General features: G+C 39.7%; 1 protein-coding gene and 1 long non-coding RNA gene across 3 annotated transcripts; one reads left to right on the top strand and one right to left on the bottom strand.

Annotated features, from left to right (window-relative positions):
- Positions 1-3,481: 3,481 nt before the first annotated feature.
- On the bottom strand, positions 3,482-8,702 carry LOC128627111 (uncharacterized). Its single transcript, XR_008391233.1, has 3 exons — positions 8,370-8,702; positions 5,806-5,891; positions 3,482-3,680 (listed from the first exon to the last, which is right to left on the bottom strand). It is a non-coding gene; the product is annotated as an uncharacterized LOC128627111 (long non-coding RNA).
- A 21,995-nt stretch (positions 8,703-30,697) lies between these two features.
- Positions 30,698-71,561, top strand: LOC128627112 (ralBP1-associated Eps domain-containing protein 1-like). Of its 2 annotated transcripts, none has more exons than XM_053663456.1 (7): positions 30,698-31,405; positions 67,682-67,805; positions 69,390-69,586; positions 69,715-69,868; positions 70,389-70,450; positions 71,030-71,192; positions 71,462-71,561. In XM_053663456.1, the coding sequence occupies exons 1-7, from the start codon at positions 31,253-31,255 to the stop codon at positions 71,527-71,529; spliced, it is 921 nt and encodes a 306-aa protein (XP_053519431.1). In that variant the 5' UTR covers positions 30,698-31,252; the 3' UTR covers positions 71,530-71,561. The 2 variants fall into 2 exon arrangements, with proteins under 2 accessions (XP_053519431.1, XP_053519430.1); XM_053663455.1 differs by having other exon boundaries at positions 30,702-31,405; positions 70,389-70,513.
- The last annotated feature ends 528 nt before the right edge of the window (positions 71,562-72,089 follow it).

Here is a 72,089-nt window from a genome sequence, read left to right as displayed (position 1 = left end):
GCCCGGAACCCACCAAAATTAATCAAATCATACATAATCTCTGGGACATCTGTGTTTTAAGGTCCCAAAGTAATTCTAATTTTCAGCTGAGGTTGAGGACCACTGATCTAGACAAGCCTGTGAAGTCAGCAGCCAGAAAAACCTCAGGCACTAGTTGCTCCAAGAATTCCAAGGGACTTCTGCTGCTTTTCAGCTATAATAGTTCAACGATATCTTTTTAGTTCATTTCACAGAATGTAAAGGTTCTGTTCTGGTCTCTGTTCTGGTCTCTGGCCAGGCTCTCTCACTGGTGATACCTCGGGGCAGGGCACTTTCCAGGATGGCAGAGGACACTCTGATACCTAGGCAAGGTAGGGACTCATTATAAAAATTGAGGGGTAATCAGGAAGGGTAATGCCTTTAGAGACTGGCAAATAATATAAATGACAGCTGTGGGAATGTGCAGTCAAAGATGCTAGCTCTTACACTTTTCAAGGAAAAAAATAGAAATCCAGATTTTAAAAAAACATTAAGTTCCCAATTTTTTAAAACTGAGGCAATTTGTTAAATGCTTTTAAAAGACCATCCAGGCAAAATGAAACTTGTCTGCAGGCTGGAAAAGTCCCTTCTCAAAACGTGAATGTCCCTGGTAGAAACAGAGGGTTCTCTTTCCCTCTGGTCTCTGTCGGAGCATTTTTCTCTTTCTACAATCCTGGTAAATCCTCCAGTTTATTCACAATTCCTTCCCTCAATCCCGCTGCTGGTTTGAGCTTCTGTTTTCTCTTTTTCTCAACAAATGTCTTCAAACACTTTACATTAGCTGTTTCTAACCCTCACCGTCCACCATTTATTGCACTACTTGTGATCTGGTTTCTGCCTTCACCATTTTACTAAAGCTACTCTCTCTAGTCTACAGTCACTAATGACTCCCAATTGGCAAACGCAATGACCTCTTCCTGGTTCGCATTGTCCTGCAGCTCTCTGTAGCACTTGGAATTGTCACCAATCCCCTGGCTAATGGTTACCCAGTTACGGAGACTCTAGGCTGCTGGAGATCAGGAAGAAGTGGAACCTCGGAGACGAATGAGGGAGCAGGGGGATGCAGGAGACAGGGGCAAGCACAGTCTCTTGCAAGGAAGTGGGATTCTAAGGCTGAGTTCAAAAGAAGCACAGCTGAAGCAGTTCAAAGTTGGGGTTCCGATCTGGAGGTTTCCTGCTTGGGAGGAAAATAAAGGTGCAAGGTTGGATGATCACACAAACAGTGCTAAATAAACACTGATGGAACAGAACTATCTCCACACATCCCCTCACTATACCCTGGACCAGATGCAGGGGCAAAGCAGAGAGGTCTTGCCACTGGGTCCAGACTGGGATGAAAGGGAGAAATAGAGCCAGGAGCCAGGGCCCAGGAGGAGAAAACCGTGGGTCAGATCCCCAACCGCACACCCTGAAGCTCTCAGCAGGAGGTTGGTGAATACTGCTGCAATGGCAGGCAGCCAGACAACATCAACTTCCTGTAGTCAGCAGTGGGAGAGGAGTGACAACTGGAAGCACCCTCACGTATACATGGAAAAGCTGGGAAGGGACAGAGCAGTACATTAGCTCAGATCCTTTCCTGTACCAGGGATGGAGGAAGAGCTCCCTAAAGACTCCTCCTATTGCCACTTCTTCCTTCTCTAACTCTTCTTCCCGTCCTGAAGCTCTGAAAAAAGGAAGCCCTCCAAGTGCATAACTTCTCACTTTCCCCCTGGCCTGCCCCTTCAGTGTTCCTCTAGTGCGGTTGTCAGAGTCCCGAGCCCACCCAGTCCCCTGGGTCAGTCTCTACAGCATAAAGCTCATTAGAGATGCAGAATCGCAGACGTAAGGAAACAGAGTTAGCATTACATTCAAGCCTAAGATGTCCTTCTCTAGGTCATCCTTCACCCACTGCCAGGGTAATTCTCTGACAGTACAGTGGCAACCATGTGACACCCCTGCTCAAAACTTTTAGTGTCCCCTCATGGACTATTAAATCAGGTGCTATCCATGTTTCACCAGGCCTTTTAAAACCTTCTGCCACTTGGCCCCTACTTCCTTCCAGATTTCTGACCACCCAAAACCACCTGTGGAAACCATGAGTCAGTCTGACTGAACCATATCCTGTTTCTGCATCTGGTCCATGCTGTGGAATGGGGATGAGGTGGAAATTCGTTTTGTTCTGTAAATGTTTAGTTAGCACTTTCTGTGCGCCTCGCATGCGACCTGTTTGTTCTTCTCACCCAGGCCTGAAACCACCAAACCCCATTTCCTTGCCTTTGCTCTGATCCCTCTGCATGGGGAATCCTCCCCCTCCCACCATATCTTTGCCTCCTGAAATCCAAGGCCAAACTCGAATGTTGGCTCATGCACCAGTTCCATGTGTTATGCACGGTTAAGGCAGAGGTGACCCAGGCACCTGGCTGGCTCCAGTCCTGCCTGTATCTGTCTTTGATCAGCCTCAGTTTTCTAATCTAAAAAGCAGTGATACTGAAACCTGCCTTCAAGGTTGTAATGATGCAATAAAGTGGTGTCTCTTTTTAAAGCAGACTTCCTCACTGCAAAAGGATGTTGAGGGAAATGAACAATGTAGGAAACACGCCAGCTCTGCTTCTCTTCCTTCATCCCTGTCTGTCCCCATGGTGCCCTAACCCCCTCCTGAGAGCCCTGCAGCACTTTGGACATCTTTGAGGACAGCTGTCTCATGCTACCTTATGAAATGCAAATATCACTATCATCTTTGAAAAATACTAAACTCAATTCAAGTTCATTTCGTAGGAAGTTTAATGCTCTTCCTTATAGTTTTGCAAATTCTCCAGATGTATGTTCTGCTTTCTGTGGGCTCCGAGCTGTCTAATCCAAATTACGTATCACATTTTACAGATGTTCAACCATCTCCACCCAAAAGTGACATGAAGAGCTCCACTCCTTTAATTCACGCCCCCCCCTCCCCTGCAACTCCTTCTCCACTTGACATATAGGATGAAGACCAGTTAGGTTAAAGCAAAGCAAGCAGTTTGTAATGGCACACGTGACACCCCGTGCAAAGAATCTTTCACCACGCTGCCTCTGGAACTGCTCACGGGCCCCTCTCCTCCCAGCTCCAGCCTCCCACCTGCTGAGCAACACTGTCCTCATGTAAGTCTGTTCTCCAAGGTTCTGCTTCTCAGGCCCCAGAACCTCCATTTCCTGCCTTTATCATGCAGAGTAGTTTAGCTTTCTAGTCCAAACTCGTCTCATTAATGTGCTCTGCTGAAAAATACCTGCTTCACTGACCCCTGAGCATCTTGGAAAACCTAGAAGAGGCTTTTAATTTTGCCTCTTTTTAAATTTTTCTTTTTTGTTCTTTCTTTTTTTGCCCCACTTCACCATAGTTTCTATCAGTGAAAGAGTGAAAGTAAGCCCATAGCAAATTCTTTTTGTGTGAATGATGACAATCCTCTTAAGAAGACAAAAATTGCTACAGTCTATTTTTTCAATAGCACATTTAATTAAATTGTTTTGGAACTTGTATCATAGTAATTTCCCCTTAGGAGATGTTAGAGTTCTTGAGGGTGGACAGTGTCCTATTCACTTTGTATCCTTCGAGATGCTTGGCACAAGCACAGCAGGGAGTGGGTGGTCGACAGTGGACTTGTGGGATGGAATTGAGAGTTGACTGTCTGACCTCCTGAGTCTTCTCAGGGCTATTTAAAATGAAAGATTAGATGCACAAGCCAATTATCTGAGCCATTGTGGACTGAAAAACTTCTTCAATTTCACCCAAATTTAAACAAGTTTCTAGGGAAGAGGTATTATAAGCAAATTTAGTGTGCATTAAGTGCATATTATTGCCAGCATTTATATTCAATTTCCACAGTCTTTTTATTGCGAGATGAATGCCTAACATCACTGCCCTCATATCGACACCTCTGGATCATATTCAACTAAAGTAAGCCACTACGATATGTAAAAATTAGTTGAATACGTTTTTAGTGGAATAAAGTACCAAGTAATCACAACAATGAAAGTTTCACTAATACCATAATTTACAACATAATGTGGATTTTAAATATTATTAATTGCATGTTAAATTCTTCGGAGCAGCTGCCTTTTAGCTGTCAATGATTAGTGAATATTCAAATATCAAACACATCGATTAACTCTTCCTGAGAAAAATTTCAGAGGAAGATAGCAGAGATCTGTTGTGGACTGCTCTGGTTCTAGGAATTGTGACTCTACCCCCTGTGGCTAAGAAGGAATCAGTGACCTCTGGAATGCCAGCCACAGGAGACAAAGCTTGTCTCTGGTAGCAAACACTGCCTCAGTTTCCTCTCCCTGCCCCCAAAGCTTGGTCAGAAGTCAATAACAGGTAAGACCCCTCATGGCAGGAGGCAACCTAAGCCAGACTCGACTACATGGGAGGCCATCATGGAAGGACTCGGGGGACTGCAACAAAGAGCAATGGGCTCTTGCCACCCACCCTCCTGGCTCAATCCCCTTAAGCCTGAATACCTGATGGGGAGGGGTGCTGCTCCTTGCCCTGCTAGATCATGTCCTGGGGAACAATCTGGCATCACAAAGACTTCCTGATAAACCTGTGAAATCTGCTCTGCTAAGAGTGCTTTCATTCATATGATAAGGGTCTGAGAGGAAATGAGTATGTCTCCCCAAAGTTCTGCAACCCCCTTTCCTGACAGACACTGATTCACACTATGCCCTCAGATTTCTTTGAAATGTTATCCACTGTTTGATCCTTGCTGCCCTGTATTCCTGTGTATTACAACCCAATAAAAGCCTTTGGAGGAAGGGGCTCAACACCTTTTTCCCCTGGGAAATTGGCCACTGCTCAAGTCCTTTTTTTCTCTGGGAAACTAGCCACCTCTCCTCCCCAAGCAGATCACATCACGTCTGTTGTCTTGTTTACTTTCATCCGTGGTGGTTGGTGGGGGGACATGCAGGAAAAGTCGCCCTCCACAGAGATATGATTTAATGTTTTGTCAACACATTGGTCCACAAGAGTAAGCCTTTAAAGTCTTTGTGGCAGTTGTTCTATACATTTAAAGAAGGGATGAAGCAATAAAAATATGTGGGAAGGCACATATATCACATTTTCTTATTTCTTGGTCTTAGCAGTGTTGATTAAAGTGTTTGGGGTATTCTAAATAAGCTACAAGAATTCTTTGATGAACAGAGTTTGTTTTTTAAAACTGGCTACAATCTATTCACTGACTTCGTAGGAACTCAGAACATGGTTTTTATTGATACACATTTCCTTGCAATAGCTGAATATTTCCTTGGGCTTATATAGTGCAGTTGAGTTTGACAGGTTATATCACTCAAATATTTAGATTTCAGTTTAAAAGTTTAAGCATCCAGATGTTTCTAGATGAGTTTCTTTTCTGAGTAGTTACTTGGTTTCAGGATGCTCATCCAGGTAAGGCATATGAGAAAAACTTGCCATTATTAACCATGCATACACACAATGTTTTCTTTGAGACATCAGTATTATTATACAGTAAAAACAGTAATTGTATAAAAGATTGTGTTAGTCGTATCTACTGACAGACATCCACAGTTTATTGCACTTGCAAAATCAGATTGGTTTCCACGCGGTGGTTCTAATAATCACAGAATTAAAGACAAATTATTTGGATTACTTGCATATTAATAGGAATTCAAAGCTTATGAGAGAAAAGAAAGAAGGTGACTAGATATGTTATAGTAATACGAGAGTTTAATACTAATATTTTACCAGTTCAGTTACATTTGTCCTTGATGCTTATAACCATTAAAACACATTTATTAAACAAGTATTTATTGAGTACTTACTATGATCTTGATAGGCGACTTCCTTTAGCAGGTGTTTTTGGTCTGATATTCCGGCTGTAGGACAACCATTTACTGTGATGGGCAATCTACAAGATGATGCTTCAGCTGACATGGTGCACCTCTATCAAATCCTCCCTATTGGGTACCTCACAGTGATCTTCTGTTTACAGTTGTTAAACTACTGTTCTGTCCCAGTTCAGTAGAGCTAGATCCAGGCTTATTTTCAGATCACATAAGAGTACAGAGGCCTTAGTATACTTGGGGTAGGCAGCCATTAGTGTGGAAAATTCGAGACTAAAATGGCCTACTAGTAAGAATAATGGTTGCCACGCTGTTTCAAAGCACCCATGAGCACTTCCACAAGCAAAGATTTGGAATCTGACTGTATGAATTAAGCCACTTTGCTATCAATTAAACATCAGGATTATTCTGTGATGGCTATTATTTGTTACCATTATTCTGCTTTTCAAATGATCATAAATATATTATTAAGTATGTTTCTGAGTGATTATAAATGACTTAGGTAAGTACATCATTGTTAATTTAGCATATATCATATATCATTGGCATTGGTTTTAACTTGGGCCCACAGTTTTCTAATAAGCCATTGCCAAATGACGTATACTCCTGAAAACACCTCAGATTTGCTGAATGGTAGGTAACATTTAATTTATTATATTCCCTCAGTGAGTCTATTTAAACAACTATAACTATTTGAATAACTTCCATTATACTTAAGAAGTTAAATATGTTACTGCATTATAATTTTAGGATACATAAACTGTTTATGTCTTTATTCCATTTATAAGGTAAGTTAAATGTTTCAGGCTAGAAGTTTATGTAACATTTTATCTTTTCAATATTTTGTTATCAAGAACTTTTTTTTCATTGGAAAAAGTGGGTCCAGTGAAGCGGGTGTCCTCACCCAACACGGGTGGGAACACTGGGGTACTCTCTCTGGTGCCCGACGGGCCGGGCGTAGAATCCCTAGCTCTGTCACTTCGTGTGTGTGCTTGGGCTCAGTCTCTCTAAACCCAGGTCCCTCACATATAAAATGAACATAATAACATTTGCTTTAGAAGGCAATTGTAAGGCTTGCCTAGCCCAAAGCAATCATTCTGTGAGCAGTAATCATTATGTACAATATGATTAAATGATGGCGCATGTCTATCCAGGCCTTGGGAGGCATCTTGCCTTGGGTGAAACCAGGTGGCCTCTTCTGGAATTAGTGGGGATATGTGTGTGTTGCAGTGTAGTTGCAAGATAAGAAAGTGGGTGCCACATCCCTTTCTCTGACTTGCATCTTATAGGTACCCCCAAAGCTCAGGGACATTGCCATTCTGTTTGATCTTGTGCAAATATGGCAAACCAATTTTCTATTTAGCCACATATAAATTAATCTGTAATTTAACCTGTGAGAGTGCATAGGAACCCTCTGGGTCTTCTTCCCATCAGCTGGATGAGCCATTTCAGGACTGGCAAATGGATCCTTTTTAAACCATATCAGGTGCTCAAGAGGACAAGTAAAGGTGTGTCTGAGAGCCACAAGCCTGAGCTCTCACAGTTACCTCACACATCAGTTTACCCAGGCCCTGGTTTTCTATCTTAAGAGTAGAATGCAAAGATATTTCCTCTGAAATTCCCATAAAGTTAGGTTGAGCCAGGGAGCTAACTGTGTGTTAACTCTGTGGAACTTGACAGGTATTCCTTGCAGGTAGGCTTAATTGAAAGAAAAAGGCACCGGTGCCAATGCCCTGGAGCTTGTCCTAAGGCTCAGGAACAGGGTCTCCTCCTTCTATTCCCCGTTTGGTGAGGGAAAGGGGGAGATAGCCTGGTTAGGACACTGGCCAAGGGGCAGGAGTTTGGCTGGGCTCTGTGTAGAGCAGGAGACACCAAGGCTGTGAGAGCAGAAAAACTCAGAATCCTACAGGACAGCCACATTCCAAAGAGCCAAAAGTAGGAGAAGCATCCAATTGGAGAATCTAGTCTCAAGGTCAAGTTCAAAGAAAAGGCAGACAATATAAGAAAAGGAAGATTCAAATGTGGTAGAAAGGTGCATAAAGGGGAAGAAAGGAATAGTGTTCCTGAAAAATTTTTATAATATCAATTGACATCTATAGTTTACACCTAATGGCTTGCTGTAGGGACTAAAGAGGTACTGGTGGCAAGTGGGCAGGTGGGTGAGCAGAGCCTGGGGGAGACAAACAGGTAACAGGGACGTCAGTTATTATTCCAATGCAGGCTGATTTTAAGCTTCTTCGATTCAGCGTCTAATCGAGTGTGAGGGAACTCCCTGCCCCCACCCAAGAGTAGAGCCCTTGCCCTTTTCTCCTGGATCTGTTCATAGTCTGGGTCTTTGAAGGAGTGGATGGGGGTCCCCTTGGGTGGTCATATAAGGAGTAAGCCTGAGTGGACTTCACTGTGCTGGGCAGTGCTGGGTGTGGACCAGGAAATGGCTGGTTTGGTTTCCGTGTCTAGGAAAGGGGCTTCTCCGCTGAAGGCAGATGTTCTGAGACCTGTGACTTTGGGACCTCACACAGTGACCCTTGCTGAGTTCCACTCACCCTGTTCTTCTGGAGCAATGGCTCTCCAGGCTGCTTCTCTAAGCTTCAGCTCCCAGCCTCGCAAGAGGCGCTCTGGTGAGCCCCTCTCATTGGAAAATCCCTTTTCCACAACTTCCTGTTTCCCTCTGAGGCCCTGCGTCCCTTCACATCGCCCTCCTCTCCTGTGGCATTTTCACAATAGACTTTGATCGTTTCGAAATTAACTTGTTAATTAAAAACCGAAAATTTAGCTGTCCTTGAGATTAAAAAGAACTTAACTCCAAATCCTCCCTGGAAGGGAGGTGAAATGTTTGCTTTCCATCTTTTTGCGCAGACAAGCCAGGGAAAAGCAAGCCTGTCCCATAAGCAGTCTGAAAGTTCACAAAATGTTCATGTAAAAAAGGATCAAAGGCCACTAGAGGAGAACCAGACATCCTCAAACCAGGAACAAAGCCAAGCTGGGACTCAGAGGTGGAGGGTGGGGGTGGGGAGGTGCACAGTTAAAAACTACAAACCCAGACAGAAAAGATATTAAGTAGTATCTGTTTGTCTCCTCCACGAAACTAGAAATTCTCCATGATGGCGATCGTGTTATTCAACTTTCTGTTCTCAGCACCTAGAACAGTTATTAGCATGTAGTAGGTGCTTAATAAATGTTTACTTGAAACTAACTAAACTTAGCAAACTGTTTTCACGACAGGATTCCAGTTAGTTATGTGCAAAGTCCCTAGTATGACTTAAAAGTTCTATGCATCTCAGAAAAGTCTTGAAACTTTAGAGCAGTGATGTTCAACTGGTATGCCACAAAAGGCACAGTAGTGTGCAGTAAGAAGTTGCTTTTAAGAGTTATTTATTTATTTCTAGAGTTCAGGGAAGGGAGATAGAAAGAGGGAGGACAACACTGATGTGAGAGAGAAACATCAATCAGTTGCCTCTCACATGCACCCTGACCAGGGGCCAAACTTGCAACCCAAGTATGTGCCCTGACCAGGAATCGAACCGGTGACCTTTCACTTTGTGAGATGATGACCAACCTACTAAGCCACACAAATCAGGGCAAGAAATTTTAAAACATGCAATACCTGACTATTGACTCAGGAGCACTGGCCTCTTTTCCCTCAGCATGTCAACTTAAAAAATGACAACAGCCAACACAACAGCCATCCAGTGTGAATATATCAAAATTATGCCTATTTTTATCAGATTGGTGGAAAATATAACATATTGTTTGGTGCGCTGCAGAATCTCAGTAATGAGTTTATGTGTGCCGTGAGATAAAAAAGGTTGAAAATTGCTGCTTTGGAGGACTAGAGGATTGGAGATATACTGAAATGTTAAGTGAATGCACATCCACAAATGTCCTAGACTGACAGAGAGACAAATGGAAAGAAAACAGGCCGGAAACTACCCGGTTGTAAAAAATAAAGTAAACGGTGACTCTCCGATTCCAAAGCTAGTCCCTTAAACAGTTTCTTTAACTCTAGGTGATCTGATTAGAGACACCTTAGAAATACTGAGTAGTCGTTTTATTTCCAAATAAAAACACACAACAAAACAAAACTCAGAAAAATGAAGGCAACAGAGAAGGATTCCAGTGGATTCTGAGGTCTGACTCATGTGGGGAGCAGGCATCCTTCTCAGCTGTGTGCGGCTCAGCCTGGCCAGCACGGGACTGTATCCTGGGAGTATTGCTGTTGCTGGTGGTGTTTCCAACTCACTATGGCAAGGATGCTTAACGTGAGTTTCTACTGCTTTACATTTTTAGGTGTAGGATACAGGACTGTTGAGCATGTTGTACAGCAGATCACTGGAACTTACTCATCTTGTAAGACGCCCACCTTTCCCTCCTTTTTCTCACTGTCTTTTATTTACTTTTGCCTTCATCGTGTCTAGTCCTGTTCTTTATTTCCCCATCTCCAGTGACCTAATTTGAAATATCATCACTTTAATCTGGTTAACTGTCACTGGTCCTGTTCTATCTGCAAAAGTATTACAGTTCCCTTCTGAAGGAGCAGTCAACAGCAAAAAAATCAAACTGACCTTATTTCTTACCATTCCAGGTCTGTACAGAGCAACTTTTCTATACATTCTAGGATTATTCTGTTTCTCTCTTAGACCATGTACCACACTGTATTATAACTATTTGTTTTCTTATAGTGAATGTCCCCTTCACTATCTTCTTACCCCTTTAAAAAAAGCAAGAAATGTTTTTTTAAAAAGATTTTATTTATTTATCTTTAGATGGGAAGGGAAGGAGAGAGGGAGAGAAACATCAATGTATGGTTGCTTCTCATACATCCTCTGCTGGGAACTGGCCTGCAACCCAGGCGTGTGCCCTGGCTGGGAATCGACCGTGATCCTTTGGTTCGCAGGCCTGTGCTCATTCCACTGAGCTACACCAGCCAGGGCTTGCAAGAAACGTTTTCTTCAAATCCTCAGACTTAGCATAGTGCCTGACACATAGTATTTAATAAGTGATGAATGAAAGGGAGGGAGGGAAGAGATAAGAAGGAAGCAAAGCCAAAAAAGAAGGAGAATGAAAGAAGTTAGTGAATTTTAATAAATTCATAAAGAGAAAATGTGATACTATAGTTGTGGAAACCACTTATTCATAGGCACTCTTACCACATAATCACTGTTAACTGCTCCTCAGTCTGGTCACTTGAAATCACCTGGCCATCTGGGGAGCCTGTCTTAAGTCAACTTCACATGCAAGGTATACCCCAGGCTGCAAATTAAGGTAGAAAATCAAAGCAATCATTTGTTTTGTGAGGGTCCCAAATTCTACAAATAAAGCCATCAACAACAAACACAGCATCAGACTAACCAAACAAACAACCGACTTTATTTTGGTTATCAGGGAATTTCAGGAGACTTATGGTTTCACTCCTTAGCTACATTTCTCTATTTTTCTTTTTTCTCCTTGTACATATAATGGGTTACTAATGATTATCTTTCTGATAAATAATCCTTTGAAAATTATTCTCTTTGAGTGACTTAACTGGTTTATTGAGTTACTTTGGTAAATAACTCTCTGTCTTTAGATCAAAATATTCCTCCAAGAAACATAGACCCAATGGACCCCCATGGACCCTGGGTACTGTGGACCCTGGGACCACTGAGACCGAATCCGAGTGTGTTTCTCTACTTCTTGCTGAACTGACCTTTACGGGTTTCTTTATTATGTGCTACAGAAACTAGCACACAGTAAATTTTATAGTTCTTAGCTAAAAATCGCTTATCTTGGTAAAACCAGCTCTGCCACTGTCCGAGTAGTACACTTTTACAATGAGATTTTTTAAAAATTAAAGATGGTATTAATCTATTTTTAAATAATCCAAGAAAGTAGTTAAACTTATCTTCTACCTTGAAACTTAATTATGGTCTATCATTAAAGTAGCTGTATAATACACATTAAAGAAGATTGATGACAATTTTAAAATCTCAACTCAATAAATACATTTCTGAGAAAAAAAATTATCCCATAAGAAACAGAAAATCTGAATACACCAATAATCCAGGAAGAAACTAATACAGTTGATGAAAAAAAATACCACCCAAATATATCAAATGGTTTTATAAATGAATCATTCCTGTGGTAAATAGAAAAAGGTGATCCAGTTAATTTGGAGACTGTATTTTTTCATGCATAATGTGCACTTTTTTACCCAAATTTTTGAGGGAAGAACAAGGGTGCACATTATACATGAGTAGTACCTGAAATACCTTATATCTGTTCCTGTGTTTTGTAATTGTTTGTTACATAAAATTTCTTGTACCATAATATGTTCAACAATAAATGCTAACTTTTTTTATAATACAAAAAACAAGTATCTAAAGGTACATAAATAAATAATTCAACTAAAAAATTGAAACAAAAGATTTTTCCCCTGAAAGTTTGGGCCAAAAGTGTGGGTGCACATTATACACGGCAAAATACAGTAAATATAACCTTGAGAGGGAACTGGCACGAGTGCAAAGCCAACAAATAGGAAGATGTGAGCTTGGTTTAGTGACAAAGAGAAACCCAGTCTAAAGTAAACCCCTAGTTAGTTGTACTCATTTTCTGTCAGTTATAGTATATATGATTTAAAAAGACAAATCATTTTATATGGCATATTCATTATAATGAACAACAGTGGACACTTCCATTAGGAGGTGGACTATAAATAATTCTCCTCTCATTAAATCTATTCTGGCCTTCATAACTCACCTATAATCAATAGAATGCATTGAAATGATGCTGCACAATTTCTGCCTTGATCTCTTGGAATGCTTGCTTTTCAGATGCTGCCTTTCAAAATCCAGCCACCGTGCTATAAAAAGCCTGAGTAAATGGAGATGCCAGGAGACTCTGAAGGTGATGCCCCAGGTAAGCTCCCAGAGGACAGCCAGCATCAATGGCTCCCACGTGAGTGAGTTATACAGCCTAGTCAAGCCTTCAGGTGACTGTACACATGAGATATCACAATGGATAACCACCTGGTCAAGCTCTTCCCAAACCCCTGACCCACAAAATCATGTTTTGTGCCACTCAATTTTTGGATAATATGTTATGCAGCCATAGATAACCAAAGCCTCAATTCTATGAAGCAACCCACACCTCATTCTGGCAAGTCCCTATATGGACGACTGGAACCAATAGCGGGAGGACTGGTGAATAACAGTCCACCAAGTGCGGACTTCATGATTAAAGGTTACAGGCATGAGGGATTTTGTAATACAAGCGTGATGCCCCGAAAGGGCAGACTGGACCAGCAACTAAGGATCCCTCATCATAGGCTTGGGGACTACACTACACCAGCCACCTTATAATGAAACCAGAGGACAGCATAAGGGACTCCAGTAAATTTGAGGCCCCTTCTCTCTCACAGTCAAGAATCATGCAAGCTATCTCTATTTCCCACTGCCACAAACCTCTCTGTAACATCTGGGAGAAGATCAGTGAGAAGAGGAAAAAATATGAAAGGCTGAGCATTTAAGTGAGAGACTGAGTTACTTATCCCATTACACTTTACCAGAAAGACCCTAAAAGAACTGACAAAACTAAGCTCAACCCCGTGCTGCTACTGAGGAAGACTGTATTCATGAGAGAAAACTAAAAATTCACGTACAGTGTTTTAAATGTCTGAACCCACTGCTTAGGTACCTGTATTGAAATCATTATTTAAAAAAAGGGACAAGTTGATTTTAAGCACTAAATTCTTACTGATTGTAACACTGTTGAATGCACCTAAATCACTAGACACAGGTAAGGCTTTCTTTGTCCAAAGGATTTACAGTATAGTAACAACTTGAAGACTAGGAGGAAATGGATGTGATAACTAATAATGGTATGTTTAAAATAGTTACTTTGCTCTGACTGGTGTGGCTCAGTTGGCTGGGTGTTGTCGATTGAAAGTACAATTCTGGTCAGGGCATATGCCTGGGTTGTGGGTTTGGTCCCTGTTCCTGGTGTGTATGAGACTGAAGTTTCTGTCTCAGACTGATGTTTCTCTCCCTCTTTCTCCCTCCCTTCCTTTCTCTCTAAAAAATAAATAAACAAAATATTTTTTAAATACATTATTTATATCTTAAAGGATATACACCCTGGCTGTTTGAATTATTTGAACAGCGAGCAAGAACAAATATAAACAACCTAGATTTTAATTGATCATATTTGTCTTTGACAATAGCTACCATTTGTCAAACACCAGTAAATATCAACCTTTTTCATTCATTATCCATTTTCTCTTGTTCTTGCACTAGCCAAATAAAGTATCTTATTTTATATAAAAGAGCATTGGTTGAGAGGCTAAACTTGCCCTAGATAACCTGGCTAATAATTGCCAGAACTGGGCTTCAAACCCAGAAGTCTTTGATCTCAAATCACAACTATTCTGTTTCCATTACAACTAGATATCCTCCTATTGCTATAGCCATTAAGATTGATTTATTTTCGTTTTTATTTTAGATATTTTTAGGTTTTTTAAAAGATTTTATTTATTTACCTTTAGAGAGAAAGGGAAGGAGAGAGGGAGACAAATATCAATGTATGGTTGCCTCTCGTGAGTCCCCTGCTGGGAACTGGCCTGCAGCCCACGCATGTGCCCTGACTGGGAATTGAACCTGACTTTGGTTCACAGGCCTGTGCTCAATCCACTGAGCTATACCAGCCAGGGTCATTTTTAGTTTTTAAGATTGCACAGAGATAAGTGAAATATTGACAACACCAAAGTATAACATAGGATTAAAATGAAAAAATACTTCACAAAGTAGAAGACTTCTAGCTTGTAAGCACCATGGAATCTTATGGAACCCATGACACTGTAAAATATTTTCATGGCAAAGTGATGGGGGGATAATAGATACAACCTGTAGGTTGTAGAAGTAGAATAAAGGACAGATTACTTTGTTTTATTTTTGTTAAATTAATATTTTTAAAAGTTGAAGTGTTTGGAGATGACTTTGCCCGAGTACAACGCTTATGCTTTAGAAAACACTACTAATGGCAAGTGACATACTTTAGCATTTTCTACAACTACCTCTGCATGCTTTAGTATAATGAAGAATAGGGAAACCATTTGACTTTTTCCATGTTAAAAATTCAGAATATTAAAAGCACACCAAATTAAAAATGTTTACAAAGGAAACTTAGAGGAAAACTGCTTTGCAAATAAATATTTGTTGGTCTGATTTTTATTTGGGAAAAAAGTGCTTTTTATTTTGGTTAATCTCTCCTGATAATTTTATTTATATAAAGAGTTGTTTTACTCACAAAATAAGTTTTAACAAATTTAAGAAAATTGAAATCATATCAAGCATTTTCTTAGATCACAATGGCATGAAACTAGAAATCAACCTCAGTTTAAAAAAAAACCGCAAAATCATTCAAATACATAGAGGCTAAATACCATGTTATTAAACAATGAATAGATCATCAATGATATCAAGGAAGGAATCAAAAAGTAGCTGGAAACAAAGGAAAATGAACACACAATAACTCAAAACCTATGGGACACAGCGAAAGCAGTCCTGAAAGTTCATAGCATTACAGGCCTACCTCAAGGATACTGAAAATAAACAACAAACAATCTAATTCTACACCTAAAATAACTAGAAAAACAACAACAAGCCAAGCCCAAAGGTAGTAGAAGGAAGTAAATATTAAGGTCAGTGTGGAAGTAAATGACACAGAGACTAAAAAAACAATTAAAAAAAGGAACAAATCCAGGAGCTGATTCTTTGAAAAGATAAACAATATTGATAAACCTTTAACCAAATTCATACAGAAAAAAAGGAGAGAGGATAAAAGTTAATAAAATCAGACATGAAAAGGGGGAAATAACAACAAATACCATGGAAATAAAAAGGACTGTAAGAAATTACTACGAACAACTATGTGCCAAGAAATCGGACAACCTGGGCAAAATGGATAAATTTTTAGAATATACAATCTCCCAAAACTGAATCAAGAAGAAGAAGAACACCTGAATAGACTGCTAACAGCTAATGAAATTGAAGCAGTAATCAAAAAACTCCTAGCAAACAGAAGTTCTATACCAGATAGCTTCACAGGTGAATTTTACCAATCATTCAAAGAACTGATGCTTATCCTTCTCAAACTATGCCAAAAAACTTAAAAAGGAAGGCTTCCAAGCTCTTTTTATGAGGCCAGTATTATCCTAATTCCAAAACCAGGTGAAGATGCAACAAAGAAATAAAACTATAGGCCAATATCTCTGATAAACATTGATGCTAAAATCCTCAGCAAAATATTAGCAAACTAGATCCAGCAATACATTACAAAAACCGTACACTATGATTATGTGGGATTTATCCTGGGGAAGCAATGTTGGTACAGTATTTGCAAATAAATAAATGTGGTACATCACATAAAAAATTAAAATTAAAATCACATGATCATATCAATAGATGTAGAAAAAGAATTTGATAAAATCCAGCACCTATTTATGATCAAAACTCTCTGCAAAGTAGGAATTTAGGAATCTTACTTCAACATAATAAAGGCCATATACGAAAAACCTACAGCCAACATCATACTCAATGGGAAAAAACTAAAAGTGTTTCCTTTAAGATTAGGAACAAGACAGGGATGTCCACTTTCACCACTCTTATTCAACATAGTACTGGGAGTCCTAGCCACAGCAATCAGACAAGAAGAAGAAATAAAAGTCATCTATATTGGAAAGGAGGAAGTAAAACAGCTTCTTTTCCTGGTGCTGCAGTGACCAAATACAAAGCCCAATTTTCTTCTGCACTTATCTGAACTGGGGGATACCATCAGTACCACTGCCCTCCAGAATAATGGAAATCTTTAAGTAGTTTGTTTTCCACAGAAGTAAAGCTCTCTATACAAAGCTTTTTGGGAAAAAATGTGTTGGTGATACTTTTGGACCCCTAACAACTACACTCAAAGGCAGGAGAAGTGAGGCAAGACAAATGGATACATTCGGGAAATTGTATTAAATGGGTCAGACTCATGGATGAGAAACACTTTTAATGCCGTCTGGTATTGCAATATGTAAGCTATTTATTTCCCAGAGATACAAAAAAAAAAAAATCCTACAGAAAATAACTATCTTCATTTAGAAATTACTATTTTTCCATTTTACATCTTGACATTTTGGCCCAAAATACACCAATGATAGACTTGAGCTCTCCTTCAGAGAGCTCAATTGGTTACATCTTATTGGCAAACTCAAGGCCTATGTATTTCTCTAAAAAATGAGATATCTGAGTCCCATTCCAGTAGGATTCCAGCCCCATTCCAGATGACATGATATTGTACATAGAAAACCCTATAGGCTCCACCAAAAAACTACTAGATGTAGTAAATAAATTCAGCAAAGTAGCAGGATACAAAGTTAATACTCAGATATTGATGGCATTTCTATATGCTAATAATCAACTATCAGAAAGAGAAACTACAAAACCAATCCCAGTTGCTATTGAACCAAAAAAAAAAAGAGGTTTCTAGGGATAAACTTGATGAAGAGGGAAAAGACCTGTATTTGGAAAACTATAAGACACTGAAGAAATAAACTGAGGAAGATACAAATAAGTGGAAGCATATACTGTGTTCATGGATTGGAAGAATTGACATCATTAAAATGACCATACTACCCAAAGAAAACTATAGATTCAATGCAATTCCTATTAAAATACCAGTGGCATATTTTGTATATCTAGAATAAATATTCCAAAAATTCTTATGGAACTAAAATAGATCCCAATAGACTCAGCAATCTTGAGAAAGAAGAACAAAGTTGGAGGAATTACAATACCTGATATCAAACTATACTATAAGGCCACTTATCAAAACAGTCTGGTAATAGAATGAGACAGGCATGTAGATCAATAGAACAGAATAGAGCCCAGAAATAAACCCATGCCTTTATGATCAATTAATATTTGATAAAAGGGGAAAAGCATACAATGGAGTAAAGACAGTTTCTTCAATAAATGTCATAGGGAGAATTGGACTAGTGCTTGCAAAAAAATGAAACTAGATCACCAACTTACACCATACACTAGAATAACTCAAAATGGATAAAAGACTTAAATATAAGTCACAATACCATAAAAATTCTAAAAGAAAACATAAGCAATAAAATTTTAGATACCCCGTGTAGCAATATCTTTGCCAATATATTTTCTAGGGCAAGAGAAATAAAGAAAAAATAAACAAATGGGACTACATCAAATTAAAAAGCTTCTATACAACTAAATAAACCATCAGCAAAATGAAAAGGGAACCCACTAATGAGAAAATTTAATTGCCAATACATTGGACAAGGACTTAGTCTCCAAAATAGGTAAAGAACCCATATGACTCAACTCAAGGAAGACAAACAATCCAATTAAAAATGGGATTTCAGGTCAAGAAGTGGTATAGGCAAACATGGTCTGTCTCCTCTCACAACCACATCAACATTGCAACTAAAAATATAGAACAACAATCACTTAGAACCAACAGAAATTGGGATGAATGAAAGTCTGACAACTACAGAATTAAAGAAACCACATCTATCTACACTGGTAGGAGGGGTGTAGATGTGCAATGGCCTGGTTCCACACCCACTTGAGATGGATAAAAATTCAGGAGGGATATCTCAGGAGCAAGGAGTCCCAGACTCACATCAGGCCCCCCAGCCCGGGGTTCCAGTGCCAGGAAGATAAATCCCCATAATACCTGGCTGCAAAAACCAGCAGGGATTGAGTTGATGGAAGAAACTTCTCAAGTCCCAAAGAGTTCCCTTTAAAGAACTCAAACATAGACTTACTCAGATTAACTTTCTCTGAGCTCCAGCACTAGGGTAGCAGTTTGAAATGCGTCATGGCATACAGGGTGAGAAGGAGAGGAACTAAAGTGTCTGGCATCAAGAAGAAACCTGCGGGACAATTTTCTCTCAGAGAGAAAGGCAAGCAGAGGTAATTGTCCCTTTTCTGAGCCCTTCCCCACAGAGTCACAAAGCTTGCAGGCTGGCACCGTATCTAAGACTCCATCAGCCTGGCTAACTTTGTTTGCCCTGGTCTGGAGATCCCCTGACACTCTGTCCCACCCAACTTACAGGCTTGTCCAAATTTTTAACTGTAACTTTTCCACGTGAATGGCTAATCTTGGCTCATGCTTCACAACTTCTTAAATCCTCTCAGACAAGCAACAGCTGGTCTCAGTGAGCCCCACGCCTCTGTACATCCTGCTAAGTGGCCCCAGGCCAGGCACTAGCAGAAGCCAGCCTACATTCACAGTTTGGCTTCCCCTGGGAATCTCCAAGCTCAGCAAAGGCAACAGACATCTTAGACAGCTTTACAGTTCATGCAGGATCTCCCCAGGCAGAACCCAGACTGGGGCTGACTTTGGCTGTCACCCACCACCCAGGAAATCCCAGAGCCTACACACTCAGTGGACAACTTCAGACCACATCACAGCACCAATCCCCCTGCAGAGCTTATTTTCCACAGAAGGCAGAGGTTGGTGGTCAGTGGTCACAGCCAGTCCTTTACCTGACTAGTTGGGTAATTCCCTTCAATTGACCTGCCAACAGCAATCAAGGCTCAATTATAAGAGGATGGTGTACTCAGCCCACGTGGAGAACACAACTCGAGTACTTAGCTTGGGTGATAGGGGAGGCTGTGCCACTGGACCCTAGAGGACACCTACTACATTAGGCCATGCTACCAAGATAGGGAGTCATAGCAGCTCTACCTAATAAACAGAAACAAACATAGGGAGGCTGCCAAAATGAGCAAAGAAACATGGCCCAAATGAAAGAACAGATCAAAACTTCAGAAAAAGAACTAAACAAAATAGAGATAAGAAATTTATCAGATGCAAAGTTCAAAACACTGGTTATAAGGATGCTTGAGAAACTTAGTGAGGACCTCAACAGCATAAAAAAGAATAATCAGAAAGGATGGATATACTAATTGAAATAAGGAACAGTTTATGGAGAAACAACAGTAGAGTGGATGAAGCTGAGAATCAAATCAATGATTTAGAACATAAGAAAGCAAAAAACAACCAATGAGAACCACAAGAAGAAAAAAGAATCCAAAAACAACGAGGATTGTGTAAGCAGCCTGTGTAACAACTGCAAGTATTCTAACATATGCATCATGGGGGTACCAGAAGGAGAAGAAAAAAAGAAAGAAATTGGAAAACTATTTGAAAAAATAATGGAAGAAAACTTCCCTAATTTTGTGAAGGAAGTAGACATACAAGTCCAGGAAGCACAGAGAGTCCCAAGAAAGATTAATGAAAAGAGGCCCACTGCAAGACATATCATAATTAAAATGCCAAAGGTAAAGATAAAGAGAGAATCTTAAATGCAATAAAAGAAAAGCAGTTATTTACCGACAGGAGTGTCCCCATAAGACTGTCAGCTGATTTCTCAAAATAAACTTTGTAGGCTAGAAACGATTGGCAAGAAATATTCAGTCATGAACATTAGGGACCTACAGCCAAGCTCTACCCAGCAAAGATAGCATTTAAAATTGAAGGGCAGATAAAGTGCTTCCCAATAAAAAAAAAGAACAAAAGAAGTTTATCATCACCAACCATTATTAAATGAAATGTTACAGAGACTTATTTAAGAAAAAGAAGACCAAAACTATGAACAATAAAATGCCAATAAATACCTATCTATCAATAACTGAATCTAAAAAACAAACTAAGCAAACAAGAACAGAGACAGAATCATGGACACAGAGATCATTTTAATGTTTGCCAGATGGGAGGGGGATAAGGAAGAATGGGTGAAGAGGTGAAGGGATTAAGAAGTACAATTAGGCAATCGCAGAATAGCCACGGGGATGTAAAATACTGTACAGGAAATGGCGTAGCAAAAGAACTTATGTGCATGACCCATAGACATGAACGATGCTGTGGGGATGGCCCAAGGGAGTGGGGAATGCTGAGGCAAATGGGGAAAATTGGGACAACTGTAATAGCATAAACAATAAAAAATGAAAAAAAAAGTTGATTTACTTTTGCTGTTGCAAAAATTTTGTTTAGGTTTCCATGCCTTTGTTCCTAATGAAACTCATGCTGTCTTATGAGATATTAAATTTACCTAGCATTTTCTATCTTGTGGGGAGGGGCTCTGCAGGGCTTTCCTGGCTGCCATGGATGAGAATAAGTCTACCAAGACATGATCTGCTTGGGGAGGAAAGGTGGTCAATCTCTCAAAGGAGAAGGACCAGGAAGGAGCCTGTTCCTCAATGGGCGTTTACTGGGTTTATTTGCATAGGAATACAGGGCGTATACATAAAGCTCATCAATCATTGTCAGGCAGTAAGGATCAAACAATAGAAAGCATTCTAAGAACTATGAGGGCTTATTTAGAGTCAAGATCAGATAGCTAAAGGGCCATGAAACCTTGGGGAACAAATTCATTTCTTGCTTGGACCCTTATCATTTAAACTGAGAGTATTAGCAAAGTAGGTTTCATAGGATTTTATGCATTCTTTCTTAGGCCCTAGAGAACCTGCCCTTTCCAGAGCAGGGCCGCACCTACCTGCGACATTGTTTCAGGCTCACATCAGGCAGGGGAAGTAAGGCAGTCAAGAGATTAGGAAACTTCTTGCAGACAGAATGAGGACTGAGGCTATGTCAAAGCCTAGAGGCCAGGGTCCATCACTCCCTTTTTCTATAGCCCCCCAAGTTCTTCCCTGATGGTCCCTTCATGACTACGCTATCTTAGGTAGTCCCTCCTTTGAGGAATCTTGCCCATCATTGGCTAACCAGTCATCCACCCAGAGCCAAGCAGGGTGAAGTGAAAAGGGGCAGAGGTGGTGCCCCTAAAAAAAGATAAGCTTTGTCTCCTAAGTGGCTTATGGTCCCAAGGTCTTTTTACTCAGCCTTAGCCATGTGGGGTTACAGTTTCTGAAACCAGTCAGGGCGGTTCCCAATACTATCTCATTATTAAACCACTGATTTACAACTGCAATGTCCACAAATATAATTGTCTGAGTCTCATTGAGTTAGGTAATGAAAATAGATCCCATTGGTAATGTAGTATAAAGATGACCTAATATGGCATTTGGTGGGTATGCAAAGGTTAGCAAAAGTAGGTTTAAAGTTGTTCATATGGAAAATAATGCAATAATTAATAAATAATGATACAAGAATAAACTATGTTTCCCATACTCACGACTGTAAACCTACTTTTGCCCACCCCTGTATTTTTTAATTAATTTGATTATGAGGAAGAGAAATAAAATTTATATTAAGCTGCATATTTGAAAGTTATGAAAAGAGTAGACCTTAAGAAGTTCTCATTACAAGAAAAAAATATGTAACTATGTATGGTGATCATTTTGCAATATATACAAATATCAAATCATGTTGTACATCTGACACTAACATAATGTTCTGAGTCAATTACATCTCAAAAAATGTTTTTAAATAAACAAGGGATCATTTCTTTATAAGTACAATCTGTACTTGAGTGAAAAAGATCTACAAAAGATATTATAAAGAAATAGGCATACAATATCAAATAAATGGGTGAATTATGTATCAGTATATAATATATAGCAATAACATGGTAATATATGAAATGCATCAATTTATTTTATGTATTTGGTATGTACTAATGTGTAGTAATGTGTATTAATATATAGTATATATGTGCATGATTATAGTATGTATATATGTATAAATATGTCCCATCCCTTTATTTGCTATTTCATGCTTATTCTTTTGTGTGCATTTTAAACAAATGATGCCAGAAGAATATTCATGAAAATGTTCATCGAAGTTGCTGTGGGTGGCAGGATGCCAGGTAATTTTCATTTTTTAATTTATTCTTTCCTGAATCATTTTGTTTTACAAGCAATGTGTTTTACCAGAATAATACAGTTCTCAAAAAATAAGAAAAAACACCAATTCCTATTACCATTAGAAAACTACACTCCACTGCAAACTCTACATCATGAAACAAGAAGCACACATTGAATACAACTATGTGCTCAACACGTGGGTACCGTGTTGCTTTTTCTAACTCTGAGTCTGGTGTCGTGAATTCCATAGCTAATTCAACAGCAACCCTTCTTAGTGATTTGCCATCATTATGTTTTCCAATACGTGATTCTCGGTTTTAATAAAACAAAAGCCATCTTTTTGTTTTCATAATGAATTTGTTTATGTACTATTTAATCCATTATGACAATTGCAATAATACAACAGGTTGGTAAGCACTAACTTAATAGGAGCAGAAGTGTATAAGTGGCTTAGGTCAGGATCCCCAGAACACACACGGGAAGTGGAGGTTTTGGTATAGAAATTTCATCGAAAACTGTTTTCAGGAAAACACCTGTAAGGAAATGAAGGAAACCCATAACTGAGCAGGGGGAGAATTACAATAGGGTAACAACAGAATTTCCAAGCAACCCCGCAAGAGCTCTGGAGCTGAAATGGCTCTTCCATGTTGTCCCAAACAATGCAGGAGCCTTTAGGCTCCTACAGCACTGACCAGTCATTGACTATGGCTGTCCCTAGGGCAGGGAGGTAACTTTGGGTGAGGCAACTTCCCTGTCCCAAAGGCGGTTCCTGCGGAGGGATTCAGCTGCAGCCCCTGACATTTCAACATCCCCAACAGCTGAAAGATTGGGTGCCTCAGTCCTGGGGGTGGGGTGGGTAAGTTGGGTAGCCCATCCCAGCGACACCACAGCCCATCCTCACACCATGCAGATCCATGTGCTTCATGTATTTGTCCCAGGGACAACCGCTTCAGGGTTCTGATGGGTCTCATTTCCTGAAAAGTTTTACAAGAGAACAAGAGGAGGAGGAGTGGGATGAACTGGGAGCTGCAGTGCATTTCAAGGCTACACCTGACATTCACTGTCTTCTTTCACTGAGTGTGTCCACTACCCTCAGCTAACGGCTTTGTTGCTCCAAGTGGCTTACTTTTAGGGGCAACACCAACACTCACCCTTGACTGGTTTGCGTCCCTTGTCACCACGCCATCTCACGTCGTACCAGTTACACTTGTCTCTTTGTGGTAAGCAGTTAGACAGACATGAGAAGAACAAGGATGATAAGCCAGGTACAGAAGGTCACCAGGGTAACCTTTCCTCCTCTAGCATTCCTCCGCTTTTGCAGTTTAGATCCCCTGATTTTTCATATCGCTGGTCACGTGGTTCAGACCCTCCCCAACCTTTTCCTCCTCTGATATGTTGCTAATCTTAGACTCCCTCAGAGGAGAAATGAACAAGTGGGCCAGAGAATAACTCTTAAGCATTAAAACCCCAAGACAATGAGGTTCTGACCTGCATCACATACATCTAGGCCCCAGCTGTGTTTAAGCTTCAGGCCCAGAACAGCAGGAAAACCAAACAACTAAATACAAGGCTGACCTCAGGACCAGCTGCGTTGGCTCATGACCCCCTGGCCTGGTGCTGAGCAATCAGTGGAGCCCAGGACCCTGAAAGGACAGGCCTGGAAGGCTGATGAATATTCTATTGAGATACTTCCCTGGGACCTCCCCTGAAATCTCCACCCTTAAAAGCCCTTAGGCCTGAGGACCCAGCTCCTCCCCCTCAGGGGAACTCCCCAGTATCTTTCCCCTCCTCCTCCTCTTTCCCCCACCCGCAGGCACTTTACCTTCCCCCTTCTCTCTCCTAAGCTCCAAGGAAGGGCTTTCTTTTGCCTCTGTAACTTGTTTCCTGAGTCCATTTCTTCTGCTGCTCATTTCTTCTACCTCTGTGACTTTCTAAATAAACTTTCGCTTATAGTTGGAGTCTTGGCTCTGAATTATTCCCTAGACAGAACTCAAGTGCCAAGGTTGCTGAACCAGGTGCCATCTGATCCCCACCTGGTCTAACACCTGGTGCCATTCTTGCCACACCAACACATTCACCATTGAAACTGAACAGGGAAGAACCAAGAGACACCATCATGGTGGAGCTTCTGGATGTGAAACATTCTTTCCTGCCTTGATTGTGCAAAATAAGTACCCTTTTCTGATGGTGAATAGGTTGGATTACCCTTCAGTACAAGTATGGTGATTCTTTTGTTCCCTACAATCCCATCTCCATTGGCCTGGGCAGCCCTCAATGACAGGAAAGCATTTGTAGCTTAAATTTTAATGGGACTAATAATAAGCCTTCTAGTGAGAGCACTCCACTACGAGAACCAGGACCTCCGGATGCTCAAAAGCTACAATGGAGGGGACAGGAAGTACAAACGCCCCCAAGTGAGTTGCTGAGAGCAAAGGCAAATGGAGCCGGGTTTTCTTCCACCTTTTGGTTCCCCGTCCCATATACTCTGCCAGCTGGAAACACAGTAGTAAACAGGGTGGATAATTTAAGATACATGCTGCATTCTGGAGTATGGATGCCCACATTCACAGAATATCATCACCAAGTTGCACCTTCAAAAGCCATTGTTCCCTCTGAGGCCGGCAGCTTCTGGATGATGTGGCACCTGGGAGGTCCGGCGGATCCCGTGGGCATGAGTTCCCTGATGTGCCTCTACTGCCGTAAGGTGGGTCTCTCTCGGTCTGAAGTGCTGTCATGCAGATTCCAGGTTAGTGATACAAATGCTCTTAGATCCTCTGATATTGGTGCTGGCTGAGGCCCTGGGGATAGGGAAACAAACTGATGCCCAGAATATGTTTGCTTCCAGTAAACATACATCAACTTGTCACCGTTGGTCTTCTTGAGGGATGACACTGCATCAGAAAACTCACTCTGGTGTTGAACTGACACCCAGCTAAGTTGAGCTGAATTCAACGGCTGCTAGCGAGTTGGACATTTGGCCTTAGTAAGTGGAAACTCGCACTGTGGGGCCCATGCACACCTTCCGCTGCTGTCACAACAGCTCTTCAGTTCCTGTGCCACCCTCAGGTGGCTGATAGCAGAGGCTGCCTAACATCGACTGGCCAAGTCGTCTGCCTACTTGGTTACCTTGTGCCTCCTTCCTAGCGGATGCTTTCTGGTGCGTCCAAACATGCAGTGCAAAGGTAGTCACACTTCATGTCCCTTCTGGTAGGTTCAGTCCCAAGCTGTCCTTCAGACCTCGTCCTCCCTGGTCCTTCCGAAGTAAGCCCCTGCCCTACCAGCCCAACCATTTGTCATTCTCCATGGGTTTAATATCTGTTCTTATCTTGGGCCACTTTTTCTCTTCTCCTCCCTTCCTTCCTTCCTTCCTTCCTTCCTTCCTTCCTTCCTTCCTTCCTTCCTTCCTTCCTTCCTTCCTTCCTTCCTTCCTTCCTTCCTTCCTTCCTTCCTTCCTTCCTTCCTTTTTTAATTTATGGATTCGAGGGAAAAAAACATCAATTTGCTGTTCCACTTATTTATGTGTCCTGACTGGAGATCAAACCTACAACCTTGGCATGTAGGGAGATGTCACTCTAACCAACTGAGCTACCCAGCCAGGGCAGGTGACTTCTCTCATACAAATTGAATGACCAGGTGCACTAACTGAAATTCTGTCTAATGGATTTGCCCTCATTAATGTCTTTTTGAGTTACCCTTAAGTAGAACTTAATCTAAATTTTAAAAATTCTGTTCTACCAAAGATACCAATAAGTAAATATAATGGGAAGCCACAGTTTGTAGAAAATACTTACAAATCACGTATCTGACAAGGGCTTGTATCACAAATGCATAAAGAATTTCCAAGCCCTGGCTGGTGTAGCTCAGTGGATTGAGCGCAGGCCTGCGAACCAGACAATCGTGGTTCAAATCCCAGTCAGGGCACATACCGGGTTGGGCACATACCGGGGTTGCAGGCCGGTTCCCTGCAGGCCAGTTCCCAGCAGGGGACGCACAAAAGGCAACCATACATTGATGTTTCTCTCTCTCTCTCCTTCCCTTCCCCTCTAAAGATAAATAAATAAAAATTAAAAAAAAAAAGAATTTCCAAAACTTAACAGTAAGAAAATAAACAACCCAATAAAAAATGGGAAAGATTTTCAACACTCTACCCAAGAAGATATCCTGATAGCAAATACGCACATGAAAAGATGCTCAATATTATTTGTCACCAGGAAAATGCAAATTAAAATCACGGTGAGATATTTCTATGCGCCCATGACAGTGATGTTGGAATGGCCCATGACAGTGATGTTGGAATGCTTTGTGAGGGTGAAGAGAAACTAAAATTCTGGGTATTGCTGGTGGGGATACAACATGGCACAGCCATTTTAGAAAACAGTGTGGCCATTTCCTTGAAGTTCAACATAGCTTTCCATATGACTCAATAATTTCACTCCTAGGTATTCACCCCCCCTGAAAATGAAGACTTAAAGCAGCACAAAACCCTGTATATACATGTTTACAGTGTCTCTGTTAATAATCACCCTAAATTGAAAGAAACCTAAACATCTTTCATGTAGTGAATGAATGAACAAACTGTAATTATCTATTCAAAAGAATACTATGCAGCAATAAAAACAAACAAACAAACAACTATACAAGCAAGAATGTGGAAGAATTTCAAATGCATTATGTTATGTGAAACAAGTCCAGATTCAAAAGGCTGCAGATCACAGCCTTTTGGTTTTATTTATACGACATTTTGGAAAAGGCTGAAGTATGGAAATAGTAAAAAAGTAGTAACCAGGGGCTGAGAGTGAAGAGTGGAGTTAGTACAAAGGGGCACTATAGAGGAGTGGGGAGTGGGGGGTGGGGCACAGAATGGCGCTGCATCTGCTTCTGCTGGGGCTTACGTGACTGTACATGTTCGTCAGAACTCAGAGAACTGCATACCAGAAATAGTAAATTGTAATGTATGTGGTTTCTTTTAAAAACTTAAAGATTTCCAATGAAAAAAACAGCTGATATTTGCTGGCAGTAACCAACTTTTTTATCTTACCTGAAAACCCACACCTTTAAATGTGTAGCTATGTAATAATAAGGACCATCTGTTTTAAAATAGCTTTCTCCTGATGTCACTTTTTAAAATTGATATGTCTAGAAATGTAAAGGAAAGAAAATAGACTTGACCTCAAAGAGCCCATGTGTTAAATCATTTCTTTCCCCTTCAAACCTGGAAATATAAATTTAAGTGACAGATATAGAGAAAAAACTCTTTCACTTGTGAAAGTGTCAAACCCTCCAGCATCAGGCCCACCCAGTATCCGGCTGGAGGCCGAGAAGGTCTCCCTTTTGGGGGCCTCCCTGCTTTTTGCGCCCCTGCCTCCATGGGACGGGCTCTCACCCAGACACAGGAGTCCTCCCCCAGACCCTGGGGAGTGGGTCGGTGGAGCTGAGGCAGTGGTTGCTGGCTATAGGGCCCATCTGGTTGCTTCTTAGTAAGCCCTTACTTAGGGGAGAGGAGGTCTGACCTGATTGTCTTTCTTTAGAACATGTGGTACTTTTTATCAGCTTGCCCTTGGTCATCAACAGGAAAACTCCTACTCTATGTCCTATTCCATTAGGAAAGCCTCACAGAGCTTTAGGACCACAGGAAGAGTCCCCCCTGACATCATGTAACACACGTGTGGCCAATTCAGTATTAGCATTTGGCAAGGGTCAGGGAGGAAGGACAGTGCATCTGGGGAGCGGCAGCCTGTCCTTGGCCTGGCTGACAATACGGTCCCTGGAGTGAGTGGTCCCAGAGGAGAAGACCGGGCACGAGATGCTCCGAGTGGATTTTTGAATGCATGAGTTACGTGTTTGGACAGAGAGAGGAGAACCTAAAGGTTATAATGAGCAGGCTTATCGGAGGAATGGGAGGTGAGAGGGTAAAAGGGTAGCATGTTACAGACTGAAAAGGAAGTTTCAGAATCCCAAAACTTGGAAGTGAAGCGATCCTATAATTATTGTAGCTCGCTACAGAGAAGCGGAGCTGGAGGTTGCTAGAGTTAGGGAGACCGACTAGGAGGCCACGGTATTGACTGGCTCGTCATATCATTTGTTCCTTTATTTATTCAACAAATTCTTGGGTGCTGCGTGCCACACACTAGGCCTTGGAGCTATGACAATGAACATATGCTTTCTGGTACACACAGGGATGGTGGGGGCGTGACTTAGTGAACAAGTTAGAAGGGCACTGTAGGATGGCGATTTTGGAGTTGAGACTGTCTGGACTTTGAATCCTACATCTACACACTTCACAACAATGGGGCTTATAACTTACTTATCTCATTTGTGCCTCAGTTTCCACTTCTGTCAAATAAAAATACTGAAAGTGCTTACTTCATAGGGTTGTTGTGATTAACATGGTAATTCATTCGTGTTACGTTTTAGAACAGTGACCGAAATCTAGTAAGTTCTCCATAATTATTAGCTATTAATAATTTAAATGGATATATACTTTCATGTCAGGTAGTAAAAAATGCTATAAAGGAAAATAATTCAGGGAAGAGGGTCGAGCGCAGCGGTAGGGCTGTTTTAGGTCAGGCGTTGGGGGAAGGTCGCTCTGAGGAGGTGGTATGCGAACAGGGACCTGAATGGTGTGAGCGAACAAGCAGGGCAAAGGTCTGGGGGAAGACTGACTCAGGTGGCAGAAAGGACGGCCCTGGGGGAGGGAAGAGCTTCAAGGGCTAGGGAAGGGGGTGAAGAAAACCAGTGCTGAAGACAGGGGAGCCAGTCCCCACCCACGGTGCTCCTCCCTTTTGTGCCTTGGGAAGACAGGCCGCCTGTGGGGCTCTGACCACCTCCGGCAGGTGCCCAGTTAGAGCTGTGGGAGGCATCTCTGTGGCACATCGAAAATTTTAGAGACAGGAAGATTTGAGCTTTTTGGCATGAATTATATTTGTACATATATAAAATGCTACTACTCAACTTAGAAAATATTCAGCGCTCCCCAGTCCCTCGTCTTTTTTTAAACAAAGAAGGGTAATGCAACGCGTCTAACAGTGGGATTAACATCCCATTAAAGCCTGGAGTAAAATGAATAAATACCGATCCTGAGTGGCATGAAGACTATAGATAGCCTCATGTGAGCTAAGATTTTTGTCTCCAAATGAGGCATGTCAGGTTTTGCTGTCCAAGAGTTACCCAAAAGCTTTGGGCTTACAGTGCTTTTTGAATTTTGGAATTCCAGTTAAAAGATCATGAACCTGTACTAATTTGCAGGATCAGCACTCTGGGGGGCAACATGCAGAAGACAAAATAAAAAAACCAAATCTGCGATTCTGCCTTAGCTGCTCTTTTTGAAATACTTCGTATTTGTTACATATAAACGCTTGTTAAGATCTGCTTGAGCAATCTGAAGAACCCGCTGTCAGGTGCACACAGAACAGTGCAACTCCATGACTTCCACAAAGGGAGTTACGAAAGGTTTACAGAGTTGATGGTAAAAACCTACACAGCACGAAGTTCCCGGTGACCAGAAGGACCTTGTGCAAAGAAGAGAGCTTGTCAGTTTTCCTTCTAGCCAGTTTTGTTTCTCAGGTACAGGGGGCTCAAAACAAGATTGGGAGTTACCTAAGCCGCAGTGTTAGCCCTGTTTAGGGAGAGTGCCCAACGGGACTGGGTATTCAAAGCCTTTCAGAGCGCACAGAAATGCTGAACTTACTCTCAGAAACTTCTGACATCAAAAAGGTACGATGGGATGCAATACCTGAACACTGTTCCCTTTCAATCGAATGTTTATTCGACCCCGAGTGCCAGAAGCTTCGAAACGATCTCTCCGGCCACCCGGATCTCTAAGTTCTCCCGATCTCAACGAGCCGCAGGCCTTTGCCCCCGGTCCGGGCTGCCCCGGGGGTCCCGGCGCGTCCGGCGGAGCGCGGGCCGGCCCGCCCCCCGCCGCGGGGCTCCGGCCACCAGGGGGCGCTGCGGCCCCCTCTCCCGGGAGCGGCGAGCCCGCCCGGCGGGTGTTTCTCTCTCCCTCTCGCGCTCTCTCCTCCCGTCCTCACATCCGGGTCTGGAGCGCGGCCGCTGTCAGCGGCGGTGCGGGCGCGTCGGGGGCCGGGCCGGGCGCAGTAAATGGCGGCGAAGAGAGGCGGAGCGGCGGCCGCGCTTAGCCCGGAGACCCCGAAACTTTAGACCCGAAGCCCCACAACTTTCCGGGAAGTGCCGCCGCTCCGGGGGCGTGGACGGAAGGGAAAACCGAGGCGAAAAGCCCAGGGGGAGGCGCAGGAGAGCCGGGGGACTCGAACCTGCAGCCCGGGCGGTGGCGGAATCCGCCACCCGGTGCCTCGCGCCGCCGCGGCCCCCGCCTCCCGCCCCGCGGCCACTGAGCCGGAGCCGCGCGCCGCGCCGAGCCCGGGACCGCGCGGGGCCTCGCAGGCGGCGGCGCGCCGAGCTCGGCCGGCCCCCTCCTCACGACCTCCGGCCCTGTTGCTCGGTGCACCGCGCGCGCGTGAGGTCGGGGCCCGGGCTCCCGGGGGCTTCGGGGCGAGGAGAAAGCCGGGCCGCGCGCAGTCCCCGCCGTCCCGGGGTCGTGGGGCGGGCCCCGGGTCTTGCATGCGCGGTGGGGCGGCCGTGAGCCGGAGGCGAAGATGGAAGGCTTAACGCTGAGCGATGCGGAGCAGAAATACTACTCGGATCTCTTCTCCTACTGCGACATCGAGAGCACCAAGAAGGTGGCGGCCAACGGGCGGGTGCTGGAGTTGTTCCGGGCCGCGCAGCTGCCCAACGACGTGGTCCTCCAGGTACGGTCGCCGCCCGCGTCTCCCGCAGCGTCCGGGCGTCTGCGGGCCACCGGGGGGTCCGCGCCCGGCCGCTCGGCCTCCTGCGGTCCGCCCGGAGGGTGGGAGTGGGCGCCGATTCCGGAGGGGCCTGCGCTGGGCGGGCGTCCCCCGGGCTCCTCCGCCCTCGGCGGGGCCGCAGGTGCCCGGGCCGCGCTCGAGGGGGAGGGGGTCGCTCTTAGAGGACAAAAGTCGCGCAGAGACGCGGCGGGGCGGGGGTGCTGCTATTATCTCTGAAGAGCCGGAGACCTGCGTCTCTCGGCTCTCCCTCAGCATCTGTGATTTTCAACCATGGAAGAGCAACTTCGGATGAAGGATCTTGGATTGTGACCATGTCTTCGACTCCTAGTCTTGGTATATACATAGCTCGTCGGTTCCTGCACAGTAGTAAAGTCATTGGTATAGGTAAAAAAAAAAAAATTAAATTCCGGAATAAACCGAACAGACACGGTGAATTGGGTTTTGCAGATTTAGACATCCAAGAAGTAGTTTTTCTAAGGAAGCTAAATACTTACGGAGATTAAAAATTTGAACTTCTAACTAGTGGTTCTCAAGAAGATCTTGGAAGAGCTTATAGTACGGCGTGTGGGTGATGTAAATGGGACAGCTTTTCGATTGGCGTTCGATAACATTTGGTGAAAGTTGTGGATTTGGGTTGGGAGGTAAGTGTTGAGCAGCTGGAGGTCAGACGTCCCTATTTGCCTCAATCTGTAGCACTAGAGCAGCGGACTAAGTTGTAAGCTTTCTCTAGGACCTCCGTTTTCCTAGAAGTTCTTATCTAATGTGTGCGGTGGGCATTAATGTTACTGTTCAATGATTCATAGCTGCAGGTAAGCGTCTGTCTAAACAGCCTATCAGGAACACAGGTCTTCACTTTTTATCTATGCGATGATTGAAGCTAGTTGTCCAAATCTCCAAAACTTAGAGCCAAACGCATAGTTTTGATGCAGTGGACTGCAGAGAGCAGAAATCAGGAGTTTTGAGGCCTGGGTCTTGGACCCCACTCTGTCGTGAACTAACACTGTGACTTTTGGTCAGGCACTTCGCTCTTCAAGCTAAATGTGCTCATTTCTACAATGAGAGTCAAGTTTTTTCTAACAAAAATTCTGGGAAGTATAAAAATCCACACAGGCCTGTTTTAGAGGTTACCTTTGCAGTAACTATGACTAAGTTGAAAGAGTACTTTTTTTTTTAACACAATCTTGTATGTTTTACATTGCTTTTTTAAAAACTTGGGAGGAAAACTGGGTGTCTTACATGCTAACAACTAGGAGTTTCACATTCGTGCTGCTGAACAAGAAAAAGGGTTTTAGGCTTTTTCCTGCCACAGTCTCTGTCCCATATTCTTTGTTTTTTTACAACCCTTTAAAAATGTGAAAACCATTCTTAGCTCAGGGGCATGTAAAACAGGGCTTCTAGGTTGCTGACCCTGCTAAAGGATACTGTCTTCATATGGTTTTGGTCTGGTCAGAACATGGTCTTTTTCTAGAAATAACAAAACATAACTTCAGGTCATTTAGGAACTAAAATTAAGGAGAGATCTCCCATGTTCTGTTTCGGTTTATGTCTTTGGGGTGGAAGAACTGAAATAAACAGACTGATTTTTTTAGGACTTTGTATTACTTAGGATAGACAAATTAGCACTAATTAACCTTTGCTTGAAATATGTTTAATCCAATCTAGTTATTTTCATGTTTCACTTAATTTTATTAACATTGAAGAATAAATTTTTGTTGCCTGTTTATATAAAGAGAGAACTTAAATAGCATAAATATTCTGGATTCAGTTACAAGTTGGAAGCTATGGGAACTCCTTAAAGCAGAACTCTTACAGTAATTTATACTAAATAGCAGTCTGGGTATCTTGAAGGCTGTTTACTTAAAAATTGGCTTAAGACATAAAATGTGAGACGAAGGGGAGAGAATGTGGATTTAGTTCCCTTAAGGCAGTTTGAGATTGCCTGAAAACACGGCCCTCCTTTGCTTTTCAAAGGGGGAAACGCACATGTGATGTTGAGTTATCTGCCTAGCACTGGGCCAGGCATCCCACAGCATCAAGAGTAAGCTCTCGGGACCTTGTAAACTACAGGAATACATGTGTGATGTAAAGCAGAATGTGAATACCACAGGAAAGGTACACCGAAAGTATGATCAGGAAGGGCTTCTTAGTTCATATGGGCTCTAAATTAGTGTGGAGGGAGGGCAGTGGGATTAAGAGGACTGCCAGGCACAGAAAAAAAAACATGACCAAAGGTGGAAAGTGTAGGAACCTTTCCAAGGACTAGCTGGTAGGTCGTGCCAAAGGTAGAGTATGTTTTCGGGGTAATGGAACACAGAGCTAGACTATACTAGGGAGACTCTAAAGAACAAATGGAAGATTTCATATTTCAGGAGGCAGTGGAAACTCACTGATCATTTTTGACTTTGAGTGAGGAGGACAGTAGAGGCTGGGGACGGAGACTCGCCTAGTGGTCTGGAATGGCTGCTGGGTAATGGGCATTTAAACCGGAGCAACCACACTAGAATAGAAAAGGAGGGGCTGGCTGAACAAACAGGTCTGTGTTGTTAAAGGTCTGCTAGGTACTCGGTGTGCGAGCTGCTCTGTGGGATAATGTTTAATTGAGGCCAAATTATCAAGGCCGGGTGGAGAGCTTTCAACTAATTGTGAAGGTAACAAAGTTGTAGATGTAAGAGAAATGACTCATAAAAGCAGTGCTTTAGAAAGTCTTTCTTTTTTAAAAGATTTTATTTATTTATTTTTAGAGAAGAAGGGAAGAGAGGGAGAGAAATATCAATGTTAGAGAGAAACATCAATTGGCTGCCTCATGTACATACCCTGACTAGGGGCCAGACTTGCAGCCCAGGCATGTGCCCTGATGGGGAATCGAACCTGTGACCTTTTGCTTTACAGGACAGTGCCCAACCAGTTGAGCTACACCAATCAGGGCTTTAGGAATTCTTTAGGAGATCAGTGGGACAGGAGTTAGAGGGAAGAAACTGGAGGTGAATTTGGGGACTGATTCTCTAAATGTATTTATGAAATGGTGAGGAACTGGGCCTAGGTACTCAAATGGAGGAGGGGGGAAGGCATTGGTGAGGGCGATTGCTTTGTCCTCCGAGGCATTTGGCACCGTCTGCAGACATTTTGGTTATCGTAACTCGTGGGGGGGGAGCAGTTATATTGGCGTCTGGTGGATAAAGGTGAGAGATGCTGCCAAACATCCTACAATGCAGGGAACAAACTCCCAAGCAAAGAATTGTCTGGCCCAAAATGTCAATAGTGCTGAGATTGAGACAGTCTGACCCGGACTCGTGGTGCAGGGGATCAGAAAATGAGCCCAGAGATACAGTAGAGATTATGCGGGTAGACCTGCCGACATTGAGATGACGAAAGAATAGGGCGAGGATTATGTTCTGTTGGACCCCACTCAGTTATAAAAGGGACTGGAAGAGGGCCTGATTTTTAAAGAGATAATCATGAATTTGATGTCAGGGATTTTGAGATAGCAATGCAAATTTCCAGGAGATAGTTGGAAACAGGTAGAGATTTGTCCACCTCAGTGGTGGTTTTTAGAGTGAAGTCCAGGTGTTGGGGTCACTGCTTCCTTTATCACCTAAGTGTCTCGAAGCAGGGACAGATAGCTTCTCACACTGGGCATGCATCTGCACATCAGGACTTTGACTGATGTAGTAGTTTTCAGCAGTTTCTAATAAAAGCGTGAGATGGCTGAGTCATCTGGGTGAATGAGCCTAGGAACAAAGAACAGAGGGCCCAGAACTGAAGGAGGAAGGAGCTAGCCTTTATTGAGTGCTTATTATGTTCTTTTTACCCAGCTAATAACTTTCATGGAGGAATTCATTTGATGTTTGCAACAGCTCTGATGTGGATGTTAACTAGGAACTTCATAGGTAGAGAAATGAAATAATTTGTTAGTGAATAGAGTCTCTCCTCTGATTTACACGTATATGGATTTTCTCCTTCACATAGTAAATAGCTTTATGTATGATGATGAAACACAGCCACTTAAGAGAAATAGGAAGATTTTTGTGGTTGGTAACCTGGGCACACATGCACAATTTGACATTACTGCAACTGTCAAATGTCTTAAGGTATGCTCATCAATTATGCTTGTTTAAAATAGCAGAGTAAAACCTGTTTTGAGTTTAAGGAGGGGGTTTTTGGAGACAGTGTAGCAGTACACAAAGTGATTAGCTAACACTTGATAGGATTATGCTCTACACCGAAAAGGAGCAGGATTAGGGGAAGAAAAATCTGTCTCCTAGGATCCACTTGTAAGGAATTTTGCTGTCTGCTCTGCAAGAAAATATTCAGTGGCTTAAAAATAATTTTTTTCCAGAAGTAATTTATTTTTAAAGATTAGGGAAGATACACTATTTACCACGCTGTGTTTTCTTAGCTTTTACTTAAAAGCTCCATGTAGGGAAATGTTTTTGAAATGTCATACAGATTTTGAATACATAATAACTCGACAGAAGTTTCCAGTACTAACTGTTCCTTTATTGAAGGTTATAAACAATGTACTCTATTAATGAGGCTGAAAAGTCTTTTAGATCGTTTGTGTTGAGCGATATCTTGGTAGAATATTTGAATGACTCATTAATTTAATGGGGGGAAAGTGACAACAATGAAACAAACCATTTTGTCGTTTTCTTAAAATTTGTTCAATTGTAAGAACTACTCATTAGTGATAGGATTAAAAGAAGGAAGCAGCCTCATTATGCACTGAAAATTGTAAACTCAATACAAATAAATAGATGTCAGGTTTGTTCTTCTGGAATAGTGATTTTGTTCATTTGTAATTTCTGAAACACTAAAATAGTTATAAGAAAGTTCAAAAATAATCTTGCCTCAGACACTTTCTTATATACAGTTGAAAAACATATTGGGGGGGGCACCCAGAAATATCCGGAATTATGTTCTGGAGGTCAGGCCTCTTGTAGTACAGGCTTCCCCGAGTAGGTGAGTGTTCTAGGAAAGCATTTGTATCAGTGTACTAGCTAGTGTTGTTGTGAGAGGCTGAATTTCAGCTTCAGTGAATTTTTTTGAAGATTGTTTATTTCCCATTTCATGATGGGTAATTAATAAGAACACCTGCCCAAACCACACTGAGTGTTCAGCCGTTTTTTGACCAATAACCCCATGACCTCCTTACCCCACCCTCCCTCTTCACCCTGAGCAGTTTTTTTTGTTTGTTTGTTTGTTTCCCTGGATGAAACAGTCCTCAAAGGAAAATGTTTTGCCATTGTGGAAGAGGTGAAACAAAAAACAATAGAAGTACTAAAGGGTGTCAAAATCGTCGAGTTCCAAAACGGTTTCGAGCAGTGGAAAAAACATCTTGATAGGTGCATTGCATCAAACGGAGAGTACTTGGAAGGTGACTGAAGTTTAAACGTGTAGGAATAAATACACATTTTTTCATAAATAAATTTTGGGTTTTTGTGGGTCTCCCCAATGCCTCTACATTGTTTGTGAAAAAAGTCTCAGTGGCTTTCTGTAGTGTCACAGTTACTTCAAATTTTTTTCTCTTTTTTATGTCATATTGTGCTAGTTTTGGTCTTTTTGTTGTTGTTGTTCCTTAACCTGTTTCGTGCAGACAGTGTTAGTATTTTGGAAATTCATGCAAAGCACTGGGAGGAGCTGTAAAGGAGCGTGAGAGGTTGGTGTGAGGGGCACTAGAAGGGGAGGCATGTTCCAGTCCAGTCTCTAGCTACTTCGTGACCTTGAACAGATCACTTAATGTCTGGGTGTTAGTTCTCAGCACATGAAATGGTTGGATTGAATTTTCAAACAAGAGGGTAGGGGATGGTACCTCTAACCACAACTTTAAGATAAAGTAGCACACAGACTTGAAATTAGTTACTTTGTGATTTTGACACTGGAATTGATTTTTTAATATTTTGGGGGAAGAGTTGAATAGGGGAATTTCAAAGGCTTTTTAGGTGCTTAGTTCTTCGGGGGTATCTAGAATTTTAAATGGGTGATAAGACTTGACGTTTCTGATGTTTTCCCTCATACATGTCTCATTTTCTGTAGTCTTTCCTTTGAATTTTCATCTTCATTTGTCTTTTCCCTTCTTTACCTCTGTGTGAGGAGTTTATGTCTGATGGGTTGCATACACTAAGAATATGGCAGAAAAAAAATCAGGATGTAATAAGTTTGGCTTAGAAATCTTTCGAGTTCATACCACACACCAAATTTCATTGGGATTTGATAAATTATAGGACTTAGGCTTCAGGAAAAAATTACATCTCCATTTTGTTTCAAGAATTGACTGTATGTTAAATTTGAGTCTATCTTGTTAAATAATGAAACTAGAATTTATTAGACTTGTGTATCTCCTTTTAACCTCTTCTAGGTTGTGGATTCCTTTGAGGTCCTGGCACACACATCTGCTTAGAAAAGATAGTTACACAAAGTTTTGCGTGTGATTTGAGGTTGCCAGCCTTCCCCCGACCTAGTCAAGGTCCATGGACCACTGCATAAGAAGGTTTTAAGGAAGAGCTGGTGGGTCTGTGAAATGCTGAATGAACATGTGTCATCATAAAGTTTTGTATATTTGGGGTGATATGCAGTGGTGAAAAATCAGAAATCTTCCCTGCTTTCATGGATTGTAATTTGTGCCAATGTAACAAAGGAAGAACACGGTGTATAGTTAATAGAGAATCATGGGAAACGAGGCGGCCTACTTAGAAATGAGGGAAAGCCTCTCTGAGGAGACGTGGACATGGAGTAAGGGCGAGGGAAGGAAGTGTTTCACCCAGAGGAGCAACACGTGAGCAGCCTGATGCTGGGAAGAGCTTCTTGTGTTTGAGGAAATGGACTGCTGTAGCATTATGAACAAGAGGAGAAAATGGCTACAGAGCCTTGTACACAGTGATAAGTTTGGATTATAAAGCACTAAAAGGTTTTGTTCAGCAGACAGCATCATCTGAATTACACGTTGCAAAGGTTACCCTGCCTTACAGAGGAGGGGGGTACTGGGGCATGCGGGAGTACAGCAGATTGGCCAGTGGTTACGCAGCACTTCTGGCAGGTGTGGGGGTTTACATCAGTGCGGCGGCAGTGGGATGGAGAGGGGTGTACATATTTGAGGTATTTGTAGGTGGTAGAAATAGGAGGTCATGTGAATGCATTGGATATAGAACTTAAGGGAAAGAGAACAACTCACGGATCTTGCTAGAAGTTGCCATTATTGGATGGCTGGGAAGGGAATGGGTTTTTTGAGTTTTCTGTTTGTTTGATTTTGGTGGAGGGAAAATGGTGAAATCAGGAGTTTCCTTTTGTCAATCTTGAGTTCTCAGAAGCCTGTCAGATTGTCAAGTAGGCCTCTATCAGAGAGAATGAAGGAATCTTGAGGAACTCAGATATTTGGCTTGGAGATGTCAGTTTGAAGATAATCAGTGTATTAGTGATATTTAAAGCCATGAAAATAAGTGAAATCTCTGAGGAATAGACTATAGAGGGTACAGAATTGGTTAGAAATAGAACCCCTGAGAACGCTGCACACTTTGAGTTGGGTGAGCTGGGAGGCCACTTAGGAGGGCGGCTCACGAAGGACAGCCACAGTGGGCTTAGGGGAACTGGAGTGTACATTGGATCTTCTAATGGATGGCAAGTAATACAAGTATTTCAAGAAAAGAATATTAACCTATATCGAGTTTGGCTTAGAGGTTGAGAATATGTGGGCAGAGGTATGTCCATTGGATTTGACAACCTACAGGTCATCAGTAACTGACAGAGATGAAAGCCAGGTGTAAGTGACTTGAGATAAACAATGGCTCAGGACTGGAAATTTGATGTATAGCTTCCTCCCTCCCTCCCTCCCTCCCTCCCTCCCTTCCTTTCTTTCCTCCTTCCTCTTTCTTTTGCCTCTGAAAGGAAATAGGTATGGGATGGAAGCTAGAGATGTATGAGGATATAAAGGAAGTCTTTGTTGAGTGTAAGAAACACTGAAGCATAGTTTCAGTTGTTAGGATTAATAAAGGAAGGAAGGACGATGAGAGAAGTCCTCGGGTAAACAAGAAAGGTCAGGATTCTGACTGCACAGAGAGTGTTCTATAATAGGAAATGGATCATCCTCAATTTTATAGAGGGAAGAAGTAAGAACACACATATAGAGGCAAGTAGTATGTAGGTTTGGAGGAGAGAAATTAGGATATTCTAGCCTAATGGCCTCTACTTTTTCTACAAACAGAGGCAAGATTAACAGTTCAGTAGTGAGAAATAACCTGAATATGAAAGTAAGAAAAAAATCTATTCACAGTGGCATAGAAAGGAATAAAATACTCAGGAGTAACTTAATAAAAGAAGCACCAAGATATTTGTACTACAAACACTGCTGAGAGAAGTTAAAGAAGATTTAAATAAATGGAGAGATGGTCTGTGTTCATAGATCAGAAGATTGAATAATAAGCTAATAGTTCTACCCAAATTGATTACAGATTCAACAAAATCCTAGTAGACTTTTTTAAAGAAATTGTCAAGCTGATCCTAAAATTTTAAGGAAATGCACAGGACCTGCAATAGCTAAAATGATTTTGAAGACAAATTAGGAGACTTATCCAACTACTTTAAAAATTAAGCTATAATCTGTAATCGAGAACATGCGATTGGCTCTGGCTGGGTATCTTGGTTGGAGCATTGTCCCATACACCAAGAGTATGCAGGTTCGATTCCTGGTCAGGGCTCATACCTAGGTTGTGGGTTTGATTACTAATTGCGGCACATACAACCGATGGATGTTTCTCTCTCACATGGATGTTTCTTTCTTTATCTCCTTCTCTCTTCCTTCCTCTCTTTCTAAAATCAGTAAACATTTCTTCTGGAGAAGATTTTTAAACAGTGCGTTATTTGAAAGAAAAAAAGAATATGTGAGATTGGCTTAAGGATAAGCATGCAGAGCAGTGGAACAAAACTGAGAGTCCAGAAATGAACCTCTTACATGTATGATCATTCAGTTTTTTAAGAAGTGCCAGCATAGTTCAAATGTGAAAGGATAGTCTTTCAACAAGTAGTGTTGGGACAATTGGATATCCGTATGTTTTAAAAAATGGCCTCAGACATGTTGTATATATTTCTATGCTTACCATATGAACCAGCAATTCCACTGTTAGAATCTACCCAAGAGAAATGAGAATGTGCACACCAAGAAGTGTAAATGTCTGTTAGCACCATTATTCACAATAGTCAGAAATTGAAAAGCAATAGAAATGTCCATCATATGGTGAATGGATAAACAACCTGGTATAATCATACAGTGGATACTGTAGTGTAAATTACTGATAAATGCTGCAACAAAGATGAATGTAAAAAATGTAACAAGCTAGACACAAGAGTACAGTTGTGTGGTTGCTCATGATGAGTTTCTTTTTTATATTGAGATATTTGCAAACTTACCCATTTTTTATAGTCCTTTGGTTTCCTTCATAATTTTTATACCAGGTATATTTTGTAAATAATCTGAATCATCAAGAAGCATCTGTATATGATTATATTGTCTTTCATGGAATTAGAAAGGTACTTGAAATAATAATTCAAAAAATATAAAAATACCATCTTTATTTTTGCATAATACCTTACTTCTTTGAACTTTTCCCTGATCATCTCAACCAGATAACCCTCCTGTAACCTTCCCACACTGGTCTGTCTGTTCACACCCATATTATATTCATCTTGTACTTTTAGCCTCTTGTTCGGGTTTTCTCTTGATAGGTGGCAAGCAACTTGAAATCAAGTGTTACCTTATCTTGCTTTCCCTCATACCCCTCTGTTCATGGGAGGCACCCGAAACGTATTGGACTGTTTAATTTGGCACTCAGGGCTTCACTTCTCATCAGAACATTGAAGAGTCCTAGCCTAACCTCTTTATTTTATCACACCACTCTAAACATTCGAAATGCCAATGAATGAGCCTTTTGAACAATGCGAAACCTCTGAGACCAGATTGCATAGATCTTTCAATTAGACTGCGAGTATGTTAGCGAATGCTTTTGAAGTTGTTATGTAACTCTAGCAGATATAGTGAGCATGTATATTAATAACTTTAAGGTACTGTACCTTAAGGCTCTTCTCTTAATTTTTATAAGCTATCATAGTTTACTTTAATACTAAACTCATGAGTTTCTCTGCCTCTCAGAAGTATAATTTCCTGTTCTTGAACTTGACAATGAACAGGTAGTGGTAGACAACTAATTTAAATAAGGGAAGAAGTCAGTGGTTTTTCAGGGAAAGCCTGGCATTTTCATAAAATGCATGATACTAGGGAAAGCATATCAAATCCGAGTGGTCATGCCCACCCAGCCTTAAAAGGTATCTGCCAATGCACCCTCAAATCTCACAGTCTTATTTCTTATTATTCTCCTAACACGGACTTTGTGTTCCAACCCCACAAATATGTTTTCTGTTTCTCACAGTTACTTGGTTTTTGCCACTTTCTTTTCTTCGTGCTACTTTTTGCATCTGCAGTACCCTCCCCCAACTTCCATGCTTCCATCCTGCTTCTTTTACACTGTGACTTAGCTTTTGTAGGGTTTGGAAATTTAATTTGAACGTCTCCACCCTCACTCAGAGACTTTCGTTTCCCTATCCTTTGTATGTGTTTTGCACTGTCTACTGCCTTTTGTTCGTTTATGTCACTGCTTAGCTGCTTTTCCAATATTTTTACATCCTAACAATAGTTTAAGCAAACTGAATAAAATCCAGTATTTTGTTTTCTTTCATGACCTCACAATGTTTAGAGCAGCAAAAGCACATAGTAGATGTTGAGAAAATAACCAGCTTTATAGAGCAAGCCACTGGCTTAGCCCTGCTGTTGCTCTGCACTTGTAGGTGCAGTTGGGATGACGAACTAAGGCAATTCTGGGCTCTTCACCCAGGGAAGTGAAAGGGGCGTGGCGAAGCTTACAGCCTTGGGTGTTCCACTGCTAGCACTTGGGGTGCTCGCTCCCCACCCCAGTCAACATTCTGAGCATGAGAAGAGACAAAGAGGTGGCAAGAACAGGAAAAAATATTCTGAGCTCTCTCACTTTGCTGCTTTGTTGACCAACATTTTCAGTTCCCCCTCATTCCCCTTTTTTCCTGTTATTTTATAGAAGAGTGATTGTAAGTTTAAAAAGAAACAAAACTGGAAATTTATTGGCAACTAAAGAAATAAATTATGGTGGAATCGGCCTGTCTTGGAGCTATGACATGGTACATTTTTTTATTAAATGTCATAAAGCATAGCTTCTGTCAACTTCCATCATACCTGGCTGAAAGTGGAAGACCACAAATCCATGTAGAGCTGAGGCTGCTCGGCACACTCACAGTGGTATCACTCAGGGATAGCACATTCCTCGCCACAGGCCAGTGATACTTGGAACACGTCAAAGTTACAAATTTTACTACTTGTCACGGTCCATATAAATCTCACATAATAGTGAAAACTGCAGATGGGAAACCTTTGAAATCTAAGAGCCTACTATATTCTGTGCCTGCCTTTCAACAGCTAAGTATTTAATAACCAGAAGAAGGGAGTTTATGGTTAGATTTTCTACTATCCACAGTTTTGAACCCCAGACAGAAATCTTTTACTTCCCTAATCACATTTCTGCTGATTCCCCCAAGACTTGATTCTGAAGCCAGTGCAAACTTAGTGTTTCTTACTTGGCACCTAACAAATGACAAAAACAGAATTGTCATAGTTACTAATTGCATTGTATCATGGTTGTTTTCTGCATAGTGTTCCTTTTTTGTTTCCTGTGTTGTTCATTTGACCCTGTCTACCCATTTGCTGCCTTCCTATTTTTCTTCTTCCTTTTATTGCCGAATAACAAATGACCCAGATTTCTTCTCTGCTGTCTGTACCCTCCCTAAGCTTGAATAATGTAACTCTGTCATTACCCTTCCCCCACTCCCCTTTAAAAAAGATATTCTAAAAGCTCACTGTTATCCTAGTCAGCAAATCCAATAACCTTTTTCTTAGGTCTTCATTCATCTGTTTTACCACTTCCCTTGCAGTTGACACTAACTTCTTGGTGCATAGTATCTCTTCTTTTTGTTCACCAGGATGCTAAATTATGTTACCATATGTCCTTATCATTCTGTCTTCCCACTGCGTGTCCTCTTGTTTGGTCAGCTTTAACTCCTTTCCTTATGTATATACCCGTGAGGTTTTTTTTTCTTTAAAAGATCTCAACTAATCATCATTTTCTTTGCTTTGCATTACTTATCCAAGCCCTGACCACCTCACTGCTAAACTACTGCAGTTGCCTTTTAAATTTTAACTAGCTTTTCTGTAATTGCTGGGGAACCAGTAAGTGAATTTCTAAAAAATTATATGCCACTCCTCAAATTTTCACTGTAGTCTGGCATTTAGCGCCCTCACCACCTTAGCTTTGTCCAGTTTGCTGTCTAGTCAACACTGCGATCCCTGCTTTGATCTCTGGGTGCCAGCCCCACCCCTCCACCCCCAGTATGGCTGGCTGTCTTGTTTGACTTAACCAAAAACCTGCCCATTTTCAAGGTCCATAAACCCGTCTTCAACTCGTAAGAATAACAAGTACTTACTAATCATGTAGCACCTATTATGGGCCAGGCAATGAGCAATTTTAGATATGTTTAATTTTTTAAACATTTTATTTATTTATTTTTAGAGAGTGGAAGGGAGGGAGAGAAACATCAATGTGTGGTTGCCTCTAGTGTGCCCCCTACTGAGGATCTGGCCTGCAACCCAGGCATGTACCTGACTGGGAATCCAGTGGGCGACCCTTTGGTTCATAGGCTGTCCCTCAATCGACTGACCAACACCAGCCAGGGCTAGGTATGTTTAATTTTAAACTTAGAGAACAAGTACTATTTCTGGTTTACAGCTGAGAAACATGGCTCCAGAGGCTGGGTGCTTGACATGAGTTGGGATTCAAATCTAGCTCCTTCTGATGGCAAAATTTGTGTTCATTCAAGACACCAATGGTTGGTGAAGACACCAACCATTTTGATAGGTAAGATTATAGCCTTACATCATGGTCTGGCTATTTCAATTGTATGTCTTGCTTACAGCTAGGTTAGAAGTTCCTTGAGAACAGGGATGTGTGAGTTCTTAAGAGCATTTTGATGAGGCCTTCCTGTAACGTTACAGATTTTAATAACTAACCTTTCTGCCTCCTTTTGTGTTAAAGCAGTCTCAAAAATGTTATAAGTGCAAGAAAGTTTGCATACATGGCTGCATACTTGAATTAAGGGGAGGCAATAGGGCAGCTTTGTGATTTGTCTCCCAAGTATGGGATACATACCCAACAAGATGTACAGGCACGTTGTGAGAGAGCTGTTCCCTTTTCAGCTGGTTTTCAAATCTGGTTGAGGAGATTTGGGTACTTGTAAGTTTTTAAGTTTGATAATTGTAAGTTTTTAACACATTTCCAACACAGGTTACTCTTTTAATAAAGAATTTGTAGGCTTTGATGTAGTCACAAACCAATTTTGCAGAGAGTAGTATTAGGCTGAAATTATATAATAATTTTGCCCTGGCCGGGGTGGTTCAGCGGGTTGGGCATTGTCCACAAACCCAGGGATCTCCAGTTTGATTCCCAGACAGGCACATCCCTGGGTTGCAGGGGCTAGTTCCCTGGTTGGGGGAATGGGAGAGGCAACTGATCAGTGTTTCTCTGGCACATGGATGTTTCTCTTCCTCTCTTTCTCCCTACATTCCCCTCTCTCTAAAAGTAAACAAGTGCAATTTTTAAAAAATTAATAACTAAAATTAAAAAAATTGCATTGAATTACTGTTTTGGTTATCTTCTATTTCAAGTGATACATATTTTCCATTTATATTGTAATACAAGTTCCTTTTAAAATAAATTTTATTAACTTTTTAAAAAGTCTTCATCTAGAGAAGAAATACTAAGAACATAGAAGTACAGGTGGCCCATGGACTTGGCAGAATTCGTGAAGGTGATATGCTAGTGTCTGAAGTTGGGAAACAATGGCAGAATGGAAAAAGCCAGGCTGAGGAGCTTCACAAAGCTGGGCTCATTTTGGCCCTGCTTCTTCCTAGTCTTTGACCTTGGGCAAGAACTTTCTTTTTGCCTCACTATTTTGATTTGTGAAATGACTATAACAATGACTGCTTTTAAGGGTTGTTTGAGGATTGTCTTAATAAGTACTAGTATACCACTCTAAATGGTAGTTTTTCATCATCATCATCTATTTTATTTTGTTTATTTCTTTCCTCGTTTAGTCAACAAAAAATCTTTGATAGAATTTTAAAGATGCAGTTTAATTCTAAGGATTTCTTACCCTCGTGCAAGTACTTTACTGCTCTGGGCCTTAGTTTCTTAGGGTGTTAGTTTATTTGCATATTGGGAATAATACAGCACCAGCCTCATAGGATTGTTTTGAGGACTAAATTAATTCATAAAATACCTGGAAGAGTCCCTGGTACTTGCAGTAGTGCTATAAAGCTGTTAGCTCTTAACTATTACTATTGTATTAGTTATGTTCCTAAAAAGTTGGTTATAAAACAAATACAGTAAGCCAAATTATTTACTTATTTTTTAATAAATTGGTACTCTTCCTGCAAAGTGGAATATTGAGTGTAAGACAATAACAAACTAGAATACAGAAAGTTTATTGTCAAATATTTAATAAAAATCATCATAAAACACTCATAGAATAAAATACTGGTTCTTGAATTTCACACCAGATCTTGTTCCTTTGGAGCTTGATTTAAAGGATGATGTTTAGCAAATGACTTTATTATTCCCACGTAAATCCCCAGTAGAAATTAATTTAACTCCTTATATTTTTGTTCAACATAACAATTCATATTTAAACATACATCTGTGTCATTTTTTTAAAAGGAGGCACATGGCTAATAATGTCTGGTACTGTGGCAGAAATAGTTTTCAGAGGGTATTTTGTACATATAATTATATGTAATAGACTTTTTGAAATTTTCATTCAGATAAATACTATTTGCACTATAAAAGATCTTAGATGTAGAATCTAACCTCATTTGGTTTAGGACACTTGAGATATCTGAATTGGCTATATTTACATAGCAAGCAGTTATCAAAACTTTATTCTGTGACCTATCCACCAAAAACTAACAGCTCTTGTTTTATAATAATAGCATAGAACTCTTTTATAATCCAATTTATATTAATTTACCTCTGGGCAAATAGGATCCCTTATAAAATAAAACAGTTGTTAAGAGCATGGGTTTCAATCCAGGTTCTGTTACTGTGTATCCTTGAGCAAGCTCACCAGGGTGAAACAGTACCTACTTATGGTTGTTAGAATGATATTAGTTAATGTGCTACTCTGCTTGGAACAGCACCTGCTGTGTATATACACCGTTTATGCTAGCTATTACCATAATCATCATTGTCATTTTCACTCTGTAATAACACAGTAGCCCATAGCACAAATTAAAACATCATAAGAACAGTGGAATGAATGGGTTTCTCTTTATCACAAATAATAGAAATTTCCTAGGTCAGGGTTTGCTGCTGCCTGACTACTGGTAAAGAAATGAACCAGAAATTATATCACAGGTGCTGAAACCTGTGCAGTCTGATTCTACTCACTGACTGCAGACAAATCAGAGCTTTACTGTGTTCTATGTGTTTATGAAAAATCACAGGCTCCCAAGTCTTCTCACTAAAGGAGCAGTAGAGGTGACATAATGTGGTAGGTAAACACACATTCTGGAATCCTCAGCTTCCCCACTTACTTTAATTATGGGTGGGTTACTTAACTTCTCTGTACTTTAGTTTTCTCATCTGTAAAAGTGGGATAAAGGTCCCTGTCTTTCAGGGAGAAAAATTTTTGTTATGAACAACGGTGTTGTGATTGCAGTGCAGGGGGGATAAATGGTGATGGACAGAGACAAGACTTGGGTTGTGAACACACAATACAATGTACAGGTGATGTGCTGTAGAATTGTGCACCTGAAACCTGTGTGATTTTTTTAGCCGGTGTCACCCCAATAAATTTAATTAAAAATTCATTATGAAGATGGAATGAGCTAGTTTATGAGTGCTCAAAATTATGTCTGGCCCAGTGTTTAAATGTTTAACTTTTATTATTATTTAAAATATTTGATTAAATAGGAGTTGCTGAGGCTCTAGAATAGTCAGGTCTAAAAGTAAGAAAACAGGAGGGTTTGAGTACTAGTAACTGGTTCCTGAAAAATAGTACTCCTTAATCAAAAGTTAATATTTAATATGGCATATTGTAAGGAGATATGTTGTATATGTTGACTTTGCATGTTTTTTATGCATCTTACTGGCTTAATGAGTTTGCTTGAGACAGTACCAGCTTATGTATGCCTTTTGCCCAGACATAACTATAAATGGTGCTCCCTTTCACTCTTGCAAATGTCTCAGGTTGGATGTAAATTTTATAGTCACCCTAAGTATAGTTTACTGGCCAGATTTATTTTACTAGACTCTCCCATGCTCCAGTATTTTCCAGAGACAAATACTACTATTTAAAGCTTAAGTCTTAGATAGTTTATGGTATTTTTGAAAGTTCTGTTGCATTTTTGTTGTTTTTCTCTTTACCTTTAATCTATATTTCAGTCTTTTTTTAAAGTTTTTCTTTTGTTAATATAGATAATACCAAAATTATTTTATTTGGGAATTTGGGACTTTAATTGAACTACCGACAAACTTTATATGCAGTCATATTATATTTCATATCAGAAAGTCCTTACATTTTGAGGCTGTAAGAAGTATTTTGTTTGTTTAGATAACTAATGACACTCTGATTATAAGCAGTAAATATTTATTGTTCTATTTATACTATTCTTATCATAGTAGACTGTAAGTGGGAGTGTATATTGCCCAAAGCAAGTAAAATTTATAGTTAAAGGATTAAGAGTCAGGTATTACTAAGAGGAATCTCTTTAATTACCTATACTATTCAGAAATTCAAGTCAAGAACATTAGAAACTTAAAAAATTGTCCTCAATCCTCATTTATGTTGATTATTTAACTTAACACATTTCTTAGAATTCTCTTCATTAGCAGGTACCATAAAATCTGCCTTTTAAATATAATTAAGCTTCTAGGTCCAGTAGCAGTAATCTATACTGTTATAGTGTTAAATATCACAGTATTTAGTAAGGGGAAAATAATATATATATATAATATATTTGAACTTCTTCTGCTGAAAAGTTATTGAATTGAAAAATATACTTCTTTCAAATTACTTGCTTGTAGTATAGAAAGGGGATTCTTATCTAATGCTTGTGTAATATTTTGGTGCCTGATATAGATAGTAAGGACCCAAGAAAATCTGATACTGCTATTTTGCTCCAGTAGTTATGACAGCTTTTATACATTTCTTATTTTTGAGGTGGTCTATAAATTAATGAGTGCCTCTTGTCAACATAAAAGTGTATGCAATTTTTTATTTTACCTAAGGATACTGTTGGGGAAAGACTTGAAGGACTCATCCTTAACTGAGATAGGACAGTGGTCGATACGTGAAATGGAGGTACGAAGGTATGATTGAAAGGAAAAAAGGAACTAAGGGAATGCCCATGTATTTATGCAAAAATTAATGAGATAAAATCATAGCAGGAGAAAGCAAAGAAGCAATGTGGTTTTGGGAAGCAGGCTTGAAATCAAAGATCCTCTGAGTTGTATAAGCCAAGCAATAAGCATGAAAGGTTTTGAATAAGAAGGTAATGTAGTTAAAGTGAGTTGAGATATTTGCTCTAGTGAAACTAAGTATCTATAGAGGGTTGGTAAGATTGCATTTCACTTCAGATCTGAGTTTAGTAAAGAAATTTGGCAGTGGAGTTGGTCACTAATAACTAAAATAATTTAGGAATGCAAATATGTGCCGTGGGCGCAGTAATGGATATTAGTTACCCACTTGCTTATTGGGCTCTACTAAGTATCTAAATTGTTTTTGTAACAAAGGAAAATGCTAGAGGTTAGTGTGTCCACATAGTTTGTGTTGACAGCAGTGTTTGAAAGAAAATTAAGTCATGCTGAAATGGCTTTGATGTGTGAGGTCTCTCCAGAAAGTATCCAGCCACGTAATATGGAAAAAGAGGCATTTATTGAAGAAAATACAAGAAACATTGTACATAGGACAATGACGCCTCAGTTCCCTTGAGAGTAGGCACCTTGGGGCCTCACAGTAGTTCTCTACAATTCATCTCCAGTTATGACCTTTCCTGAGAAAATCTGGTTCATCGGTGTTGGTTTGAATCAAGTCATGAGCAACTGCAGCACGATGTTCCTTCTGCTCTAGTAGCAGAAGCCACTGAACAAATTTTGCCATGACATGTTTCACACCAACATCCTGCATCAAAGTTTTGGGCACAGTAGTATTTGGAATCCCCATATTATCCTCTAGTCTCTCACCGTCAGTCGCTGATCTTTGTTGATTGCAGCCCATACATGATCAACATTCTCAGTGTGGTGCTTATTGCAGGCCTTCCAGAATGTGGATCGCTTTCCATAGATTCTCAGCCATCTTCGAATCGTTTGTGCCGCGCTTTTATTTGTGCTGCACTCACTGCATCATCCTCCCCGAAAGCCTTCTGAATCATCCAAGTAGCTTCTGCATAGGCATGTTCAAGCTTAACACAAAATTTGATGCAGATTCGTTGCTGTACTTGCTCAGTCACTTTGAATGCAAGAGCCACACAGTGCATGTGCTCACTCAAAAGTATCTACCACCACCACTGACTAGTGCAGTGAAGTTGTCATTGTTCACACATGTGCGTTCTAGACCACTCTCCTTGGCTGCCAGGTTACATGGATGTTGTGCAAACCGATCTTGTTAATATTAACTATGGCTGGACTTTTTCTGGACAGACGCTGTATGCCCCTATCTTTGTCATCGACTTTTTTCCTTGACTTTTTCTCCTTGCCACAGTGTATTGTGGTGGTAACATGATATGTATGGATCACGTAAAATCTTAAATAATCTGGACAGAGCAAACAATGTTTATTATTAGAAAATATTGAATTTTAAAAGAAATGGTAAAAATTATCTTTTCAAGTAAAAAATATTTAATTCAAATGAAGACTAACTGAATTTGGGAAATCAGGAGGCTGTGAACACCATTAGGGTGCAGTTCTTTTCAGCACTAAGTGCCTATTTTGTGCAAAGCACAACGCCAGGTTGTAGGGGATTCCATTATGACTAGATCACAGTCTCTGCCCCCAAGGAGTGTAATGGAAGAACGGGGTATAGGGAGGGTGTGCTGTGGTTAACATAATTGCACAAATAACTAAAGTAACTCAAATGGTAGAACCTGGACTACTAGTACAAAAGGTCATTTGCTTATAGAGTAGGAAGGATAGAAAATGTTACAGGAAGGGAGAGGCTCTTATAGTGGGTTATGAACAAAGAGTGCAGTTTTAATACCCAGACATAGTTAAGAGAGAAATATGGTGAGAGAGAGAAAAGGAAAAATGTGAAGGAAGAAGAGTTCAAGTCTAGATTGGTCACAATAAGACAGGGAAAGGAGTTTGGAGCTGTATTATGAAGAATTTTGAATGCTAGACCTAGAAGTTTGTTCTTTAAAATGTAACAAACATTTGGAGCTGTGCTGTAGGATTGTCTGTCTGGTAGTCTGTATAGGAGTGGAAACATACTACAGCATAGTTGATTAAAAATATTTCATTAATTTGCCCTGGCTGGTGTAGCTCAGTGGATTGAGCACAGGCCTGTGAAGCAAAGAGTTGCTGGTTTGATTCCCAGTCAGGGCACATGCCTGGGTTGCAGGCCAGGTCCCCAGTAGGGGACACATGAGAAGCAACCACACATTGATGTTTCTCTCCCACTCTTTCTCCTTCCCTTCCCCTCTCTCTAAAAATAAATAAATAAATACAATATTTTTCAAAATTTCATTAATTTATCCAGCCAACAAACATATTGATGCTATGCATCAGAAGTTGTCTTGGTGCTGGGAGTGCAAGAATATAAGAGGTCTTCCCTGTTCTCTGGTGTCTCATTCTTTTGGGAAATGTTTATAATAAATAAGTAAACCAGGAAGGTGCTCGAGGAAAGCCTCTGAGCTCATGACACTTTAGCTGAGACCTGAGCGATGAAGAAGGCAGCCATGCAAATAACTCAGGAGAAAACATAGAGTGTACCAAGTGCAAAGTTCCTGAAGCAGGAGCATGGCTGGCTTTTTGAAGGAAAGAAGAGGTGTTTTAGATTCCTGTATTATTTATACTGTGAGACTTTGTAAGGACTATATACCTGACATACCAGTGAAGGATGAGATAATGCGTTTTCTTTGAATTTATTTCCTTGGTTACTCTTCAGTTGTCTTGGTACCTTGAATCACTTTGCCAGAAAACAAGATCTTATATAAAGTCATTATATAATGACTCACTAAGGGTATGAAAATAGTTTTATCTGGCATCTGGAGCCTCATACAGCTGAAACACTCTTGGACCATTATATAACTAGGACAAGTCAATATATAATAATAATGCCTATATATGTGTATGTATTTTATGAAACAACCTCACCTTCTTCTCCCACTCTGCTCACTAGAGAGCCTGAGGGAACATTATTGCAGTTTTTGCCATTTACTATTTTATCACTATTTTCCTAGTATTAGCTGTAGAACATCCTCTGGGACAGAATGTGTAGGTAGATGGTCCACATGTTTTAAGTTGGTACGAACATTTTTTAAAAGATGATTTTGAGTCCATAGTAGCATTTAAAAAGAGAACATAGAGAAAATTCCAGATTTCCAGCTTTAGAAAAATCTGGGGATGGCATCATTTGGCAGATATTCTATAGCAGCAGTGAGCTGGGGCTGAATAACAGCTGCTCCCTTCACACCTGCTTTCCTTAGCTCACTGTGTTCCCTGACCTGGTGAGTTTCACTCATTTATGTTACTTGCACCTGGAGTCTTTGTGTTTCAGTGGCTGCGTTAGGGCAGGTAATATATAGCAGTAGCATCATCCTAACACTGGACTCTAATTTTCACTCTGTAGAGTAAGCGGGTATTCTCTATAGTAGCATTTCTCAAAGTTTGTCTGTAGACTCCTGATCTGTGAGGTCAAAATTACTTCATAATGATAATATGTTGTTTACCTCTTTTTCTGTATGACATTTGCATTGATAATGCAAAGGTAGTGGTGGATAAACTACTGGTTCCTTTAGCACAAATGAATGCAGTGTCAGCAAACTGTACTAGTAATGTATGCTATACTGCCATGCAGTAAAGAAGCCATTTCACTTAAGAATGTTATATGTGTAGAAGACACTAATTTTGTTAAACATTAACCCTTGAGCATATGTCTTTCTGCTATGTTGTGTGATGAAATAGGAAGTATGCATAAAGCACTTCCGCATACTGAAGTATGAAGATCGTCGTGAGCTGTAGTATCCAACCTTTTTTAATGGTACATCATTTTCTTCAAGGAACAGCTTGCTTGGGATCGGACAGACATCTTCCTGAAAATGCAGAGAGTGTGCCGGTCACTTAAAGGAAAAAACTGTTGTTTGTTATTAATGATAAAATTACAGCTTTCTGGCAAAAATTAGGGTTTTGGAAAACTTTTATTTGTAGGAATGGGCTTCACTGCTTTCCAGTATTTAATGAGTTTTCAATGAGATCAGATATTTGAGATCTTCATTTCTATATTTCCACTCCTGATCTAGCTGTTCTTTTAGTTTGCTTTCGTTTTAGGTGTGGTTGTTAATAACTGTGAGCTTGTTGTTCTTTCACTGTTCATGTTTCTTTAACTTCTTTTTCTTCGATAAGTCCCTTTAACATTTCATATAATAAGGGCTTGGTGATGATGAACTCCTTGAATTTGGTCTTATCTGAGAAGCACCTTATCTGTCTTTCCATTCTAAATGAAAGTTTTGCTGGATAGAGCAATCTTGGTTGTAGGTCTTTAGATTTCATGACTTGGAATATTTCTTTCCAGCCCCTTCTTGCCTGTAAGGTCTCTTTTGAGAAATCTGCTGACAGTCTGATGGGGACTCCTTTGTAGGTGATTGTCCCCTTAGCTCTTGCTGCTTCTAGGATTCTCTCCTTCATTTTAATTTTGGCTAATGTAATTATGATATGCCTTGGTGTGTTTCTTCTTGAGTCCAACTTTTTTGGTACTCTCTGGGCTTCTTGGATTTCTTGGAAGTCTATTTCCTTTGCCAGATTGGGGAAATTTTCTTTTATTATTTGTTCAAATAGTTTTTCCACTGGTGGTTGTGTCTTTCCCCCCTTCTGGTACCCCTATAATTCGGATATTGGAGCGTTTAAAGATGTCCTGGAGGTTCCTAAGACTCTCCCTCATTTCTTTGAATTCTTGCTCCTTGACTCTTTTCTGTTTGGCCATTATTTGGTTTCTTCTGGTCCACTCCATTGGTTTGAGTCCCAGTTTCCCTTTTCATCTCTATGGGTTTCCCTGTGGAATTCCATTCATTTCCCTTAATTTAGCCTTCATATGTTTCTCTAATTTGTGGCTATAATCAACCAGATCTGTGAGGAAGCTGATGACCAGTGTTTTAAACTGTGCGTCTGAGAGTTTTGCTATTTCTTCGTCGCTTAGATTTATCTCTGGGGCTTTGAGGTCTCCCTGCGACATTTTTGGATTTATAAATGAGATGTGCCAGTATTTGGAAGATCTTCATAAGTCCATGAACCAAGAGTTTAGAAATGACCAATGCAGAGTGTAGTTTACCAGATACCAATGAATTTTAATGTAAGGATATGCAAAAAAGTTATTGATGTGGCTTCGGATTCCATATTGCAGCTAGCATTAAGCTAGCTACCTTTCAATTAAGCAGCTACCTTTCATTAACTTTTGTTGTAGCATCAAAAAGTAGTATCAGAATTATCTGGAAAGGCTGTTTGAACGGTCCTGTTCTCCTGGATGTGTCTGTGGGAGTGTCCGCTTACACTTCAAACAAACTAACATACCGCAGTAAGTCTAAAACAGAGACAGGTACAGGAACCTTCTCCTAAGCTGAACAGACACAAAGTTTTGTTACATGTAATAGGAGTATTCTTGTTTTTTAAAAAATATTTTTAACATTTTATTTTTTAATTTATAGTTGTCATGCAATGTTATATTAGTTTCATGTGTACAACTTAATGATTAGACATTTATATAGTTTATGAAGTGATCACTCCAGTAAACTTGGTACCTACCCATCTGGTACCATGCTCAGCTATTATTACAATGTTATCGACTGTGTTCCCTGTGCTGTGCTTTGCATCCCTGTGACCGTTCTGTAATTGTCAATTCCTACTTCTTAATCTCTTCATGTTTTTAAAGTTTCCCCCCCTATCTGGCAATCATCAAAATGGTCTCTGTATCTATAATTTTGTTTCTGTTTTGTTTGTTCATTTATTTTGTTTTTTGATTCGTTTTGTTTTTAGATTCCATATATAAGTGAAATCATACGGCATTTGTCTTTGAATTTCTTCACTCAGCACAATGCCTCTCTGGGTCCGAATCCATGTTGCACATGGCAATATTTCATTCTTTTTTTTTTTTAATCTTTATCCAAGGATATGTTTACTGACTTTTGTGAAGAGGGAAGAAATACCATCATGAGAGAGAAACATCGATCTGTTGCCTCCTGTACTTACCCTGTCTGGGGATCAAAACCTGAGCCCTTTGGTGCATGTGATGATGCTCCAACAAACTGAGCCACCCAGCCGGGGCAAGGTTTCATTCTTTTTTTTTTTTTTGGCTGTTATTTCTAGGGTCTGCAGCATTGATTCCCAAAAGGTGTTATATAGAGCATCTGATCTGGAATTTTTTGGTGTTCATGGGCTAAAATGCACTGTGACATCTCTAGGGGGATTATGATGTCTCTCTCACCATATTTGATGACAGTCTTTAACTTGACTGATATCTTTTCAAATACATTTTGGAACTACTGCTCCATGAACAGTCAATACTCAGTATTCTGCTTAGCTTGCCTTGGAGGCTGCTGGGAACAGAGAGGCTTTGGACTCAGACTAACCTGGCTTTGAATTGTGGCTCTGCCACTTACTAGTAAGCCTCAGTTTCCTTTTTTTGCAAACTGGAGGTAATGGTAGCAAACATTAGATTGTCGTGAGCATGAAGTGCAATAACAAGTAAATAGCCTTCCTAATAGTGGGTACTCAGTATAATTGTCCCACGCTTTTTCTAATTTCTGTCCATTACTGGTATTCCCATGTTGGTAAAGCTTAATGAGTCGCGGAGAAGTGTAGAGACGAGTCTAAGTTAATGGAGCGATAAAAGTGACACTGGCTAGTCGGTGTTGTGCATGTAGGTAGACCAAACTACCGTGGCTTTTACTTTATTTTTTTAAGGATTTTATTTATTTTTAGACAAGAAGGGAGGGAGAAAGAGTGAGAGAAACATCAGTGTGTGGTGGCCTCTTGCATGCCCCCATTGAGGAACTCGGCCCCCAACCCAGGCATGTGGCTGGACTGGGAATCAAACCCACAACCCTTTGCTTTGCAGGCCTGTGCTCAATACACTGAGTTACTCCAGTCGGGGCCTACCCTGGCTTTTAAGCCACCAAAAAAATACAGTCAACATGTTCACTGACCCAGTCCCGCTTAAACTGAAGAATGCCAATTAAAATCAGTTCATTGGAGTTATCTCATTCTTAACTTGATAATTGACTATAAATGGAAGTTCTATTGTGTTTTGTTGTATTAAATTCATAAAATTTCCTTTTGGAGAAAATATTAATGGCATGCTGGGGTGATTCTCAGTATTACCCATAGTTTCGATATATCATTTGTTTTGTTTGGCAGAGTGGGGTTTGAGTTCTTATATTTGTGATTCAGCTCATGTATTTAAGCCCAAATATCTAATTTGGCAACCACTTTACTTAGGTCTTCCCTTACTTCAAATAAGAAATAACTCCCATATACCTTTATTGTTGTTAGTACTCCCTGTACCCTGGACTGTGAGACGTGCCTTACAGTTTATTGATGATACTTGCACAGAGAAAGCAGACATTGTCCTGGGAAAAGAACAATGTACAGCATGTTTTAGTAGGAGCTTAAAGGCATAAATTTAAATTACAGCTCTGCGCTTTGTCGGATACTCTGGCCTTAATTACTTGGCCAGGCTGATTCTCTTTCTTCCTCTATATAATCATAATAATACCAATTCTGCCCCATTACTTTTAAGGATTCTAAGGGACCAGGTGGAGTTTTAGCACGGTGGTTAGCATTCTGTGTGTTCCATAAATGTTAACTAACTCCTGCCCCAACCAACACCACTACCACCACCATATTCGTATATCTGGAAGTAAAGAGTGATACTTATGTATCGGGTTGGCCAAAAAGTTCATTTAGTTTTTTTCTGTATGATGGCTCTAGTAGCGCTTAGTTGTCTTTAACTTCATTCAAAACAATTTGTTAGATTGTGTTGTGACAACTGTTGTATCAGCATGCATTTAAAAAAATCATCAAAATTGGTGAATTTTTGGTGCAGTCATTTTAATACTGAAGATGGAAGAAAATATGCAACATTTTTGGTGTATTAAGCTTTATTACTTCAAAAAGGTAAACATGCAACTGAAATGCAGAAAAAAGATTTGTGCAGTGTATGGAGAAGGTGCTGTGACTGATTGAATGTGTCAGAAGTGGTTTGCAAAATTTCTTGGTACTTTTAACATTTTGGCCAAATAATTCTTTGCTGCGGGGCTGCCTTATACATTGAGAGAAGTTTCGCTGCACCCCTGGCCTCCACTCACTAGAAGGCAATAGCAGGAGATAGCTGACATACTCAAAATATCCAGATCAATAAAGTTATTGGTGAAAATGATAAAGTGTCTTTTATTTTACAGAAAAAAACTAAACTGACTTTTTTGCTAGCCCAATACTTTGCTTATTGGAGAACTTCTCATGTTGTTTTTATAAAGAACTTTATTTTCACTTTATACAGTTTTAAAAGGTTGGTTCTATTTCTAATCTATAGTATACAAGGCAGAAGACAGCAATGGGAAGGGCTGCTGATAGAGCAAGGCACGGAACCTTGACAGTGAGGAAAAGTCACAAATCATTAGAAAGGACAGAACCAAACAAAAACTGTTAAATAGCATTATTTTATTTGGTGAAAGAAAAACATTCTACCTTTTCAGAAGGTCCCTAAGTACATAATTTGTTTATAACACCTACATGGTTGAAAATATATGAGTCTGTGTTTAATATACTTTTTTAAAGCATATGCTTTTGATTTTCATAAGAATAGTATCTACACATGGTTAAAAAAATCAAAGATTTTAAGGGCTTATATACAAAGCAACAGTTCCTTTCCTCCTTTACCTTTGCAATGCTTAATATTTCTTATAGAAACCACCTTGAATCTTTTCAACCATTTCTTTGATGATTGCTTCCATACATTTTTAAAAACCCCACTTTATCTGGGCTTATCAATTTTATACATTATTCTGCTGAGGTAAATAAGGATTTCATTAAGTTACTTCTCTGTTCTTCTTTTGCCCACATTTTGTTATTTTTAATTCCTTTCTTACTGTTCACACTATTCATTTATTTCTTGCCCTTTTAACGTCTGTTGAGCCCATACCCCCCTTTTTTAATTAGACGTTAGGAGTTTAACATTCTTAGCAAAAATGAGCTGAGGGTACAGAGTTCCCAAGTACCCCTTCCCCCATACATGCATAACTTCTACCAGAGTGGTACATTTGCCAAAACTGATGATCCTACATTGACACATCATAATCATCCAAAGTCCATAATTTACATTGGGTTCACATTTGGTCTTACACAACCTGGTGTTTGGACAGATGTATAATAGCACATATCCATCATTATGGTATTATACAGAGTATTTTTATTGCTCTAAAGATTCTGTGTGCCTTCTCCTACTGATTTTTTTGGTCTCCATAGTTTTGTCCTTTCCAGAATATCATATCTTTGGAATCATACAATAGGTAGTTTTTTAAGATTGGATTCTTTCACTTAGTAATGTGCGTTTAAGGTTCCCCATGTTTTTTTCATGACTTGATAGTTCATTTCTTCTTGCTTCTAAATAACATTCCACCACATGGCTACCAGTCACACCCACTGAAAGGTACCTTGGTTTTTTCCAAGTTTCGATAATTATTAATAAAGCTGCTATGAAACGTTTTTTTGTGTGGACATAAGTTTAGGAGCATGATTGCTATATGATAAGAGTATGTTTAGTTTGGTAAGGAATCACCAAACTGGCTGCACCATTTTCTATTCCCACCAGCAATAAATAAGAGTTTTCGTTGCTCCATACCCTCATCAGCATTTGGTGTTGCCAGTTTTCTAGATTTTGGCCATTGCAATAGGTTTATAGTGGCATCTTCTTGTTATTTTAATTTGCATTTCCCTGATGTCAGGTGATATGGGGCATCTTTTCATACTCTTATTTTCCATATGTATATCTTTAGTGAGGTGCCTGTTAAAGTCTTTGGCCCATGTTTTGATGGACTTGTCAGTTTTCATACTGTAGAGTTTTAAGAGTTCTTTGTATGCTTTGTTTAATAGCCCTTTATCATGTGAGTCTTTCACAAATATTTTCTTCCATTCTGTGACTTCTTATTCTCTTGACCCTATTTTCGTAGCATAGAAATTCAGATGATTGTTTTTTCTTTCATGATTTATGGATTTGTTGATGTATCTAAAGGGCCATTGCCATATCCCAGGCCATCTAGGTTTTCTCCTGTGTTATCTTCTGAGAGATTTATAGTTTTACATTATTTATATTGTTGATGTAAGAAACGTCCAAACCTTTAGAGAATTTTTATGAGTTTATTTGAGCTAACCGGACAATTTCTGAGAAGCAAAATCTCAATGGATTGAGAAAGTGCTCCAGAAAGTGGAAGTTTTACCACTTGTTTTATACATCAGAATCAAGTCAGTATCCCAGAAGGCAGCTTCAGGATGGCAAAACTTTGGTTCCCTTCAAAGACATTTAAAGTAGTTTCTCTGGGATGGCAGCTCTAACGTCAGTTTGAAGTGGCTCTGTTTATATTATTTTTCACAATGCTGATGGGGTTTTCTTCCAGTAAGTGGTGAGTCTCTGTATTTGCTTTCTGTTGGCCTCCAGTTTGGGGTGGGGGTAGTGGTAGCAGTTTGCTCTATGACCATGTCTACCCATGGTTGTTGGTGCTAATTCAACATCAGCAGGGATTCCCGGGTAGACAGCATGGCTGTGAAAACAGCATGGCAGTAAGGCAGCTCTCAGGCCAAGCCCCTTTCCATCTAGACAGCTCTGCTTTTTTCCTCCATGGCCTGCTCTGCTGTGCTCTGTCTGTGCAAGTCTGCTTTGCACTGCACTGTTCCATGATAAGACATCTTTGGTATTTCAGCTCAGCCAGGGATACACAAATCTTCAGTCTTCAGAGGAAAGCAGAAGTGTGCCCTCTCAGCCAGAGGGTACCTGGCTTATCTGGACAAAACTCCCTGCCCCTGATACCTGATTGGTCTGTCCTTATTCGAGGGCTCCAAATTCTGGCAGTTTGATTGGTTCAAAAGGCGCTGTCCTGATTGTCAGAATAGAGCCACTTTGATTTTTCTGGAGCCATGTAGCTCCCATTGGATGGTGAAAGCCTCAGTCCTGTGGCTTGAAAAAGGATTCCAGGAACTCCTTCAGAAGGGCTGGCTCAGGTGGCAGCAACAGTACAGGCAGGCAGTCCAGTGACAGCTTCTCTGAAGTGCAGTTTGTGAGAGAGGCTCCTGTGCAGAAATGGCTGCGAGGCTCTGTTCTTAAAATTTGAGTCCAGTTAGCCACCAGGAGCCCTTCTTACTATGTCTTTTTTCTTGGGGTTCACACCCTCAATTCCCTTATGGATCTAAGATGAGTTCTTGATTTTTCATTTTGTTCAGCTTTTTACTTATTAGGATGAAGTGTCAACTTGTAAAGTTCTTATGGGCTAAACCAGATACCAGAAGCCCATGTCTTTTTTTTTTTTTTCATCTTTATCCTTCTCTCAACTTGTTAGTTACACTTTAACATACTTAATATTGATAGCATTTTTTGCATCATGTTCTATAGCCATAATTCCTAATTATTTAATATGTTTTGACTTAACGTTGAGTCTAAAAGTTGAAAGTAAACAAAACATTTACATTATGACAATATACATGTTTTTACCATATATCCAGGTATTGTACTGAATGATTATATTCTTAAACAGCTATTTCCTCTGCAGTTTCTCAGTTGCCTTTGTTTTTTTCTTGTACCATCTGCCTTCATTCATTTCTCCCCCTCTCTTTTTTTCTGCAGTCTTCCTCCTGGAACCTTCTGTCATTTTACTCTTACCTGGATTGGTTGTTCTCTAGGCCACTAACATCCAAACCTATAGAATAATTTTACAAGCATTTATTAAGGACCTTTCTGAAAGGAACATCTGAACAGATTGAAAAAATGCTTTGTAGAATGGCAGTTTTGCAGTTAATTTTATACATTTAGAATCAAAGGAGAAAAACAAAGGAAGGTTACATGAAATCCATTGGTAGATTAAGGAGACAGGAGAAAACAAAGTGGGGAAATCTCTGGGAATGGATATAAAGCAAAACATTCGTGGGCACAGGAAAATTAACATCTAACATTTACAGTAAGTAAAGTGGTATACAGGCAACAAGATAACAGTAGGGAGTCTGGTGAAGGTGGTTATACCTCCTCCCGGGGGTCTGGGAAAGATTGCTCTGCTGTTTCAGGGGCATGTTAACCTCGATGCAGAAGAACAATGGACAGAATGCTCTTAAGGCAAAAACTACCCTTTTACTAAGGGGATCTACTTTCCCTGGACGCTCCGTCTCCAAATTTTGCTGCGTAACACCTTCACATATTTTCTCAATTAAGAGTTCATGGGAGGTAAAGTTTATTTCTGCATTTATTTAAGTGTCTGTTCTTTCCATCATCTTCATGGTAGTTTGGATATTGAATTCCAGATTGAAAATTTTTTTCTTAGTACCTTGAAGATGTTGCCTCATTGTTTTCTGATACTCAGTGTTACTGATAAGAAGTGTGATTCCAGTTAAGTTAATATTTCTTCTGAAGTGTTAAGTGTCTCCCCCCTTTATCCACCTGCCCTAAGTCTACTCTTGGTGCGCTTGGGATCTTTGTTTTATCTGAAGTTCCACAGAAATGTGTTTAGGAATCCTTAACCCATTGTGTTGAGCACTCAGTATACTCTCAATATGAAAAACTTTTGTCCTTTAGCTTTGGGGAAAACTCTCGTTCTTGAATTATTGCTCTTTTTTCTTCATTTTAATTAAAATGTAGACTTCTTTTTAATTAAAATGTAGTTCTAATTTCTCTGTTTCTTTTCTCTTACATTTTCCAATTCATCTTTCCCTTCCTACTTCTGGAGAAATTTTTTATTTTAACTTCTAGTATTTCTATTGAGCTTTATATGTTTCCATACATCCTATTCTCTGTCTCCTTTTCATAGTATCCTGTTATTGCTTTATGGCTGCAGTATCGCCTAAAATCTGGCGGAGGATACTCATTAGAGTATTTTCAAGTGTTCTTTCACTCCTGAATTATATCTTTCCTCTTAGAGTTTTTTCTTCCTGTTTGTAAATCCGGCAGTGCTCTTTCATTTTATAAGTTTTGCTTAGCTGTTTGTTGATCTTTGGTACCTGTTCAGACTTAACGAGCCATTAGAAAACTGACCCAGCTCCGCAGGTGCAGCGGTGTCCCAGCTCAGGAGGCTGCCTGCCTCGCTTTGGGAGCGGCTGCATGCTGACTCCAGCTGGATGACTAAATGCTGGAAAGAGAAGCTTTTCTCTGGGGCAACTGCTCCTATCCACATCAACCCTCCTAGTGATTTCCCTGGCCTTTCATTTTTTAGAGGTACAACTGACAGTTTTTTGTTTGATTTTACTCGGAGGGTGAAGTCTGGTTGTTATTATTCAGCAAGCAGCTGCAGAAATAAGGATCTTTATCTCTGCCCCAGTCTCACCCTTAGTCATACCTAGCTTTTTGGGATGAGGCCCTAAATTTTCCAGGGCAAATTGATTCTTTCCCATGGGTATTCCTGACACTAATTTCTCCCACCTTACTGTATTAGATATGACTCCATCTGTTTTCTGATTGCTAAACTCTATTGGCATTTCTTGTCAGCTTTTCGGTTCCCTTTTCTTTTTGTGGATTTATTCCTTGTGTCATTTTCATAAGCTTCCTGATGGCAGAGGATAAATTCCAGTGCTCGGTGTATTGTCTTAATCAGAAGTTCAAAAATACTTAAGAAGGCGCAGAAGCATCCTTGGTTTTAGAGTACTTTTCATCAAAAACTATAATAAATCCTTTTTTGGTACCTAAAGGCATTAGCTTTCAGCTCTGAAGAAAATGTGCTTTTCAAGAATGACTTGGTCTCTGAAAAGACCCTGATGATATAAAGTACATATGATGAAAGTAATAAAGAAGTGCTTTTAAAGTGCTTTATTAACTACAGACCCACTGAATCCTCACAGCGACTGTGTGAGGTAGTATATTTTGCCAGTTTACACGTGGGGAAACTGAAGGACTGTGGAAGTTACATAACTTGCTCAAGTGCTATATGAATGATACAGAACAATTCCCTAGTCACCTTGCTCTCTATAGGTGTTAAAGTGGACTACAATCTAGTTTATTTTCCTGGATGTCAGTGACTATTTGGGAAATATGGAACAGAGTAGAGAAATCAATCCTGGCTTGTTTAGGGCTGGTATGTATACCTTTGTGAAGTTTTGTGAAGCCAATAAAATTAATGACAACTTTGACTTCTCTCGTGTTTAGACCAGGCAGCCAGGCCAGTCCTTCAGAGTTTGTACTACTGAGTAGGTATATTTTAAAGCACATTCCATTTCGGGATATTTGTTCCACAGCTGTAAAAGCGCACAAAAATAGATGTACAAGATTATGTTTTAAATCATTTCTAATGGAAAGCTGGAAAAAAACCCGAATCCCCATCATCAGTAGGGGATTAGTTAATTTGTAATAGGTATGTCTGTGCAATGCAATGCTATGTAAAAAATAATCAAAGAGAACTTCGTATGCTAATATAAAAAGATGTTTGAGTAATATGTGAAAAAATATCTAGTGTGACCCTGTATTTGTAAAAAGTGTGTATATTACATATGTGTACTCGTGTATTTATATACATGTAGAAAAAATGGGAAGAACATATGAAAGGAATTGTTATTTCTGATGGGAATTGTGGAAACTTTTCATTCTGTATCCTTAAGTACTATTTCATTTGTCTTTCTAGGAGCATGTAAGTTTTATAATGTTAATAAAATAAAGCTTAATAGTTTGTAGTAACTGTTAGCAGTGTACCAGCCACACTAGGTATACTGGGTTTCCTGGTGAAGTCAGAATCTGGCAGGGGGGCCTGGGATTCTGTAACCCAACAGCTCAGGTGGTTCCGCTGGAGCAGAAGAGGAGGAGCTTGTGCACAAATGCACAAAATGTAGATGAAGGTGAAGTTACCTTGGAGAGTCCATCAAAACAATGAGACTAGTTTGAATAATAGGCTGAGTTAATAATAAATATAAAAATTTGGAGGTGATAAATGATTTTCTAGGAAATTACTGTGTATTTTAGAGAGAGAAATAACATTGGATAATGTGGAGACACGTGTCAAAGATGTACATGTCCACTCTGTGTTATAGGTGAATTCTTTTTTTTAAATTTATTTAAAAAATTTTAATTGTTGTTCAAGTACAGTTTTCTGCCTTTTACTCCCATCCCAGCCCACCCCCTAGTCCTCCCCACCTCCCTCCCATTTCCACCCCCACTTGTTTTTGTCCATGTGTTCTTTTTATAGGTGAATTCTTAACACATTTTTAAGGAACATATAGTTGCTAATCTATTTAAAGTATTTCAGACCAGAGAGGAAAAAAAGTAAAGCTCGCCAGTTCTGTTTACAAAGCCAACATAACACCAATTCCAAACTTTCCAGATATAGGGTTTTAAAAAAATTTTTAAAGCTTAATCTTTTAAAATTGTGGTTAAAATTCTATTAGTACTTTGATTTTAAAGTAATACATCATGACTAAATGGAATTCATTTTAGGCAGGAATCAAAGAATGGTTTGATGTTAGGAACTCTGTTAGTAGAATTATTAATATTAATAGACCAAAGAGAAAAATTATGATCTAGTTTTCTGCCAAATATGCACAAAGTAAAATTAACACCTCTTTGTGGTTTTTGAAGATAAAAAACAAAAACAAAAGTCATAGAAGAGTGGAACTTCTGAGTAGTTACTTAATATGACAGAGCTATTGGAGAGTGTTGACACCATTATCATGCTTAGTGATAAAACACTAGAAGTTGTCTTGTAAAGTTAGGAATATGACTGTAAATAAATTGTCATCCCAGTTAAAACCTCAGTTTATTTTGATACATGATTCTAAGGATTTATTTGGAAGAATGATATGAGAATAGCCTTGGAAATTCTAAATAAGAAAAAAATTGAGAGCTAAACTAACCTTATCTGATTATAAAATTTAAATATTATAATGCTAAAGTCATTAAAAAACAAGTCTACTTTAGCTATACAGAACTGCAAAATAGCGAGCCAGAGATACAAGTTTGAGTGGTTTTTCAAGTTACTGGAGATGAGAAACAAGCGCTTTCTATTGACAGTGGGAGAATAAACCTCAGTAACCTTTTTGAAAGGCAGTTGGTGATCCCTATTAGATTTTCAAATGTACAAATACTTTGGTCCTGCAGTTTTGCCTTTACGAATTTTTTCCAAGTATTTCTTCAGTGACACATTTTGTCTAATTCACAAGATTGTGATGATAAATCTGACTTCTTGATTTTATCAGAGATTATTTTTGTAAATTGTATGGCACAGCTCCTTTCCTCTTCCCTCTCCTTTTTTCTCCAAAGATACTTATTTATTTAATTTTTTTTTTTTAGAAAGCTGGGAAGGGAGGGAGAAAGAGAAGGAGGAACAATGATTGGTTGCCTCTCCCATGCACACCCTCAGGAAATCTAACCTGCAGCCCAGGCACGTGCCTTGACCAGGAATTTGAACCTGTGACCTTTCACTTTGCGGGAGACACCCAACCAGCTGAGCTGCATAGGCCAGGGCCCGCCTTTCTCTTGCTCTCAAGAGTTTGTGGCCTCTCCAATTGGTGTAGCTTGGGGAGATAATCAGTGAGACAGATGCCTGATTTGGGCCACAAAAGTGAGTTTTTTTAGCTGGTACAGCCAGAGCAGTTGTAGAGAAATAACTGCAAATACTGCCCTTCAAGCCCTTTTCCTCTCCCTTTTCAAACTTTTTCTTTGTCTTTTGAAAAACTTTATTTAATTTTTTTCCATTATTCTTTGTTCCCCTTGTACTCAAATTTCTTTTCGTGCTTCCTGGGGTGGAATTTTGGCATACAAACTCTTAAAATTTCATCATGTGTGATGCAGGAGACTGTTAGTGTGCTTCCTTGCTCTGCTAACCACTCTGGAAAGAGTGTTGTGTTTGGAGCAAAAAGACCTGATTTCTAGTGTCAGCTCTTCCCCTGACTAGTTCTGAGATTTAAGGAGAAGTAATATTACCTTCCCAAACTTTCTTTCAGAACCAAGCATCTTAACCTATTTAGTACCTGTCTTTCCACTTAAATTCTTTCTGTTCATTCCTTAACTCATTGCAAACTATTTTACTCTGCCACATTTCTACACAAGTAGCAAAAACCTCCTAATTACAAAATACAGAGTATGCTTCCTCCCTTGTTTATTGGTCCCACTATTTCTGTTTTTTATAAATTATTTATCAATTTTCTGAGCAAATGATAATATTTTTTTGGTAGCACTGCAATAACTACAGACTCGTGTAGTGAAAACAGAAATATCCCTTAATCTCAGCACCCAGACGTAAATACTGGCATATTCACTGCTATTTATGTGTGTATAAAGGAAATTGTAATTAGATTTATACACTGCCTTTTAAAAGTAACATAAATACTATACACAGTGAGTTTTAGAGGCTGTATAGTTTTCTTATATGGTTATTCCATAGTTCATTTCATCTGTTTTGTTCTTGTGATAAGTTTACTTGGCTTCTCGTTTTGGTACTTTCCTCCTGCCTTTTCTGTGGACTTCTTCGTGCCTTTTAGGTTTCGGTGTTCTCTGGCATTTCCTTTCACTGCTCTGGGCTTGCAGGTAAGCTCACTTCCTGCCCCAGGTGCAGTCATCACCTATGGTCTACTTCCCAGGCATGGAGCCCATTTCCGTAGCTCACTCCCTTCTGGACACTCCCTCCGCATTTCTAACTGGTCCCTTGGTGTCTCTCCCTGCGAGTCCCACAGGCCCCTGAAACAGATGTAACAAGGCTAAATAAACCATGTGTTTCCTTTTAGATTTGCCCTGTAGCTAACATATACCTACCATATTTTAGACGCTTTGCTTTATAAACAAAAACATCTAAGATGTGTAATGATTTCTTAAGGGATGTCAAGTGGGCAGGAAAGCGTAGTGGATAAGGACAATAATCCTAACAAAATGTCTACGCAGCCTACAAGGCTGTGCGCCCTCCCTTTCCTAACTGTCTCACCCTCCTTTTCCTCATAGCTCCCTTAATATAAACCAGCCTCTTTATCCTCTTTGGCTTTTTAAACAAATTTTAAAATATTTTAAAGAAATTTATATAGTGTTTATTGATTTTAGGGAGAAAGAGAGGGAGAGATTGAGAGAGCGAGAGGGAGAGCACGCAAAGAAGGGAAAACATCCTTTGGTTGCCTCCCATTCACCCCCTGACCTGAGACTGAACCCACAGCCTAGATATGTGCGCTGGCTGGGAATCAAACCCCCAACTTTTGGTGTACCAAAAATAAGAAAAAAAAGTCCTACCCTTAATCTCACTTAAAATTGCTGATAGAATTTTTATATTCTGGTTATTTCTAATTTGCATTTATGTGTTTCAAATGCGTCCTGTCTTTTTCCCACTTCATACATGATTTTATAATTTTTACTTTAAATGGCTGCAAAACAATTTGTCAGTTGCATGGCCTGTTGTATGCACAGTGTTTGTGAAGAGTGTGGATGGTACATTATTTCTAAAAATAGGACTCCTATAAAAAAGTTTAATAAAATAAAATTGCTTATCATGTCGATTTTAATAAGTAGGAGAACAATAACCTGCTCATTTAAGGTCAGTGCCTTTTTGTTTTCAAACAAACCTGAAACTTGAGGAAGTAGGTCATCAAGTTGAGAGTAATTTGTCAGCTATGTATTTTTGGAGAAGTTATCAACAGAAGTTAGATAATCATGGTCATAAATCTTCTGTTCCATTGTGTTCTTTTACAGATTATGGAGCTTTGTGGTGCAACAAGACTTGGTTATTTTGGAAGAAGTCAGTTCTATATTGCTTTGAAACTTGTAGCTGTGGCCCAGTCTGGTTTCCCTTTAAGAGTGGAAAGTATTAATACAGGTAAATATGGGATACATTAGTAACTGAAACAAAACTAGACTTCTGATCACAAGTGAAGTAAAGGCACTATAAATGTTGAGTCTTTCTGATATGATAATGTCATTTGGGACCTTGAGTGAAGTGCCCTGACTTCATTCTCACTGCCATACTTTTTCAATTTGTGATTATTCAAAAATATTTATCTTAAATATTATGACATATGTGTACTTCATACATATTTAATTATATAAAACTTAAAATGGTGATTTTTATAGCCTAAATTTATTAAGAATTGCTTAGAATTTAGGTGAGTAATCTTATCAAGGTGAATTGATAAGTGGTGAATTTCAGTGACCTTTATCTATGCTTTCTTTATATTTTTTTCTCACAAAGTATAAAGCAACATTATACTTTGTTTTCTTGTTTGTGAAGACTATGAGAAGCATCATATAGAATTAGAAAGTGTTAGTTAAACAAAACATTCTGATTGATAGACAGTATTAAAATATTGGCAGACTAAGGCCTAGTTATAGACATCTAACTGCCTTGTAAGTATCGCCTAGGATAGTTAGTTTTTCTATTATTTGGACATGTGTTAATATTAAAGTAGGTGGAAACTTTAAGCATTTAAATGCAGGGAGTTTTATAGTTTTCGTAGAGGAAAAGGGAAAGAGAAAACTGCATTATCTATAACACAGCAGTTTGCAGTACCGGTTTAGTTTATTAGTCAGTTGGATGTTTTCACTGGGGACCTCTGGTTTGCTACACATCATTCTTCTAGTGTTGAGAGTTTACATTCTTTTCAGGTAATTCGAATTCTTTACATACTGTTGAGTAAGTTTAATCTCCCCCTTAGTGTGGAGATTCTCAGGAGCCACACAGGTAGTCACAGTGGACAGAAGTACATTTTGTTCTCAGAATGATTCTGCTGCTGTATTATTCTGGTCTAAAAGTATGACTTATGACTGACCTGCAGAGAAGTTTTTTATTTTTCTTCATTTAAAATTGAATGTAGAATATCTGCCTGAAGGAGTGAAATAAGCCAGACTAAAATTCATAGATTGAGCAGTTTATATTGTATCCTTGGTAGGTGAACAGTAAGATAGTTTCATGAATTTCTGCCATGAAAATGTCTAGATTAATCTAGTCTGAAATTTGGTGACATATACTGTGTTTTACTTTGAGCTCTAACATCTTACTTTAGCCTGGATTTAGATTTGCCAATTACTGTTAGTGACTGGCATTTTGGAGCCTCAGTTTCTGTACATGTAAAGTAGGGACTTGCAGGTTTACAGTGGTTATGAGATGAGGTGAATATAAAGTGCGTATATAGGACTAGACGTGCAGTGGACATTTAGTGCAGCTGTTATAACTTCTTAGAAGGACAGTTTGGTGTTGCCGTTTCTATTTCTTTCTTGGTTAGACTCTCCCTTAACAATCCAAGGGAGATGATGATCTAAATTTCATAATGATAGACATTTTATGTCTGTTGTGTCTATATCAGTTTTTATAAAATTCTTTCTCATATCTAATTCATCTCAATTTCAGTTTTTAATGTACCATCATTTTTTATTTTAAAGTAATCATTATTTTCACCATTAACAGTAAAGGACCTTCCTCTGCCAAGATTTATTGCTTCAAAGAATGAACAGGAATCTCGCCATGCAGCCTCATACTCTTCAGATTCTGAAAACCAAGGGTCTTATTCTGGTGTGATTCCTCCACCACCTGGAAGGGGGCAGGTGAAAAAAGGATCTGTGAGCCACGACACTGTCCAGTCTCGCACGTCTGCGGATCAGCAGGTAGTCACATGCATGTCAGTATTATCAGCTGACAACCCGTGTAGATGCACTGAACCTGTTACTGAGCGCCTTAATAATGAACATGCTACCTTGAAATTAAAATTTAAAAATAATAATACTCATTCTAGGAACCTGCATCTCCAGTAGTTTCTCCACAGCAGTCACCACCAGCTTCTCCGCACACGTGGAGGAAGCACAGCCGACATCCCAGTGGAGGAAATAGTGAGAGGCCTCTTGCAGGACCTGGGCCGTTTTGGTCTCCCTTTGGTGAAGCACAATCAGGTATTTAGAAGTTCTAAGGGTAACGTGCATTGATTAAAGGTGTAGATTGAAGGAAACTTGATAACATTTCTGTAAGAGTTGCCTCCAAGACAATTTCTAATTATAAGTTAAATGCCTTAAATAGAAGCAAAAACCAACTATGAAAATTTGTAAGTAGATGGATCACTTTGAACAGTGGTAATCACTTTTACTTATATGTACGATGCTTAGAAAACAATTTATACATACCAGATTCTCTGAAGGTGAAGTGATTATAAATAATTATTTCCCAATATACTAGGTATATTTTATATGTTCTAGTATTAACAATTTAATCAATACTGAAATAACAATTTAATAGATTTAAATGAGATCCTTTTTAATTGACAAAAAATATTTCATTTTTAGAAAATAGTATTTCTTTAAAGTTGGAGCTTGAAAGAATACTTATATAATATGTGTGTGGTGAGTTTACAATAAAAAGCCTGGTAACTTGTTTTCTTTAAAAGTGAGTCAGCGTGTTTACCCATTCTGCTTGTAGGTTCTTCTGCCGGTGACGCAGTGTGGTCAGGGCATTCTCCACCTCCACCTCAAGAAAACTGGGTCAGTTTTGCAGATACTCCACCAACCAGTACTCTTTTACCCATGCATCCTGCTTCTGTCCAGGTGTGACATTTTATTGGTATTGCATTTTTATTTGCTTCATTCAGAGTATTGCTGCAGTCATTGTTTTTATATTTTGCTGTGCACATTTTATAAACGCAAGTTAATTCTTTTTTTTTTTTTTTTTAAACGGAACTTAGCTCTGTGTGTTTCTTTCAAGTCTGTTATCCTTAAAATGTTTTGCTAAAAGTTCTGGCTGATTTTCTTTCTAATTCCTTAGTGAACTTTGGAAGGTTTTTGGCATCCAGCAATATATTTGCTTGGCTTTCTCAGCACATTTCCATAACTTTCTGTTGCTTACATATTGCTGTCATTCTACACATTTATATAATCGTGGTCCAAAAACATTCAGTAACCTGGTTATAAATCTGTGGTTTGCTGATGAGTTTGTGAAGACTTCTTATATTTTAAACATCCACAAAAAGTAAGTTTTACTTTCAAAGATAAGTAACCTAGCAGTCTTGGTCCATGTAATTGTGTAGATAGATACCATACTGAGGAAAAATTGTTTCATTACAGGACCAGACAACAGTACGAACTGTAGCATCAGCTACAACTGCCAATGAGATTCGTAGGCAATCCAGTAGTTATGATGATCCCTGGAAAATAACAGACGAACAAAGACAGTATTATGTAAACCAGTTTAAAACCATTCAGCCTGATCTAAATGGATTTATTCCAGGTGAGTTACTAAAAACATATTCTTCTAGATGGGAACATTCAAAGTCTCAATTTCATAATACTAAAGAAATGGTTTTATTGGTCAGAAATTATAAAAGATAATTCTCAGATTGTCTAGAAAGAACTTGTAATCACTGGAAGCCCAAAACATGCCATATATACATGTTAAGGTTACCTTTTTTCAGTGAAAAAGGTCTTAAGACTTACACATCTTATTCTTGGGTCTCTACGTTCAGAATAATGCTAAGTAATACTGTTTTAATATTTCAGGATCTGCAGCTAAAGAGTTTTTTACAAAATCAAAGCTTCCTATTCTTGAACTTTCTCATATTTGGTAAGTGCGGCATGTGTTAGTTGGGTGATGTGGGTTGTTTCAAAGGGGTTTCCTGCAGGTATATTTTAACCTTAAAGAACAAACTAGTAGACTAGTTTCAAGAATGTTCTTAACTCAGCATTGGCCTTGAAATAGTCAGTTTCTCTCTCACTCTTTAGAAACAAAATAAAATGATATTGGTATAGTAGTTCTTTAAAAAATGCTGAAGTCTTTAAGCTGTATTAACTGTCTCTTGTTGCTAAAATAATGTATGGAATAAAAGTTAGTTTGCGGGACTCATGTTTCCGTAACTCTTGTTTTCTGCTGCAACTTAACTTTTACTGTCATCCACTTCCCATTCACGTGTGGTTGTTAATAACTGAGTTTGCTGTCCTTTCACTGTTCAACTTTTTTTATCTTCTTTTTCTGAGAGTCACAATCAACTTGAAAATATAAAAAGACCAGAGCTGGACCCATAGAAGAGGCCTCCCAATAGTAGAGACAGAGAGACAAATTGCACATTGTTGTAGGAGAGAAGCCACAAGTTGCTGCATATTTGAGTAGGTGGAAGCAGAGAACAACAGG

This window comes from Artibeus jamaicensis, unplaced genomic scaffold (genome assembly GCF_021234435.1).
Source record: "Artibeus jamaicensis isolate MK-2021 breed Jamaican fruit bat unplaced genomic scaffold, CSHL_Jam_final contig_3176, whole genome shotgun sequence".
NCBI classification, from domain to species: domain Eukaryota; kingdom Metazoa; phylum Chordata; class Mammalia; order Chiroptera; family Phyllostomidae; genus Artibeus; species Artibeus jamaicensis.
The sequence above is the reverse complement of the archived record's forward strand: the minus strand, read 5'-3'. Positions and strand labels throughout refer to the sequence as shown.

Coding starts and splice junctions, on each gene's coding strand:
- LOC128627112 (XM_053663455.1), top strand. CDS start 31,253: ATGGAAGGCTTAACGCTGAGCGATGCGGAGCAGAAATACTACTCGGAT. Junction 70,514..71,029: donor TGCATCCTGCTTCTGTCCAG/GTGTGACATTTT, acceptor GTTTCATTACAG/GACCAGACAACAGTACGAAC. Junction 71,193..71,461: donor TCTAAATGGATTTATTCCAG/GTGAGTTACTAA, acceptor TTAATATTTCAG/GATCTGCAGCTAAAGAGTTT.